General features: G+C 40.5%; 3 protein-coding genes across 5 annotated transcripts; 1 reads left to right on the plus strand and 2 right to left on the minus strand.

The window, feature by feature from the left end:
• Positions 1-11,233: 11,233 nt before the first annotated feature.
• LOC124298614 (trehalase-like) lies at positions 11,234-41,181 on the plus strand. 2 transcript variants are annotated; one of them, XM_046750822.1, is made up of 10 exons: positions 11,234-11,603; positions 21,970-22,086; positions 22,262-22,569; positions 22,694-22,872; positions 24,589-24,773; positions 25,367-25,610; positions 27,451-27,691; positions 28,217-28,416; positions 30,819-30,987; positions 36,487-41,181. In XM_046750822.1, exons 1-9 carry the CDS (start codon positions 11,509-11,511, stop codon positions 30,984-30,986), a joined length of 1,737 nt encoding a protein of 578 aa, XP_046606778.1. In that variant the 5' UTR covers positions 11,234-11,508; the 3' UTR covers position 30,987; positions 36,487-41,181. The 2 variants fall into 2 exon arrangements, with proteins under 2 accessions (XP_046606778.1, XP_046606777.1); XM_046750821.1 differs by lacking the exon at positions 11,234-11,603 and adding an exon at positions 16,739-17,112.
• On the minus strand, positions 36,812-40,232 carry LOC124298617 (B9 domain-containing protein 1-like). Of its 2 annotated transcripts, none has more exons than XM_046750827.1 (5): positions 40,101-40,232; positions 38,676-38,787; positions 38,261-38,369; positions 37,650-37,768; positions 36,812-37,325 (listed from the first exon to the last, which is right to left on the minus strand). In XM_046750827.1, the coding sequence occupies exons 1-5, from the start codon at positions 40,224-40,226 to the stop codon at positions 37,222-37,224; spliced, it is 570 nt and encodes a 189-aa protein (XP_046606783.1). In that variant the 5' UTR covers positions 40,227-40,232; the 3' UTR covers positions 36,812-37,221. The 2 variants fall into 2 exon arrangements, with proteins under 2 accessions (XP_046606783.1, XP_046606784.1); XM_046750828.1 differs by having other exon boundaries at positions 36,812-37,342.
• Positions 40,930-46,145, minus strand: LOC124298613 (aconitate hydratase, mitochondrial-like). The gene is made up of 9 exons (XM_046750820.1): positions 45,981-46,145; positions 44,854-45,008; positions 44,572-44,738; positions 44,010-44,419; positions 43,605-43,950; positions 43,015-43,217; positions 42,259-42,821; positions 41,818-42,166; positions 40,930-41,681 (listed from the first exon to the last, which is right to left on the minus strand). Exons 1-9 carry the CDS (start codon positions 46,011-46,013, stop codon positions 41,541-41,543), a joined length of 2,367 nt encoding a protein of 788 aa, XP_046606776.1. The 5' UTR covers positions 46,014-46,145; the 3' UTR covers positions 40,930-41,540.
• Between the last annotated feature and the right edge of the window lie 25,944 nt (positions 46,146-72,089).

A 72,089-nucleotide genomic window follows, 5' to 3' on the forward strand; every position in this document is an offset into this window, starting at 1 on the left:
ACGTACAAAACTTTTGCGCTTAATCCCCTCTCTCCACTTTTATTTCTATTACCATTTTGCCGTTTTGTTTCACATACTATATCGCTGAAGTTTTAAGCATCTTTGCTCTCGGGTTGCCTCGGGGCAAAGCACAAAAGCACAAAAGCAACCTAAGCGAAATGGAAACCTTCGGTTCAAAATTCGTTAAACCAGTCTCCGTAACATCGAAAACCCGTAAATGTGGGGCGTTATTCGAGCACTTAGCACTTAGAAACACTCCGCTACCACGCCACGTTCCCTGTAGGCTTGTCACCTGCCTCCCTTTACTACTGCAAAATTAAACGTCATCTCAACTCACAATCAGGCGGCAAACGGGCTGGTCGCTTTGAATTTTCAAACTGTCGTTGGAAATCTACCTTGAACTATGGACGAATTGTTTTACGCAAAACGAGAGAAAAAATAAACAAATTAAGTGTGATGCAGTTCGTAATCAAACTTGACGTTTCAAAGAGTTAGTTTCCAGATAAATTCCCTCTGCGATGCCCGTTCCAGTAACCCAAAATTTTTTGACCGATAAATTGCTCCGTCTGTGACGTATCGAACATGAAAATATTACCATGCAAAATAAGGTTAGTGTACTTGAAATTAAACATTACTTCGAACGAATTTAAAATTTTTATTTCCAAATCCAGACAGCAGTCTTTCAGCGGTGCTCGAAACTTGAATTATGATACCGACGAGCTTTGACTAAAGTCACCCGTGTTAGAATTTCACGATTTAGTTGTAACATTGTTTTTCCCGCAATCAATCGAGTAAAATTTATAAGCGTAGAGGTTTATATCTCAACAAACTTTGCCCATCAACTGACCTTTCAACACAGAGAGATTACAGAGTTCACCCCAGTTTCCTGGTAAAATAAATTTATTAGCTCGAAGCCACACGATTGAAAATATTATAATTCACCGTATGTACTGTTTTTATACCTTTCGCCATTTACGTCTGCTGGTCGACTTAGCAACCTTCCCTGAAATCGTGGTTCACAAGAAAATTCCAGAGACGCGGTTGCGAATCAACACTAACTAGACTTTGTTTGCATACTGCGGGAACAAATAACGTCAAACTTTCTCCCGCTAATCTTTATGCTTTTTCTCTAGCTGCGGAAAAACTCGAAGAAGGGATTAGGCGGCTGGAATACGAAATTTTATCCAGCTTAGGATAACCCTGCATAAATAACGTGCAGAACGGAGCTTGGCTATTTCTTGTGTCACAATGTGATCCCTTCTTAAGGGATCGTCTCAGTGTGACACTCCGAAAAATCACTGATTTTCGCGAATTTTTTTTTTAATGTTCACATAAACTAATCGGTCCGGTTTTTTTTTCATAAATAAATACGTTTATGAAGAATACAAAATGATTTTTTTAAAGTTCATTTATTGAGTGCATCATTGTTGTATAAATTGTTGTAATTTCACGTGAAAAAAAAAGGTGCTGCACGGTTTCCACGATGACGGCCGCAATTTTGATCTGAAAAAAAAATTTCAAAAAGATTATTGATCTGTAGGAAAGTCGCTATCGCGCTATGGAGGGTTTTTTTTTTTTTTCAAATTTGACAAAATGGCGGCGGTTTGAACAAAAAGTGTCGAATGTGGCCCTTTTTTTCGACAGTTTTTCGTAAAAAAAAAAGGAAGTTTTCAAAAAAAAAAAAAAAGCTTCCATAGCGCGATAAAGAATGACGTTTAAAATGTTCTCCCGAAATTGGAACTAGATATCTTTAAAACTCTTCCTTTGAGAGTGGAAACCGTTTTGAAAAACACCATTCTGAGAAAAACGCGTTTAAAGATTGAAGTTGGAAAAGTTTATATAAATCGTTTACTTACGATCAATCGGCGATGCCAGGTCTTGATTTTTTTCTTGGGGGTTTCTCTCGTACGTCTATCCGTGGTGGATGTCAAAAACGAACTGAAATGCTTGGACAGTTTATTCTGCAAGGTTATAGAACCTAAGCACCTTAGTACTCGCGCAGGTAGAAAACCCGTTCCCTTTCTACAAGAAACGCTGTAGCGACCGTAATAATTTGAATTTCGATTTAAAAATTTGAGAGAATGTTTAGAACAGTGTATACTATACGATAATGCAAAAAAAAAAAAAACAATTTTTTGAAAATTTCACACTGAGACGATCCCTTAATTTCTCCGCAAGTCACCGTACAACTTCAGTTTATTCCGTTTCAACATTATCGGCTCGTTTAGCACACCTGACGGAAGAAACGGAGTTACTTTGGAAAGTATGCACGTAGTAGTATCCCGCAGGACAATGCCTAGCCCGTGGAGATCGCCAACGATTAATTAAACTCCGAGATTATGGCTGAGGCGTGTGAAAGGACGCGAAGAAACATCCCTCGATATTACCCTGTGGTCGATAAAACATCGGCGAGTATCGGGGGCTGGAGGGTGAGACAGGGCTGTAATTTATATCCTTAATTTTGGCAGGACCCGAGTGAAAAAGAACGGGACATCACGTCCTTTATGGCCTGAGGCTTCGAGGGCAAGGAATAAAATAGCAGCTCATGTCGACATGTTCTCCCATTTTCAAATTGAAGCCTCGCCCTACGTCCTTGACCTCGATTTTTATTTCCGCCATATTCACCTGATCCATGAAAAAACGGGACAATTCCCACTGCAGAACCTCTGGGGTATTTTTATACGCTGTTAATTTTGTCTCGTTAAAACAGACGGAGAAAGGCACCGTGTTTAACAGACTCTGTTTGAAATCCAAAGAACCGCGTCTCTCCAATATGCAGGATCTAAGGCTAATTATGCGGAAAATGATGCACTGTCTGTGATGTGAATTACCAGCACGTGTTTGCTTTGCGAACGTGACGCCGAGTGTACCTGGAACAGCGACATATACGTTCCGTAAATAGGTGCCATTTCCGTCCTGTAGATACGACAGATCCTTGTGCCACAGATCGCTGCCAGCTGGAATTATAGTCTACGCGTTTGATGAATGTTTAATGCCAAACGGAATTCATCTATGCGCAATCAATTCTGCCGTGCGAATTTCAAGCCCATAACGCAGAGCGCAGTTTCGGTCTTTGAGCTTTCAGGGTTGATCCGAAATTTCTATACCTAATTATATCGATTGCGAGGCGCTTATAACAGCTTACAAATTTGCAGAATTTAAAGTTGATCGAGTTTTCTTTATCTGACTCCAAGATCTCCGAATGATTCGGTTATAACGAAAATAATGAAAGGTTATAACTCGTCAACACCAGCGGCCTTTTCTCGATAGCCAGACTTCGTGGCTGGGAGTATTTTAAGCTGATGTAATCGTCGGATTTGAATGGTAATTGACTGGCCGGCGTGATGGACTCCGGGCTCGACATCACGTCGACGTATAAATTTATTCGCCGGAAAGCTGAGCTTTCAGAAACCTTCCACCCCGCTGGTAAGATGGTATAATTCACAGTGAGCCTAAGAAACGAGAACTCGGTTTCAAATGTACTTAGGACACACACGCGTTCTGTAGGTATTCCACAGCGTGCCTGTGTAACTTGGCAAGCATTTCATAAGCAGCTAATTAACGGAATAACACGGTGCAAACAAAGGGTGAACTGCGATCCCGTTTTCGCCTGTGAACTCTATTTGCAGGGGTGAAATTACGCCTGTTGAACACGCTCCTAGAAGCTCTGGGGCGTGGGAAGGTGCGAAAGCAGTCGGACGGCGGCGCGCATCAATTCCGAACTTATTGGGAAAGCCCCAACGCGGTTATTTATACGCGCTTGAATTTTCAACGGATTCGGAAGTGCGTCCTCGATTCAAGAGCGTGCGTTCCATAAATCTGGAGATGTCCCGGCCAATTAAACTTATATATCGCGCTCGTAAAAAATCAGTGACCAACGACCCGTATGAAAAAGCCAATATGCAGCCTGTGTCCGGCAGCTTACGGCCTCGGCTCGCCCGGCCGCAAGCTCTGTCGCTACTCCATAAATCCGTGGCGGTCTTTTACAGCGCCGCGCTATTGAATTTGGAGGAGTAAAACACACCCTGTATTATCGTCTGGTGCAAATATGCGGAGAGTTTTCGGTAAAAACGAACCCTTGTAACACGCCGGACATTTTCATCCCCTTTTCGTCCCGTACATCAATTAATTAGAAATTGCGCAGACGGTAAATTGCCAAAGAAGCCTTCCGAAGGACGCGGATATGGCGGTGGGTGGGAGCGTTTGTTCCAAATTTTCAACACGCCCGGTGAGATAGAGAAAGACGCAAGAGCCACCTTTTTGCTTCCCATCTTTCTCATACGTGCCATGTACTAAATAATGCGAGGTGTAACGAAATTTGCGACCGAATGCTCTGCGGCGCCATATGCTCTCGACTTTGTTGGCCTGGTACTACAGCCATTCTGGTCACGCACCGGTGGAATAACCGCAGAGCCCCCTAATTACCCTAAATCAAATTACGTCGCTCCCTAAGAAAATACTCGGGAAAAGCCGACATGCGATATATTTATTTCTCTCGAGAGCAAAATTTACTCCGAACTAAATTAGAGGGTAGAAATTAAAACAATGGCTCGCTTGTTTTATTTATTTATTTTTTTCTACTCCATTTTTTTTTTTTTTTTTTCAAACCATTTAACACTTTTCAATCGTGAATAACCGAGCTCTCTGCTCTGTTTTGTTCGCTATCGCAGAGTGAAGTTTCGAATTAACGTCGAACTTTCACTGTAAACATTGCTGCATGTGTAAACGGAAGCTGAGGATCAAGGTGAGCTCGGATTCTGACGCAGCGTGTAACTTGGGATCATGGCATTGGGGTGGTGATATATCTGCTGAGTGGATACAGCCAGCAGAAACTAGAGCGATACGTGGCCCTTTGATATTCGGGGAGTGGTTTCCTCTCTCAATTACAAGATTCGGGTCCTCCCGGATGGTCATTATCATTTCGAAACTCTCCACGTTATGTCACTCAACTTCAAGAACTTCATGTCCGCATCTGCGCAGACTGCAAACGAACGAGCGAGAAACCTGACCAGATAAGTAAGTCTCTTGGTGTTTTTTTTTTTTTTTTTTTGCTACTCGTGTACGCATACCAGCTGGCTTTTACAAGTCAAGTTCTCAGTACATGTTCAATAAAAACGACGGAGCAATTATCGGATTAAAAGTTACTCGCAAGCTTGATCGTTTATCTACAATTGAATACATGATCACTGATATAATTGTTAATTTTCCTTTTTCCTACCTTCTATAATTCTAATACCAATTAACATTTGCGATTCTTCGATAGTGGCGTGAAAAATTACCATCTGTCACCGCTCGCAGCGATCCGCAATAAAATGTTTATTCCCGTTCACCGTTGTCGAGAATTATCATCAGGAAAAACGGTTTGGTTGCGGAATAACGAATTTTTCCACCCAAGCTCCAATAAACCTGTGGCACGTTATTCGAAGTTAATTAACTGGACGATTCGAGACTTAAGTCAGACTCGAATGACAGAAATTCATTGTATAAAATACCGGCAATTCTTTTTTGGTCTTTCAGGTAATGCTAGGATTTTAGCGGTACAACAAACGCAGAAAACCGGGGAGCTTCATTTAATTGCTTCCGGTCGAGTTGCGATAGTACCCGAAGCTACCATGGATTATGATTATACGTGGATATTAATACGGCAAACTTGTTCAACTCTGCAAAGAGATCTCTACAGCTTCATATTAGTTTTCCAACTTCAACCCGTTGCATAGAAATAATACCATGATAGCCAAGTACTGCAGGAGTAAAGTTTCGGTATGTAAGACTTATCGCCTGATGTAACTGATTTGTATCAAAGGCTGGCGCTAAGCTTGTCGTTGTAATCGTTGTGTAATCATCCAGGATGACGAGATTGAACAACGACGTTTATTCACTCGTCAATTTCGTTCGGTACCTGTTGGCACGTGTGGAGAAGATCTTTTTTCATTTCCAAAACTCATTCTTGCAAAGTCGTCTTCTTCACCTTGAAAACACTGTGGAAGTGTCATTATGCACGAATGTTGAAATAATTATCGGCGCTCCGCACGATTCAGTTGCAAAACAGTCGTAAACGAGTTATTGAAGGAAAAAAAATACAGATAATAAAATCTCAAAATACTCGCGAAAACGTGACATATTATTTTTATTTTTTTTTTTCTTACAATGTAACACTCAATCTCTTCCACGGATAATTGCATTCGCTTATCTGCCGTGACTTTAACGATTTCGTTCCGTCGTGATTTGAATTATCTCACGTACAGTTACAGTTGTACGTGGTACAGCTAATTATTTGAAAAATTTACGCCGTTTATTTTAAAAATTACGCTCTTCGGATCACCGCGATTATCATACTCAGTATGCCTGTTGCTCGAGGATGGCAATATTTCATCGGCACTTTTTGAAGAGGCAAGGTTGACTGGGTTCAGGCGTATAAATTATCGCCAATTTTGAGGAGACGGGATCTTCGAGTCGGCGATAAAATCCATCAGCGCGATCAAGAGATTATATTATATTCCCGAGGCGAGAAAACTCCATTTTACAAGGAATCGCTCGAGTCCCCCGGAGCTGAAAAACGGAATACAATCTCAAGATTTTAAAATCAATTTCCCCCCCACCCCCTTCACACGTATACACACACATACGCTTCGCTTCTCGGACAAATTCATATCACGAGTGAGTGCAGGGTATTGAAAAAGGTTGTGAATTGAATATCGAATTCGATTTCGATCACAAATCACTTACTCGAATCCATAATGGCAGAGTTGCGTGCTGTAAAAATTGCAAAAAATCAAATTACACGGAATAAATCAGCGATCCGAGATTTTGTGCTTCAAAAAATAAAATTGGGATGTGCATCCGCTTCTTACGTCACGTTGGCAGTTTCTTTCCAAAGCTGGTGGTTCAACTTGAACGCAAATGAGGATATAAAATGAATATTAATATCGCAAAGTCGTAAAAAACAAGTCTAATTGAATTTCTGCTGTGCAACTGCTATTTACTCACACATAACGTGCCATTAACATCTGTCAAGCCAGAGTCAGTATATACGTATACGGATGTATTACGGAAAAAACTAAGTAAACAGAAAAAGACGGTACCTCAGTTTGACCGAAAAAAAGAAATAGACACGGAAAAAGAAAAAGAACGAAAAACCTTAGCGAATATGTTAATTACGCCATCGCATGAAGTTTCGATAAAAACATGAAACACGATTCTGGGAACGTGTACAGATACAGGAAATTTACCGGTACATCAAATAAGTCGAAATAAAAACACAAATTAAACGGAAGAAACTTACTACGAATACCTATACAGAAAACTTAAACAGATTATGTAGACGAAGAAGTACTTGACTGCAGCATAAAGTTTTTCTACATGCGAAGTAAACTTCAAGCTTACTTTGAGTTCAACTCACGGGTAAAATGATACGTATACGTTCAAGCAAGTTTCATCTTTTATTTTTTAGTCAAAGTCGTTTTTTTGTAAATCGTGTCTGGTTACATTTCTTATACAACGAGGCATTCGACTATCCGCAAGATAACACAGAACAACAAACAAAACAAATAATTGATTTTTTTAAAGTTTATATTGAAATAAATAAATTTCAATTCTATACATCGAATAATAATCAAAACCTTTATTCATTACTAATAAAGTTTTTTTTCGTTTTTTTTACGTTGATAAATGAGTCTTGGACGTTTTTGGTTGATAGCTAATATGGGTGCCTATTCGGAAGATAAATGAAAACGTTTTCAGAAAGGTGCGATGGACATAATTGTTATTAATGTGATCAGGGGCAGTATAATGAGTGCATGATGGGAAATTACCTTTGGGGTTTGATACGAGGAAGTCCGTATAAAATAGAAAAAGTACGAAAAATATTCGTTTTTAAACTTTGTCCATCAATTCTTTTACATTTGTAGTTTCTTGTAATAATTATTATTCTTGGATAAAAGTGATTTAAATGCAAAACTGAAGTACGTTCAATTGTTATTCATGTTTGAGGAAATAGGTAATTTTTCTTAAAATCTAAAACATCGTCGCGGTTTCTACAAAAACGAACTTTTTCTAATAAAACTGTGTTTTCATTTATTACTTACGTAGAAGAAATCAAAGTGTGACATCTAGAACACAGAATCAAAATTCATGTTTATGGTATAATATGCCTTATAGCTCTTGCCTTAAATTTATAAAATACCGACTAGTGAACGGTAAGTCTGTCCTATGGTCCGTACAACTGTAGTAATTGCATTTAGAAAGTTGATAAGCATCCTGGGGCTCGAGTGAAAATACGACCTGCATAATGACGACTGTACGATCTAGTCAACCAGACCGATTTAGGTGATAAAAATTTTTTAATACGTGCGAGTGTAACGGAGAAACGAATTATCGATAAAAACGAAGTGCCTGATTTTAATCGATACATGACTTACGAGCTTCTGCTAATAGTTTGATCCTTTTGTAGAAATCCATCCACCTCACTGCAGCTGAGTAGTTTTTGGAAAGCAATTTTATCATGAAATCTCTTAATACACCGGCAGATATGCACGATCTGCATGATCCGAGTGAGCATATTTCATCACCATAATGTAATCTCCACGTGTGTATATAATGCATGAAATACGCGAGTAGTACTATTTTTTTTTTTTTTTTTTTCACTAAATCGTCGAGTCCAGTCAACTGTACAACAGCAATTTATTAACTCACGGTCACATATTGGTCCGATTAATAGTTTCGAGCAGCTGATTACACAGCTCTGCGTATCTTCGTCGCATGATGAAAAATAAAAGAAACAAAAAAAAAAAACAGCAAGGAAAAAACGTTTATCAAACATAATAAGGATAAATTGGACAGTCGTCATAATCATAATGATGCAGGAATTTTATTCGAGACATGAATTAAAACACTTGAGTGTATAATACGCGATCTTAACAATATTTGCAAGAGAGAATATCTGAAGAGATTAGAATCAAATGCGGAATAAATTATTAAACGTACGTGCGAAAATCTGTGCAAGTAAAGGGAGAAATCATCCGTCGGGTCGAATAATCGGCACATTTTCTATTGTTTTCAACCGAGCGATGGATCCCGACGCCTTCGGCCCACACGTCGAAGCCCAATTTCGTAAAAATTATAGAGGCGGCAATAACTCACCTATTTACGAATCCATTTACGCCTAGTGTCAAGGTGAACTGGTTCGTTGGACGGATAGGCGAAGGTACTGCAGGGACGTCGAAGGCAGGCCCGTTACGTCCAAGTGAGCGAGCATAACGCGGCCATGAAAACGGAATAGGTATCTCAAACACGAGCCTGGGAACGAGCTTCGGAATTGCGGAGGCATTCCTGGCCTCCCATTTGACCCAAGTTTTCTCATTCCAACCCAGCTGCGATCCCAATCAAACGAATTTCCGATCGACGTAATCGGTGTGAATTTTCGACCGAAATTTTCGCTCCCCGCGATTCCATCTACCTCCAGCTAATTTGTCGAAAAAATACGTAGCTTCCGTTATTTTATTTTTTTTTTTTGTCGTCACATTCCTCGTTCAGTTCCTTGGATTTACGTCCCTGATTACCGCGGCGAGCGGTTCATTAGCCGTGCAGAAATCTGGCGATTGTGGTGCGATCCTAGACATTTATACGCATATACCTACAGAATGTAATAACTCCGAGGGTGAAAAGCACGGGTCCGACAGAAATTATATCATTTGATACCGGAAGTCCTGGAATGTATGACTGAATGAAAGCGCCGATCCGTTGGGCGGATTTAATAGCTCGGCACTGTGACAAACACACACGTGTCAGCCAGCGTGTGGAAATACGAGAGCCCATCAAGCCTCGTGACATTTAATTGCAGCAAAGCAGGGAAATCCTATACCTGTACTACGTGTGCATAACCTTATAACTGTGCTCAATACACAACGCGGTAGATATCATCTTCCGTTGTTTCATTACGCAACAATGCTACTGATCATCGGGGTGATCGCGAAGACAGTTTATTCTATTTGCGGAGAATCCGGTCGTCGTAAAGACGACGATAACGTATCTTCTCGGGCATAATGATCAGCGATTGGGATTGATATTTATTGGCGGAATCGAATATCGAATGCCGACTGTAACGATTCCTTGAACATTTGGAATTTGAAGCAGGACGCGGAGAGAAAAAAGATTCGCGAGAAGAAAAAGAGTAACGCGTACAAATTGGAATAAAGTATCCACGTAACCGGTATTTTTAATGATGGAAAAAAAAAAAAACGTTTTGAGAATTTATAAATTATACTGTCCTCACTGTTGCTAGAGTAAATTAGATATTTCCAAAAAGTACAATTTACCAACAAACCTGACGCGTTCCTCTTTTCCTGCAGTTTTAGGTAGAATCGCAGCTCGGCGAAAACAGAGGCGAAAAATGACGAGGTTCAAAGATTTTCAAATTGCCTCGAGTTGCGCCGATGATCGATACGTTCGGAATACGATTGCCTTGGCTACGCTTCATCATTGCAATTCCTATTCCCTCAGTTTCCGGACCAGTGCAATCGATTCCCCAGGTTCAGACGATACCCGCAGCTTCCCGATGCATCGTGTCGCCGGCAACGTTATTACACGACGTGATTACACCTACGTGATCCGGCTCATGTGGCATCAATGTAACGCTTCGAGATCAGCTGCAGCTGCTGATGCGTAACGGAATTGAAACGGTTGCGGAATAATTGCTAGATTTTCAGCTGCTCGAATCTCTTCCCAATTAGAGTTATCGCTGCAGGCGCGTCGAGCGTGAAATTTTTTTCTTCCAAATAGTTAATTAAAATTTATTCATAGACCAGAGTGAGCAGCTTTCGGGTTCGTGATCAAAATAATCTGATTGGAGGGATCAATGGTTATTCTTTACTCGTGTTATTCGCAACAGTTTTATCTATTCTGTCCCCTGTGTGTCCTGCCTTGGGTTTGCCCGGTCGGCGTTTTCACTCTAAATAAACAAATAACAAATAAACAATCGGTTTCTCTCATCGTGGGACGTGCACGTGAGTTCGGCATCCCGTCGAGTTGCGGTTTAAACGGCGACGGTGATATTACTTTGATCGATGATAGTCGAATAATACGCGGAACAACTCGCGGCTCGTACGTGACTTCGGTCTGATGACTCCCGGGCTGATCTGCGACTAATCAGAAAAAAGAATGTTAAGGTTGTCGACCAATCGACGAAGCGCTACTATCAATCGGCGATGCATATAAAGGAGCGACGGCGCGAACCTCTCGTTAGAAACCGCGCGGATACGATTTGCCGCAAACCGTTTCCGCAACGCCGCAGAGTTTCGTGAATTGTAGTTTGGTTCATAGCTGTTATTATCCGATTTTGGTCAAACCTGCGGACAAGTATCGACGTCGCGGCGCCGGAAACAGCAACTAAAACACGTCAGGCCCAAAATTTTAGGACTTGCGCGATCCGCTCGGTGAAAGGTATCCGTGATTGATTGATGCAAAATTCATCAATCCATACGGTGATTTTCCAACGTGAAAAAACGCATCAAGATGCTCTACCACTCGTTCCTCGCTTGTCTTGTCATCCATCTTTCAACGGCAGCTACGATCGGTAGAAACGGCAAAATACGTCATGACTGTAACAGGTAAATATAATCGATATTTTCAATCATTTTCATCTCTGCCAATTCGTTTGATAACCAAACGTTACTATCTTTTATCAGCATTGATTCTTGGCACTGCGTACCAAGATGTATCAAAATTATGAAATTCTACTTGAAGTATTGTTTATTTATTTATTTTTACATTCTTGGGAGTCGTCGTAAGCTGGTAATACATCGAAAAGTATCTCGTTTCAGAGTGTTATAAATTATTCACGTTATTATGCTAGAATAACCGTCCTAAAATATCCGTCGTTCGGTCAATAACAGCTGTATCGCGACATTCTTTTTGAGGCCGCGGTATATACTACGTGAATAGAAAAAATTTATACGGTTTTTTCACGTTAATTTTTCTCCGACATTGTAACTCTTTCTGTTGAAAACATATCGTCGAATTACCGTACAGTGTGATTCGTTTTATATTATCAAAGGTGAAAGCACACATCGTACAAAGTCGCGAATGTTTATCGGAACTTTGTTTTTCTACAGAATTGTACAACACGGTCATCGTATCGAAAAACAAAAAACATTTCACTACAATTTAAAAATTATTATTCCAAGCTGTGCTCACCTATTATCTTTATTTTTAGTTAGTTTTCTTCCCATTAACCTTGTTCGTTGAGCAAACATTAGGTGATCGATAAACATTTGCTTACAAATCCTGCAGCATTATTAAACTTTTTTTTCTTTGTTATTCAACGTGTTTGATTGACAGTGCATCTGTTACTAAGGAAAATAAATTAAGATTTAAAAAAACCAATTAGCTAAGTTTATTTTAATAAAATCATCACTGTCGGGCACATAAGTGCGAAATATTTTATCTTCATCAAATAGTAATTGTTGTTGTATGTATTCCGTTATAAGACGGAACTCTGGTGGGCAATTGATTGCTTCTCTCTCTTATCTTCATACGGGGACAGACGCTGAGTTCTAAAAGGCGAATTATTGCAGGCAATTCATTGATAATAAAATTCTTACGCTTATATTAATCGTATCGTCAAGCACGGTACGTGAAAGTTTATCTCAAGCCAACCGAACACGCGTCAACAAATGCGCGTAAAAATTTTTGATTGAGAATGTTTTGTTTTCAATCTATTTCAATTGCAGGCGTTGAATGATTGTAAAATAATTGATCGACAGATTTGTTCTGAAGATTTTCAACTTTCTTGAACGTTCGAGCAATGAAATTATACAAAATGTAATTCTCACTTGTAGCCCTAGCCGAAACAAACAATAGTCATAAATTTTGCATGATCTGTAAAATAAAATAAGCTTCAGAAGTCTTAGGCCTCTTTAGCTTGATCGTGTAATTCATTCGTTATTCAGTCCACCGTATCGACCGTCTGAAAAATCAATGTCGCATGGAATAATCACGACCTGATTTAACACATCTGTACATATCGTTGATCGGGAAGAATTATAATAACTGATAACCTGTCTCCTCGTTGGAAATCGTAGGATTTGACACGTGTACTTGAATGCACGAGACGTTGTTCCGTGTCACGTGTAAGTGCTATTGTTGTTGAACAGTTGTAATTACCCCAGTTGAGAGCCCAGCTGGGTCAGCAAATGAATGAGGGTCGCGTCTCGCATCGCGTGTGTAAAAATAATAAGCGTATGAAAAGTGTTTCGGAACATGAAATTATGAACAACGGCTAGAGCGAAAGTTGCACATCCGTCGTACGCGACGTGAACAAGAAATCTGAGACAGGCTTACCGTGTCTGCGGTTTATCAACGCTTCTAGCGAAGCAAAGTCAAACGTTTCTGCGAAGCGATTATACTTCGAGCCATCGAGTTCCAAAAGCCTGACCTCGTAGCCACTCGAACGATGTTGAACACGGTGATGTGTGATCAACGTGTCCATAAACGAAGTGCTTACCTATTGCGTACAGGTTGAAGCCTCTCTAAATTTATTTTGGCAAACACTTTGCGACTAATTACACAAGGAATAAAAGCCGACTGACGGTTAAATGAGTTTCGTTTGCATTGGTCAGACAGATTTTGAGTAGTAGATAGCCGTAATACGTACCTTCATTGGTTTATACCTACCAGTCTTCGTATCGTGCCGAATAATTATTATTCATCGTCAAAGATATTGAATCGAGCAAATTTCGGGATTTTAGCATTATTGTTATTTACTATGCTTGAAAAATTACGTTCGATTAGAGAGATTAATTAATGTGGCGAACTTGTCGGCTGGGACAAAATTGACGGGGCAAAAACATCGTTCGCCACAGACTGTAAAGTTTGTGGAAACTTACTCGTCGTGTTAACGAGATGTATACTCGATTCAGCACCGATTAACTACGCGGCCATACATTAATTAACCGACTACCGTAATTATCTTGGATTTGAATAGATTGGAATCGATTTATGGACATAAGCAGCCTCGCAGTGGGACAGAACATTGGTCTTGTAATATCGTTACTTCGCACACTTGAGCCGTTCGAGGGTCACGAACGAATTATGTAACGATTCAAGTATACCCGCGTAAAATGGAATCAAGGGCTGCACGGAACTCGATTCTTGGGGTCAATCGTCGGTGGTATAAACCTTCGGCCATTTCCATCCGTCTGATCGGAATCGTTTCTCAATAAAATGTCTATGAAATGTCTTAAAAATTTTGATAATAACTATAACAATTCTCTAGTATCAAGTGTTTGTACGAAGTATCTTTCAAATAGTAAAATAAAAGGTGAAGCGATACCTTAGACATTACCATCTTCCTTCGAACACGTAAAAACGTTACAAACATATTCAACTTATCCGTGGCCATTGAAGATCTTCGATAGAACAGCATAGAAAAATTAAGCAAGTTAAATTACCAGTATCGGAATAAATTTCAACGCGGAAAATAAAATTAAAGAGAGAATTTTTGCAAATCAATGAAAAATGGCAGAAATGCAATTTAAACTAAATAAATATGATTTATTCATACAATCATGACTAACGAAAAACGATATGCATATACAATTTTAATTTTATATACATTTGGTTTTAAACAGACAATTGATATTTCTATGCGAGTGAATGATTGGATGAATGTATACCGATACAATTTTATGTGAGATTTATTGCTCCAAGCTAAGAAAAAATTATTTCACTGCACATTCTGTTCAATGTTCGAACTGTAATAATAATTATCTCTCCGAGTTGTCAGCGCCAGTGGAAATTTCCACTTGGAGTAATTGGTCGAGTTCGTCCGAGCTACGGATACGTATATTATAAACAAGAATAACTTTTCATTTCTGCACTGAAAATGGACATCATCGTTATCAGGAATGGAATTCTACAATCGTAAGCTGTGAATTATGTACGTATACTTGATTTTTCCGACAGAAGAGGATTATACGTATATATAATTTTGGTGGTGAAAAATGAAGGTGAGATATTGAAATTAGGAAAATGATTGGATCCGTAATCAGGCGGATCATTGTGTAAAGGAGCTTAGCTTCTAATGGTCAAGAGTAAACCCTGTCGCTATTATTTTATCCGTACTTTAAGTAGAATTATTAGTGACAGCTTTGTAAAGGAAGATTAATTGTTACGGCTAATGGTAGCAGTTTGTCCTGACACGTCGTTAACTGTTGATATAATAATTAGAGGTCTGTGGGGTCGTTTATAAAGTTGAGTTACGTCGGCAAAAATGAAGATTGGGAAAAAATAAATGGAACAAAAACATCAAGGTAAAAACTAAGTACCGCTAAAGAATAATTATAATTCCACAAAAATTGTTGGTAATTATATTACAGCATACCATCTAATTTCCAAACGAAGGTTAAAAAATGACTGGGGTAAACAAGTTTTGATCCCTATCTCTCGACAGGTTTCTGCGTAGACAATAATTGAATTTTAATTGTTCCTTAAACGGTGGCAATTACGGTCATTTATACGTTATAGGGCACTTACGAACCTGAAAACACTTGTATTCCATTAATACGGCATAAAATGTGTGAAAAAATTACACACCCACGTTGCAACGCCGTCTGGAAAATCGTCTCGGTCAATATTCATTCGTCAGTTTTGTTATTGTGCGAATTAAAATTTGCAAGGCGATAAAGAATCGTCGGAGAAGAGAGACTGGCTTTGTACGAAAATATTTTTCACGCAGAAAAAACAAAAACGGTAATTTTGAAATGAGGATAAAAGACGTGAATTCCGACCAAGGATAAAATTTGTTCAAGTGAAATATTCGACTCCGCGTCGTTGCCGTGTAACATTTTAACTACGTACCGAACGATGAGTCATGAATGGAACGTGTTTGTCGCGAAAAGTTTGCGGTTTAGGATTTGCGCGGCAGTGAATAAACCACCCGCGGCACATCTGAATATATCTGCGTAAATGATAGGTACAATCAGCCGTCTAATACCGCCGAGGGAATAAGGAATTAAACGTAAACTAAGCCGGAGGGGATTAATACAAATGAAAAGTAAATACATACCAAGGTCCTTCGACAAACGTAACGTGATATATTTCAGTTCAAGGCAATTCAAAATTCTGTATAATTCGTTTCCTATTTCGCGAAGAAAATTGCTTTTCTGTCCTCGTATTCCATCGAGCGGAACTTTCCAAATTCAGGAATGTATGTGTTGAATGTAGCGAATGAATGATTTTTTTTTTTTTTCTAATTACCTAAAAAACGGAGAATATTTTAAGCTTTAACCGTTAAAAAATACAGCAAATTTCAACTATTCACTCGGAGAGCTTTGATCTAGGCAACGAGTCGTTATAATGCAAGTAAGTCCGAATTCCGATAACAAGGTATTCAAAAAGTTTTGCATTGCCCCTCGGCGTTAGTGCGCCTTGAGTTTGCCCCAGTTATTCTTGGAACTCATTGAACAAATGGGATTCAAATATTCCCGGCGATGCTATTTTCGAATCGCCGATAGCGTTGGACAACTCAGATGCTAATTTTACCTACCACACTAAGACCGCGTGAGTTCGCGCGTTGTAAAGTCGAACTATCCGCAGCCGCGATAGGTATTCAACATTCATAATTCTCTCTCTCTCTAGACCTGCACCAATGCACGTGACTTGGCGAGCCTCTGTTCAAGTACATCCGCAGTTGGCTACGGTTTAAAGGTCGAAAAACGTGGCTAGATAAGTGACAGTTGTCAGAAGGTCTCTGAAACCAATCGACGTACCTAAGAAGCGAATAACGATCGGTAAAAACGGCGCGATCTGATTCGGAAGCAGATTTTTTGTTCCCCTTCGTTAATTCTTTACGTTCCATCGATTATTCATAACTTGGTAAATAGTTGGCGCAGACCGTGGCTTTGTTTAGGAGAAATTTTTTGTCAACATATATACACACGCATTTTTATGTATATCATACAGTGAAATGCAGATGATGTTGAAAATGCTGCAGCCGATCTGCAGCCGGCGCAATAATTCACCTGTAAAATTATCGTATTTAAAATGTGTATTGACCACTACTGGAAAATCGGTGAAATTGGTACGCATGAATTTTACCTTTGCAGAACCTTATAGATGGTAGGTACAAATATCATTGCAAGAACAAAGTATAAAAATTAAAAAACAAGAATCGAGTTAACATTTTTTTTTTTTTTTGTAACAAAACATTCCCGTGCATTTGAACGCTGATTTTACCGCCACTTACGAATTTCATAACTCTTTTATTTTCGATACCAATTGTTCCGCTAACGTCACTTGAAGTTGTTAAATATTTTACTGTCAATAAAGGTGAAATAAAATTTTATCGAACGTGCTGTTAAATTACCGAATTTCCACATACACGTATATTTGATATTCTACCCTCGCTTCTTCCCTTTTTTACTCGTCTTTTTTAATACTTGCAGTTAAATTCGTCCGTCCATCCTAACTGCAGAGCATAGCTCACTACCTCCAACTCTTTAACCCCCGTTCGTCAATGCGGAAGACCTTGACCCAACAGTTATATCACAGAAGCTTATCGTTACGTGGCACGCGTCTTTCACAACGATCTAATGCGTGTCGAACGCTTCAGACTCCGTGCGTTTTACCCTTTGTAATACACATATGACGCATGATTTCTCTGCGGTGTTTTAAATTTCTGTTGTTCTTGAACCAGACTTGCTCACCAGGTTTCACGATGTGCAAGAACAGGCGTCGCGTCGGCGAAACGTTCGTGCAGGTTATCCTCATTTTGTGTATTTCGATACTTTTCTTTTTTATCAATTTTCCCGGACGCGTTGCAATAATCTATAATCTCGCGTCGAACCTACTTTTGCAACGGCGGCGCTGCTTCCTCGATAATTTCAAATCTAAAACGTTGCGTAAACCGACCCACTTTTATTGTACAAATACACGCGGATAGGCAATTATTCCCACGTCCGATGGATACGCGGCACAACAGGTATTATGTAAATATTTTTTCCTCCATTTTTATAACGCAAGAACAATAAAGTCGGGCATTCGCGTTATCCGGGAGGACAACAGCTGACGTCCGTTGGATGTGATATTGGACCCGTTATTATTATAAATGTGTACGGGAACGGCACGATATTTTTTCTACTTTTTATAGGCACATAAAATGCGTCAGGTACAGCCGTATAACGAATATACGAGTGCAAATACAAGTGGGTCAGATTTTTCCCTGTCTAATTACCCGGCAACATAAGGGGAGAAGAACACCGGCTTTTATTTAGCCTCATACATTTCTACGTACATACATACGACTTGTAATATTCACGTATTACTATACATAAAAATCTTGGTATTAATTGCACCGACTGATCAATGACTTCGGCCAATTACCGCAAACTGCGAAATATCTACTTGCCAAATTAATTATAACGCATCGCATCGCATGCAAGGAAAATAAGTAGGTGTATATGTATAATGATAGCCGCTAGTGAACCGCGATGAGCTGAGACGTCGTTACTGCGGGTATATGGATAAAGTATCGGAAACGAGTTCGAGGAGGAAAAGCTGGACGGATAGATACCAGGTGGTTCTGGGTAACATCAACCGCGGTTCAAGTACGCGAGCTTTATAATGGCGGAGCTCGAGTACGGGTGGATATATATTTCCTCGCCTCTTAATCTCCGCCCCTCTTTTACGTTTCTTCTTTGCTCCGCGTCACCTGCAAATCGCATCTGCGCCAAAGCAAACGAATCGTCGTCTCGCGAAGTGAAGTAACAAATCAAGCATCGACGCCGACTCCCGGGCGCAAGCCTCGTAATTCACCGAAAGCGCTGCGAGACCCGAAAAAAATGTTGAATACTTGAGAAGGAGGAAAATCTGTGCGTTTCGTGGGGGTTTTCAAAGATTTCACCTGTTCGGCTGCTCAGCTTTGATCCTCGCCGGCTTTGTAATGCGTCGAGCCTCGTGTATTCCGTTTCGAATTATTCTCGCGCACCTTTCGCTTGAAATGAGGCTATGGAAACCTGCATCTGGAATCCATACGATGATTCCTGTGCTTTTACGAAGACTATGAATACGGTGTTCGATCTGAATGCAGGCTTCGAACGGCTCGAAAGTTCGTACTTCGTGAACCTGAATTGTATTACATTGCAAAATGAAACTGTATAGAATAGCGTGCAATATTCTCGAGCCGAATAGTCAATTTTCAAAGTGATATCTGCGATCGACAGACGTTGATTGTTGTAATAAAATATTTCTTATATGACTAATATAATCGAAGCATGCAAGCAGCAGACAAGACATCCGCGTGGTCAATTTACTACGAAGTTAATTGATTAATTGGCAAGAGGCGCACAGAAATCGAAGAGAAACCGAGTCGCCCTTGTTGTTCATATATACATGTGTCTATTTGCCTTATTCGGCGGAAGTAAGTGTAACAGGATATTCCAAGATCGGTATATCGCCGAAACTTTCGTCGAACCGTTCTGCCATCAACGTTATGCGTTACACTCTAAATCACCTAATGAGAAAACCGCAAATCGATAATCGTGGGTGTAAGTCGAGCTGTACGATGACATAACAATGAAAAGTTATTCGCCGAGTAATACCCGAAATTAATTAGAGATCACGCACGAGTTCGCGCCGCTATATCAGAATAATGAAGTACGACATTAATTACCGATGCATCGAGGCATGATCTTCCCGCTCGAGTGACATTGGGAAAAGTTATTCACCAATATCCGGTAAATATATCCGAGGCTTTCGTGCCTACTTTCTTGTTTGTTTAATTATTGTTATTACTATTATTATTATTACTATTCTTATTATTACTATTATTATTATTATTATTATTATTATTATTATCATTATTTTCGGAGGATAACGGGTCCAACGATGAGTTATTGCCACTGCGAGCGACGCTCCCTCGGTCAATGCCGTTGTATTATTCTATACGCGGGTCTCGGTGAGTGACGGTGGGTATAAACGGATCAATTTCACCAAATGAATAACCCATGTCCACCTCCTAATAAAATGTACTTTTATGGGACCATTCGCGTTTTAACGCTGCAGGACGGTTTATAGGCATCATCTAGCATCGTGTTTGTTTCTACTCGATCCATTGAATATTGGTTATATATGAATACATATATGCGTGTGGTATACTTATACATACAATACGTTGTATATATGTATAAGCCGGGGTCAAGATACAGGTTCGATGATTTGGATCCGGAAATAAATTTAAAACGTCTGAGTTGATTAGTGAAACGTTATACGTGCCAGGTCAGTCGGAGGTCGCATAAATTTTTATCACGAGGTCGGCAAAGTGATGATAATAATAATAATAATAATTTGAAAAAATTAATTAATATTTGCGTTTTCCACCGCTTTGAGATTGTCCACTCATGTCACATACACGCTTTTCAAAGTGCTCCTCGTAATTTATGTATAATTTTAATTAAAATTTTTAAAGATAATCAAGCAGCCTTGTGCATTTTTTATTATTGTCGCCGTTGTTTTTTCTCGTCCTCTTTCTCCTCTCGACACTTGGAAGTAGTACACTCTTCATTTTTGTTTGTGAATTACGGTACGTAATTTTATCAATTTTTTAAGCTGCGAGGGTTAACAGTACACGACAAAAGAGGACAAATTTCACCATCCCGTTACAATTATCTTTTTCCGATTGAATTATACGGTCAAATATCATTTATATAATCCGATTCGTTTCTCCCTGTGGAAAATTTCTTCAGTCGTCTATATATATATATATATCTGATCTCTACAGCACTGCGAAAGCGAATTTCGAATCCAACTTATAGAAGCGCGACAAGCAATCTCGTAAGTATAACAGCAGATTAGTAGCCGGTAGACGCGAAGGTCTTGCTATGAGAGGAATTAAACGGAGATTACCGAGATACAGCTTATCTTGGAGAAATGATATAGTAGGTACCTACATTCGTTTTTCCGCGTAGCTTGACGAAAACTGGGAAAAATATTTGCAGAGTCTCGTTACTTTCAGAGCGACGCGGCCAAAAGTTTATTATGAGAAAATTCAAGGCCTGAGGATTAAAATTACGACGATGAAGTTCAAAGTTTATTATCCGCAATTTCTTTTCTCTTCTTATTTCCGTTAATTTCCGGTCAGACTCTCGACTAGAGGGGCAGAAAAAAAATGATGCATCTAACGCGTCATGTTGATTAGAAGAGCCTTGACCAAATCCGCTCGAAAAACTCGTTTCTGCATCTTTCTTACACAGTCTTGACGAAATTGCGCTGCAGCGACGCTTCCAGCCGCTATTGACACGCGTCTGAAGTGAAAGATGAAAAATTGTCGTCTGTCTCAAGATCCTTGAGCGGAAATTGTCGACGAAACTTTACCGTCGAGCAGTGACCACGATTTAGGATTTAGAAAGTTTTTGAGACCCTCGAGCAACGGCGGTAAAATATATAAAGCAAAGTTGCAAGTTCTTGTTAGAAAAACTTGGAGTTTTTTTTTTCAGCAGGGATGGGAGTCGCAAGAGCGGTAACTTATTTTTGCAGTTTCTGCGAATAAATCTCGCCCCCTCTATTGGCACCCCTTAAAAAAAAACCGTACAAGATAAATCAAGACTGTAAGCAGTTGATCGGAGTTCAAAAGACACATCGCTATCCGATGGGTATATTTCACGTGAAAATCGCACTCGCATTGTCTTCGCAAGGAGATTGCGAATAACCGATCGCGTACCTACTTTAATATTCTTCGTCCAGCCAACCGAACCTTGGGGACAAGTGAATATCTTTGAAACAAAACCGATTGGATAAAGAAAAAAGAATTGTCGCACGGCGCGTGATCAGGTTGAGATTTATCGACTGAAGTTAACCTCGAGAAATTTTCAATGTACTAACGTTAACATGTCCGCCCATAATGATAAAGGAAAATTTCTGTGCGAACGAGCTGATCTTAAATCATCACCCGCGTATAACCAGAGCCTTATTTTCTTTCAGCTCGATCTACTGCCAAGGAGATTTACTCAAAACCGTCCAACTCGCTGAAATATTCAATGACAGCAAGACGTTCGTCGACCTCTACCAACTCAACGACCCAGAAGTTACGCTCAGCAAGTGAGTCCATTGTTCTTTTCAGCTTGTGAAACGTATTCAAAAATTCAGACCCGACGACGTGTCGACGTGTGTAGTCGCGAAACGTTGTACCGTGGTATAAACCCCTTGAGATACCCCGTGAAGAAGAACGCAATCGTGTTTCTCGTTGCACACAAGCAATCGTCTCGTTTTACAGCTTCAAAAAACTGATGGAGGCAACGGACAACAATCCGAACCACTCTCAGGTGACAGAGTTCGTGAGTGAAAACTTCGCACAGGAGTCTGATTCCGAGCTCGAAACGTGGTCACCGCCTGACTGGCAAGAAAATCCGCCGATACTGAATCGCATCAAGGATGAAACATACCGAAAATGGGTAAAGGAGCTGAATCGCATATGGCCTCAACTTGCCAGAAAAGTTAAACCCGAAGTGGCCGAACATCCGGAAAGACACAGTCTCATTTACGCACCGAACGGTTTCATCGTTCCTGGTGGCCGATTCAGAGGTGAGGATGAACCGCGTGTGGATCATTCTTTTTCTACTTTTTTTTTTGTCTCTTACACCCCCCCAGAGATAAGTCAGTGCGGTATCTAACCGTCGTTTTCTTTTGGTGAATAATTAAATTTCAGAATGCTACTACTGGGACAGTTACTGGGCAATGCGCGGAATGCTTTTGTGCGGTATGAACGACACGGTTCGAGGAATGCTGGAGAACTTCTTCACTGTGATAAAAAAATACGGGTTCATACCAAATGGATTTAGAAGATACTATCTCATGAGAAGTCAGCCACCGATGTTAGCGCAGATGGTAGGTCCAACAACGAAAGCATTCTTTCATCTGTTTTAATAATTCCCTTAACAGGCAACCGATACTCTTAGATATAAAAGCGCTCAACCGACAGGCGGATCGACGATCGAATAAGAAAAACCACTCACGGTTTACATTTCATAGAATTGGATATTTGACGATTGGGTTTTAAGACGATACAGCTGATATAATTATTCCTCCTTTTTCGAAGCTGGGAATGTTTGTTGGGAAGCTTGGGAATCGGACTTCGTTATCGGACCGAAACTTCCACTCATCACCGAAGATTATCGCTCAACTTATCCCAAAACTATGGCTAATCGTGGCTTACAGATTTCGACAAATGTTGTTGGGCTGTTTCGGGGTTACAATTAGTGAATGTGGCTTGAATTCATGTTGAGAATATCGATCCGGCACTTGCGATGGTAGCTGGAGCAGGAGTACCAGTTCTCGGTTCGTCTGCGATCGTCGCATTTGCGATTCTCTGTGTTCCGTTCGTGTGGAAGCAACTACAACCGCTTCTCTCGGTAATTGTACATAGTTACGATACAGTTGTGCCAAAGGTTATCATCGCCACATTCAACGTATCTCTGTACTGCAATTTCCATTCAACTCTGAAGACACTCGGGTATAATAGACGATATTGGATCTTTGACACGGTCGCAACGCGTTCTCTCTCGATGTACTTTTCCACTACATCCACGTATCTTGAGTCTCGAAGATATTTCCATCTCACACTGTGAAATTTTCCGCGGGAAGAAGGTTGAGAAAAAATATGTTTGACAAAACTGCCGCAATGGAAATCGGACAATATCGATAAACAACAAGCAGCGTTGTCGATACAAAAAAGCACTGCATCCAATCACAGAATTAATTGTAACGGGTATGGATCGTGGTTCTCTTTATCTAAGTTTCTTTTACTTCGGATGAAGGAATTTCTAGACTTTTTTTACACGCGCAAAAAGTACCGAGAAGTATCTGTGAGGCTGGCAGGACAAAGGTGAAACAGTTTCGAAACAAACTCGTCAGCCAAAACAATTTAACGAGTCGAGACAGGAAAGACCGAACCCCGTTAATCCCGACGGTCGGCAAACTTTTATTTTTTTTTTTTAATTTTTTTGACTTAGAGTGAAAACGAGAGGGAAGAAAAAAAAATACGAAAAGAAAAACATCGAATAAGTAAAAAAAACAGAAAACTAAAGAAACCTACCACCTTTCAAAGGATATAATTAACTGTCAAATCTTCGAAATAAATTATTCATATTACCTGTGATTCCAACCTTCGTTTGCACCCGCTTGTTCGGTTCACTTAGGTCCCCTATTGAAGAGAACTGCTCTGTCCATGAACGAATTATACCAATCATTCGGGGGTGGAAAAAAGTCTTCGCAGAAAGTAATTTCACGGCTCCCCAATCTCGACTTAAAAAGTTATAAACACCATTTCAAATTATCAGCGCGTGGTTATTATTCGCGATCTAATCACTTGCGCAAAGGACGAAGGTATTACGTCTGTAAGAATTTGAAATAAATTACACGGCCATGTAAATTCCGCATCGATAAGTCGCCGTAATTTAATATGACCGTTAAAATTGGCACAGAAGGTCGATATTGAAGGTAAGCTGAGAGACGGGGGCGAATTTCCAGCCACATTGAAATCTCTTCGCAACATCTTACATAGTGGAAAGGAAAAAAATCGACGTAATATTCTCGTTTGCTTAGGTGGCAAGTTACATGGAAATGACCAATGACATTGATTTCCTGAGGGCAAACATTGCTACGATAGAACTAGAGTTGGACTATTGGCTCCAGGAGATGTTCGTCGAGGTAAAAAAAGGCGGGAAAACTTATCAAGTGGCCCGATACACGGTCCACAGCGATGTCGGACCACGGCCAGAAAGTTATCGGTACGTAGAACCGCAGCAATGCGAGATCTTCATTATTATCATAATTGTCGTTAGCGCAGGTGTACGCTCGAATAAAAGGAATAAAAAAGTTGCAAGTCAGCTGGATCGAGAAAAGTAATCTCAAGAGTTGTTCCCTTTTTTTTGGGGACAAAGCGAATGACAGGAATCCCATGAATCGGAAGACAAGAAAGATCCGTCTCATTTCTCTCTCTCTCTCTCTCTCTCTCTCTTTCTCTCTCTCTCACACACTCCGCGTTATCTTCTCTTTCCCATCCTTATTCTTATTTTACCGTTATTTTTTCTCCACCTTTTTGCACCCTCTGCTACCACTTGAGCACGTTTTCTCGAGATAATTGTATCCAAGAGAGAGAGAGAGAGAGAGAGAGAGAGAGAGAGCGGTCCGTATTTCGCTGTCCTTGCTTCTACCTATCTTTCGATTCTGTAACGTGGAAAAAATTCCGTAATCATTGATGCCTCGAGATCCATGGTTTGGAGGCAAACGAGACAAATTATGGGACCTAATGAACCGGCATGTCGGAGTACGGCAAGCGATTCACGGAATTCCGCATTTATCTCATTTCCCACATGTACAGGGAGGACTACAACAACGCACAGAAGCTCGGGAGTGATCGTTCGGAAAGTTTCTACACGGACATGAAGGCCGGTGCCCAAAGTGGTTGGGACTTTACAGGTCGTTGGTTCGATGAGACAGACGGGGTGCTCGGTAATCTCACTACGATCAGGACCAGGACGATCGTACCTGTCGATCTCAACGCCTTTTTGCAGAGGGATGCCCAGCTTCTCGCCGTGTTTCACTCATGGTTGAACGATTCTAAGGTGAGTTCATTTCTGGATATTATACCCATGAGTCTGTCTTTCCTTTTTTTTAACCCCGTATCTTCTCTGACTGTTCTTTCCTTTTACGGATTCTACCCTTATTTAATGAAAGGGAGTATCACCGGATGACGTTGATTTCAATTATTAGCAACTGATTGTACCTACGCAGATTTCTACATGTTGTGAGGAAGTTAACGCGTGCTGGATCCATTACCAAGAACATGTGGGTGCAGCTCAGTGTCCGTTTCACGGCTGACTTAAAGCCCCATTATTTACTAGCCCTGAGAGGTTTTGAGACGTCTTGCGTGGGCTTGCAGTATTATACGTGCCAAAAGCACCTGCTCACGTCTCAGACTACTAAAGACACGAACTTGAGGGAACAAACTACTTACTTGCCAAAGTTGCTTGCTTTTAGAGTTTTTTGGCACACGCGAATAACGAAGCAGACCATTATTTTATCATACTTGTATTTTTTCTGTAAAATAGTTTTCTTTATCCCACCGTTATGAGAATTTTTCTTGAGAAATTTTATTGGCGTTCGGAATTTGTACGTGATAATTAATATATACGTTGAAGGACCGAGAAACATCATAAAATTATGTCGCGCAAGTTTTTTTGTGGTATTTCTCTTAGATACATTGAAATTCTACAATTAATCGATTGAGATTCCAAGTTCAGTTATGACTTTTAGACACGACTAACGATGGTGCGAACTTGAATGTTGCAAATCTTCGTACTAAAATTGTAAAGGGTGTTTTTTAGACGGAAGAGCAAACCTTAGACGTCCTTATGTCACAAGTGATTCAGAGTTTTCCGATATCCGTAATAGGATCATGATCTTTCTTTTTTAATTCACCTCTAACTGAATTAAATTTCAATATTCACATAACTCAAAATCTGCTTCATTCGATGAAGAGAAAAGCAATTTATAATCTATACCGATAAGTTTTTCTGAAAGGGCTTACACCAGGCTGCAAGCGCACAAATCCATAAACACCTCGCATGCACGAAGCCCATGATGCCTCAAGTATTGCAAAACAACGATCTAGGATAATCATACAATGTATCAGCCAAGATCCACAGTTTTTATATAAAGTGACTCCGCCTTGATTTCGCAATGGAATTCTCAACCCGGAATTTCTCACGTCTGGCACAAATAATCCCTGTAACTCTTGCATCACCAGATGCGATTGTAAGCAGTACGTAGGCTTCAATAACAGGCTAATTCGAACCGAAGGGGAAACATGAATTATTTTACGCGAATTGCACAAAATGAAGTAGCCCGATTGGAAATTCGCCAACAATACGATTCCGAGCACATCGGTACGATTCTGGCAACCGTAGAAATAGAACGACGAGAAATGCTTTTTTATAATTGAAACGTCCCCTCGTAGAATATCAAATTCATCCCATTGACGTACGCACAAGCAAGCTTATACACCAAATTATAAACCGGTACAACGGTACACTTGCCGTATTGGCAAATGTATTCTGGGGATTCGTAAAAGTAACTCGTTTGCGAAATGAAAACGCAGGTTGCGACACCGCGTTCGTGACGTTGCCGCGGAATATTTCGAATCCACGTTACCGGGTGTAATTGAATTAATTGGCCACGTCTTCCACCGAGTGACCCTAATCGAGTCCTGACCCAGGCTATTTCGGCCAAAATTCACCGCCCAGCTTCGCCTCAGCGCAGAGACAAAACTCACGTGCTTTTATTCGTTTATTTATTTCCTTTTTTCCGTAATCTTTGTCTTCTTCCGAAAAGGATCGAACGTAGTAAAAGCTTTAGCCTGCCTGTAATTACGCTTCGTATAAATTTTTTGTGTTCTGGTTACAGAAATCTGAGTACTGGGGCAAGATGGCCAACCTCATTCAAGACGGGCTTGACAACGTTCTCTGGAACGAGCAAGAAGAGATGTGGCTCGATTACGACATCGAACAGCAGAGATCGAGGAATCGGTACTACGCCTCCAACTTCGCTCCCCTTTATTGCGGAAGCTACAATCGTACGAAGGCCAAGGATCTCGCCGAGAGCAGCGTTCGACATCTTGAAAAACACGGCATCACGCAGTTTATGGGTGAGTACGATGAATTTTATCATCAAAAGAAAATAAACGAGAATAAAAAAAAAAAAAAAAATGTCGAATCAATCCTTTTTGTTGTACCACAAGTACCGGGCTTGCTATTTTTACTTCAGAACTGCTGGTATTGCTCGCGAATCGTAAGGACCATGTACCTTTTTTAGTACCTATCCCCGTTATCAAATTCTCCATAAATTTTCCTCGCTGAAGTGAAAGTAGAGCTTTTCAATGGATAGACGTCTGGTACGCATCGTCGGTCTATCATTCCCGCATCGACGTCAAATGCGCCTTTGTGTCTGGGGTACGGAATTTTTTATCGTATCCGTGAAGGGGTCATAAAAAAATCACCGTGATTCTTTATCCTGCAAATCGTCCGGCACAGTCAGGGAAAAAGCTCCCGGGATCTTGTCTAGTTATCCACAAGCCGAATTGAAATTAGAGAAAACAGGTCTATTTTCCCTGCCTGGAAGTAATTACGTAATTGGGACCGAATGAAACCTTGCGTGACGGATTCCTTCGCAGGAGGCAGCCCCGTTTCTAAGGACAACACCGGGGAGCAATGGGATTATCCGAACGCCTGGCCCAACATGCAATCGGTGATAGTGTTCGGCCTTCAAAGAACCGGATGGGAGCCTGCCACGTCCTTGGCGAAGGTCCTGGCGACCAGATGGCTCCACTCGAACTACCTTGGATTCTCCGAGTACGGAGTGCTGTTTGAAAAGGTGAGGATATCCGCAGGGCGGAGGAACGAACCGAGGAAAAGTGAATGAACGAAGGGTGCGGAATGCCTGATAATCTCGAAATTTTATCACCTTTGGTGAGTTTCGTTCCCAAGACGATGCGCGGCTGCGTGAAATAGATCGCGTCGCTTTGCCGGAAATATTTTTCGCGAATGAAGAGAGAAAGATAAATTTATGGGGAAAGAGCTTGAGAGGAAGAGTGGAATTTGTCAAGTTCTCGCGAAATAAATATCCTGCGTCAAGGCGGTAAGTAACGATGCTTGCGGAGCATTACGGGCTGCAAATTCAAATCTCTCGGTGAGAATAAGGTCGTTATATACCCGACACAGCGGCACGTGAAAGGGACGGATGTTCACCGCCCCGACGTTTCGAAATATCTCTTTGCGGATGCGGAGGGTGGAACAAAACCTGGATGTGTGGATGAAATATAAATAAGACGGGTTATAAATAAAATCCTGCGAAGCGATGGGACCTGGATATATATCGGATAATACGGCGGTCCGTTTCGGTATTTTTGGGATATTCGATAAGGTGGACAGCTTCGTTCGAGTATATCAGAGAAAATCCGATTTGCGTAGGAGAATTCACAAGGAAGATATATACCCGAGGACTGACAAAGAATCAGACCCATCTTCAGGTCGAGCTGAGTAATATGGACGTTGGATTCGGAGTGAAAATTTCTAACCAAGGATTCCGCGGTCCTGAATTATTCAAGATCTCCCGCCGCCATTAATTATTGCGCTCAAAAGGAAACCCATTACGCGTATATTGCATCAAAATGTATTAAAATGACTGAAAAATTTTCACAGACACCGATTTTTATTGAACTAATTACAAGTAGAGTTGGAATTTTTCTCGAGACTCAAAAGAGTTTATACGCGAGTGAAAATTCGTTGAAAAAATTCTGCAGCAATTTTGGAATAATTTTATTGAAATAGAACAGAGAAGATTTACCCGCTAAAATAATTTCCTGCTACATACTGAGATGAATTTTCGGCCATGGAAATACATTTTATAAACGTGCGTGTGTCTAAGAATTGCAATCTGTACTTATGGGGTTTTATTACGATCTCGTGGAATTCTAGTCGTAACTATTTTATCTGCGACACAATGCGTTATGCTGGAGAATTATACGAAGGCGCAAGTTTTCTGAAAGACGTTGTTTGGCGCGTCGTAAAACGGGACCGGAATAAATATAACGCCAGATTGCGTTGTACGTTTCAATTTAATTCAAAATCCTTTGGCCTCTGGCCCTTTGGAGGCTCGGAAAGCAATGTAACTTGGGTAATTTGTAATTTGAAATTTAATTTATTGATATGCGGTGGCCTTCAATCAGGCCAAAGGGATGCTACGTACTTGGATTATATACGTATTTGGGAAATGATTTAAACCGCCACGGGACGGGATTAACACGACGCTGCTCCGAAGGTGCTCGCATATATTACTGCATCGAAATTTGTTATTTACACCACGCATTTATCTAATATTTTCGAAGCGGTAATAATAACAAGCGATATGTGTGACACGCATTTGCATACATAATGCAAATATTAGATATACTGTGGAGTTTATATATTAAAAAAATATACGACTTTTCACCTTTAAAACCATAGTAAAAGCAATTTCCCATGATTTTTTTTCAAGTATTCAAACAGCTTCATCGATTTTTTCCAGATTTAGTAACCTCAAATGTTACTTGAAATTAAACGCTTTGCATAATTAACTCATATATTTCACGATACGCTACGCGTTAAAGGGTTGAATGTAATATTTACGATAATGGAATAAATGTGTGGCTGAATTGTAGTGTATAAGGTTCATTTAAGTGGGTTAAGAATTACGATGCTTTATTAAAGGACTTTGGCGCACAATGTAAGTTTTGATAACACTTTTGGACGGTATGAGACGTTTGTACGGTGGGGATTTAAAATTCCAAAGTCATATAATAATAAATTCAAGAGCAGCAATTCCGCTGAACTCCGCAAGGAGCTGGGAATGATTGAAATTCTTTTTAATTTATGATAAGAAGGGTCTTATTAAACGACCCGCAAATTAAGAAAATGTTAATCAAGCACGATCAAGCTACAGGAGACTTTCCTGCCATTCGACGTTAAATTCTGTACGATTAAAGCCGCTGACTCATCGATCGCGTTGAAATTGGCATGCTTACAGTTTTATCAGTTTTCTTTTCTTCCTTTCGCTACCTCGCGTTCAAACGTCAAAATAAATGAAATTGGACCGTCAAAGAGCTGCGGCTATACTTGAGTTATCCCTGAGTGAACTTATAAATCTGAAATTTTATTCCCGTCTGCTTGGCAACCGGCTGATTACCGCGTCTGTTCATCTACCGGTTTAATTCCAACACTGTTATTTTAATTTTTCAGTACAGTGCAATCAACCCAGGAAAGTATGGAGGCGGGGGTGAATATAACGTGCAAACCGGCTTCGGGTGGACACTCGGAGTGATAATGGAGTTCATGGACCAATGGGGTGAGAGTATAAGCAGCGAAGATAGCGCGTCGAATTCGGACAGTGACGCAGCTGAGAGATAAGGTGAGATTTCGAATTAATATTCGCTATTTTTACTCGGTTCAATTTATTTTCGAAAGATGAGTATAGGTATATTATACGTTAATAAGGGAAATAACCGCACTGATTTTATAGCTGCTACACGAATGCGGTGTCGATATCTTTAATATATAACAATATATAATAATGGATAAACGTTTACTATACATTGCCTGGTGAAAGACAAGGGAAAACATTTTCGCTGGCCTACGTAAAACGCCACGAAAGGTTTTTCGTCGCTTTTATCGACGTGTAAAAGAAGAAGGTGGTGAAAAATAAAAGAAGTTTTTGCCTGGCGCGTAATAAAAAAAACTTCTTCCTAGCCAACGGATGTTCAAAGAGGTACTAAAAATGTTTATCGAATTACTTAAGGCCGTCCCATCTTCAAAAATGGGGGGCCGAGGGGGAATGAAAATGAGAATATTTATAATTACAATTAAGAGTTAGCGAGGGGTGATAAAACGCGAGAATTATATTTCTTACGGAAAGCCGGCCTGGGGAAAGTCCTGTTAGGACATTCCGAGCGCAATTTACTTCTCAACTGACGATGAATAGAATTTCTCTCTCAGATCCTACGCCGTTTATTATACATACCTAATGCTCTTGCGATTAAAGGTAAACAAGGAAAGCAAACCGAACCCTTTGCGGTTGAAGATTAAAAGAAATAATTGGAAAGCAATAGAGGGATTTACCGAAGTGTCGAAGAGAGTCTTATAATCTGATTGCAAATGTCGAAGAATTCGAAACCGGAAAGCGATCGCAGGATATCCGCCATTCATTATTCGCGGAATCCGGAAGTTTGGTACTCGTGAACAATAAGTAACTTGGAAGAATTGAAAAAATATCTGATTGTAGGTTTCGCTAAATTTGTAACATTAAAAAATTATTACATGCAATCCAGTCTTCATCTAATTCATGCAAAGTGAAATTTTTATAAATTACGGGATAATCAATTTACGGAACCGGACTTTATATTCGGTAGATAAAGATTGAAATATTACCATCAACTGTCGAGGACGGCCACTTTGCACCTCGTGAGAGTCGTTTAGCTATTCCCAGTCGAGCAATACATATTTCTAATGTAAATTTTCACGGGATTGTAGGAAACCCCAAGTCCCGCGTGAAAATTTTATTTTTGTCAGTTAATCATTTATTTTTAAAGAATTTCCCTATTACAGAGAAAAGTAAATTCTCTAGTTGAAATGAACATATTTTCTATCCTCAAACGTAATTTAACTGAAACTCATTAAAATTATACACACACGTGCGCGGGTACCCTTGCAAATAATTGGCAATTGCGGGAAATTACGGTATTATTTTTCAGAAGGTGTAAATATGAAATATCGAATAAGGTTATGGAAATATATGAAACGTTTTTTTTTTTTTTGTTTATTTGTTTGTTTTTTTGGAATAATCACATTTTAATTATACGTTTCGCGGTATTCGCACTAAAATCCATCGTTGAGGCAGGTTTCTCAAATAACCGATAAAAAATTATTCCCTTATTGAAATACACTCGAAACGATTCATGCCCCTTCAGTTTATCGAATATATATATATATATATATATATATATATATATATATATAGTTAAATAGTACATTATGGATCGTAATAAACGAAAAGAAAAAACCAAAAGGACATTTTTCAAACGTATTCCCGCGGTAAGCTGCAGGAAAAATTTTAAATGTCAAAGGTAAATCTTTGGCATGAAGCACGAGTCATTAAGCCAAACTGGCGAGGGTCCAACAATTAACCAACTTGCTCGTAACTTGGTTTGTTTTTTAATTTTCCCCTCCTTCGCGTTCTCCGTTTTCCCCGGGAGCACGAGAAAAAAAAAAGAAAAATATAGGTAAATAATTTACAACGTTAACAATCGACAAGGTCGGAAAGTCGAAGTCACTTGTAGAGCCAGAATATTTCCGGTTATGTACCAGCTGGGATTATTCCCGCCAGCAACATTTCTGCAGCTCGGATGATCTAGTCTGGACTAGCCGCACTCTCGGTTATATGGTAGAACCGTGTTGAGAATTCTGGATTATGTATTTCTGTAGTAGAGTCCTTTGGGGATTCGCAGGACTCGAGGCCTGAGCGCGAGGCGGAGCAACGACAAAGTCTTGCTATATAAGCCCCGCAGTTATCTGCGATTCTCCTTTTCTCTTTTGCTTTTTTCTTTTATTTAATTTCCTTCTTCCACCAAAATTGGCGCTGGTGGAACCCTGTCGTTTCCCCCGGCAGGACCATCGACGATCATTTGCATTTGTTAAAGCGGACAACTTCCACTGGGAAAGTTTGCAGCCGTTCGGCTGTGAAAAGCGCTCTTTTACTTGTATTATGTATTATTTCCATTTAATACGTACAGGAAATGTCTTATTGCCCTGTAACTCCTCTCTTTCCTTCTTTCTTCCCGTCACTCCTGCACTTATCGTTATTATCATTATCATTATACGTCAAGTGTTACTAACATCATGCAAAGAACCTACAAGACGTATATTCAGGGTGACGGAGCCTCAAGGGATCTGTGAAACGAACGTGACCAGATCCAAGGAATCTTCACATACAGTGTATTATACCGTATGACGTATCACGTGCGAAAGAATGTTAAGAAACTGAGAGAGGATGAAGATCGAAAGATCCAAAAGTCCCGCAGCTGATCGTGATCACGTGCGACGCTAAAAACAAAGCAAAATAATACAAATCGAAGCGAAAAAAAACGAGAAATTATTCTGCGAAGAAGATCGATATTGCACGAGAAAAACTTTCAATAGCGGTGTTATTACGTGCACATTGGTAAAATCAAAAATAATTAGACTAAAAGTATCGTATATTATGCCCAAACGAATTTCGGCATCTGAATTTAATTTGACGAGCAATTTTCCGCGCCAGTACGTGACGCAGTGAAGCTGGAGGCGCGGCCGTGTTGAACCGGATGAATTTCCGACGTAAATATTTGATTCGGCTCTCAGGAGAATAGATGGGAGAAAGACGGAGGAGGAGGAGAAAGAAGCGTGAGGAAGTCGGAAAGACGAGGGAACGAGCTAGGTGTGAAAAAAAAAAAAGAAAAAAACGCCATTTCACATACGAATATCTCGCGAGAGACGAAATGAGCTCTGAACCGCAACACCTCCGACTAAACTCCCCGGTGAAGTGGTGGAAAAAAATTAAATTTATTCACACGTACGTATACATCTGATATACTTGAAAATTCGCGTCGAAGACTGCAGATAAGACGAGAGATATGGCTATTATTCTCATGAACCAAAAAAAAAAAAAGAAGAAGAAGAAACGCGGTGAAACTTGCTAATTCTTGTTTCTTACCGATGCAGTTTTACCATGCGATTTTTATTGTAACCAAGTAATCTTTATGCTAATGACGCGTTAGGAAAATAAACTTAATTCTATTTTAATCGTCATATTCATCGTCACTCGAATGAGTTTGCAATCGCAGGCATGGTTAACTTATGCCTGGAAATAATTGCTCAAAACCACGAGCAATGATTATCTCATCTATTCGATCAACCTTCGATTCCTCATTGAATTCGAACATACGCGCAACAACGATGCAGTGAGTGGAAAAATTGCTAATTTCTATTCGATTACAGCGAACAGAGCGTAACGAGTATCGTGGAATTCGATATGGAGGTACAGGTATTCGGAATTAATTGAGCGTGGATATCTGAGGATGTACTTCATTCGGCAGTTATATACTTTTCCGCTCGACTGATTTTCACTGCATTTCCGATCAATCGACGCGACGGTCGCACAACAAATATCCTGCGATTATTTATCTGTTCAATGCAGAGGCAATTTGAAAATCCGGTATTTTCACACTACTGCGTGAATTTTTATCGTGCAATATCAGCTTCGCGTAAATTGGCCGAGAAAAGTCGTCGGTCTTTTCGCGCGTGATTATACGACGCATTGTATCACGAGAGAAACAAATTATACGCGACGAAAATAATGCAGTAAAAATCAGTTCCAAGGGTCTGGATTTCGAACGTGGGAAGCAGTGCAGCGGTGTTTCAGGGATGTCAGAGTTGAAAGGCAGCATCGCGAGTAAAAAAATCCCAAGTCAGGACGATGTTCGTTTCGCGTTGCCTTCGGCAAAATTCTTGTGTACTTCTCGTTATGAGAATCCCGTAGTTGTTCGCCGTTTTTTCTAAGGACCTTTCGCTGATGAAACAACGGCTAAAATATCCCAAAGAATCCCCGACACGCGAACGCGGATTTAAATCGTATGAACGTGCGCGTTTTACTCGATCGTCTGATCCTTGCAGATCCTGCGGCGGTCCGACAAGATCATCACGCCTACGTTTATTCACGGCTTCTGCAAGGCGGTGCTTGCATCGACGCTGCATTATGCGGTGTTCTTTATTGTCCTCGGCATTTATTACGCAGCCTTTATTGCAACTTATTACGCTCGTCTTCTTTATATGCACAAGCCGGTGATAAGCAGAGTTTTACCGCCCTCTTCGGAAAGGTTGCACAGCTTCTATAATACTTCGTTTCGACAACGTTTACTGCCGAATATTCTGCGGACAAGGCGACGACTGAAAGCGACGTAACTTGCCCGATTTCAGCCTCATGAACAACCGGTGATGTACTTTATTTTATTGAATCATATTGGAGAAATGGTCTAAATTTAAATCACAACTGATCGCGGTTTTCGAAGTTATGTGTTTTGCGGTAAGGGGGGGAACTCGTATTTTCAACGTGCGTCATTTGGAAAGAAATCGATAAAAGCGATAATTCCCGACCTAGAATTTGCCATTCAGGTATCCACCCTTTTCTTTTTCCCAGAGACCGATACTCTGAGCTTTTCCTTTCGTGTTTATTTTACAATTAGCCTTTTGCTCGTTCAGTTTTACTCTGCGTAGATCGATTCGCGACGGCAAATACTTGTGCAAAGCCAGTGTAATATAGGTATAACGGCTGGGAATTTGGTCGACGAGTGAAACGACGTACTTTCTCTCCTAGGAAAGCACCGCGTATCGGTGGGACAAACGACGGACGCTTTAATCTATGTGCTTGAAAGAGGATGATCGTGATCAAGCCCCTGAAGCCCCGGTATTTTCATCGCTTAAACGATCCTCCACTACACGCGAAACGACGCCGATCAATGAAAGCGTACTCGATGCGACTTGCCGCGTCCAGCTGGACTCCGATACCTCATTTTACCCTCAAACCACGAAAACCGTGATCGAACAGGATCGCTCGATTAATTCAGCCTCAATTAGCCGCCCCCGCTTTATGCTCTCGAACGTATGCGAACCACCAGCACGGCGACGAGGGAATGATTAAAGATTGAATTCGAAACTTTCGTTCTCGACCTTTTTCTCGTTATAACGTCCCCGAGAATTGAACACGCGCCAAAATTACCAATTGAAAACGAATTGGGTTGCACAGTTGGACGAATAAGGTTCTGATAATATTTCAATCAATGGACTAACATCTGAATAAATTTCTCTCATTTCTCTGTTCCAGGTCCCTCAGAATTCAGGCATTATACGTAAATACCTCAGAAGAAAAGTTCACCGAGAGCGCTTTCGTTGAGAATTAGTCTACAATGATTTACTTAAGAAAGACGCTCGGCAAATATTAGTCGTTATACCGTATACGATAAGGGTGGTAATATAATCCGGTCCTAATTGTTTTCCAATAATATAACCGACAATATTAATATCTACGAAAAGTGCGATAAAACTGTGGAGAAAGAGAAAAAAAAAATACCGTGTTGCAAAAATAGAAAAGCATAGTGATGCTTACGGACGAGGTGTAACTGTTTAAAAAAAAATTTTTGAAACATGTGTTTAATAAATATTGTAATGCGAGGAGTGTCAAATGCGTTCGCCATCAGGAACTCGCTGAATGAACGCCGTAACAGTATTTTTATGATAACAAAGCACGGTACAGAGAAATACGCTTAAGTGGATATATTAATTGACAATACGTTACGTTTGAATACCGGCAGATTCCATTAGTATAAATTCCATAATATAATGCCTAATTTACCTGCGAGTAGGCCGCGTATGATGTACGTATACCTCGACGTATACAGATGTGGTGGAGATATCATAAATACGGTTCATCTAATTACAGGTTATTTATTTGTAATATAAACATACAATACATGCGCATGTGCATACGTGTACATACAGGGTTTTGGCAATAAACATACAAAGCATAATATTTATTCAAGGGTTTCGATAACGTATAGTGTTACCTATCCGCCTGCTGGCCGTTGCTGTAACCCAGTTTAAAAAAATCCTTCATCGATACGTTAAAACGCACTGTAATAGTTCCCTGGGAAATCATCCTCGTCACTGAAAAAATAATATCCCTAAATTTTTCAAATTTAAAACTGCGCTGAATTGGAATTATTAATATTGCAGTAGGTGCAATTTGAAATTTGCCAAAGACGAGCTCTAGCGTTATTGTACCAAGCTCTGTTCACGTCGAATATTGTTCGTGAAGTCTGGTGAAGAATAAAATGTACATTGACGATCGCGAGTTTCCTCGCGAAATAAAAGTATCGCTCAGCTTTATGCGTTATAATGCGGTAAGAAACCGAGGCAAGCGACGTGCGAAAATAAATGTGTCGTGTGTCGTGTAAGCTGTGGATGTTTGGGTATTCGAATGGTTCTTACGCTCTCGCCCTCCGCCAGTTGCGAGTATCGTTGGATCTATTAGTTCCGGTCTCCTTCCGGAGAACCAGGCAATAAATTGTTGCAATATCGAAGAAGATTGCGGAACATACACAGCCACCCTGAAAACGAAACGTTTGCGCTAATGAAACTGATTACATACCTTGCCAAAAGTGGCTGTAAATTCTAATGTTCACTTATTTATTTGTTTGTTTATTTATTTTTTTGTATCGATTGCGCAGAAAATTAAGCGGTCACTTTTAAATATTATCTACAATTTTTTCCACCAAAATGAAGCGTATCGTTTATTTATGCACGTTAAAAAAAAAATTGAAGCTTAAGGGAAACGAGAAGAGATCTGATATTCGAGGGCAAAGTGGGTAAGTGGAAAAAAATGGGGTCACGTCATTCTTGAACTGCCGCTGCAGGTCGTACGGCTGACGTGCCTTATCAAAAGGACATTTCTCGCTTAGCAGAAATTGAAAAGTAAACGTCCGAATCAATTGCTGTGTAAATTTTTATTCCACGGTTCGATCGAGACAGTTGAACGACTATGATGCAATTCCACTCAAATATAAGCGGGCGTCTGAAAAATGTGGATAAAATTGAAGTACTTTTTTGTGTGCGTGCCAGTCGCGAGTGGCAAGTGACAAACTCCGTAGCCTCTAACCACATCATGGCCAAAACAGTCCAAACCGTAAACTGACAGAATCAACTGAGGCCCTAAAACAGATGGAAAATGGTATTTAGTAAGTGCAATCGATGTATTTTGCTATTTGAAAACGTAAAAAAAAAAAAAAATTCAATGTCGAGAACGTCTGATATCTTATCGTGCCACGGGTGATTATGCTAATTGCTGCGATAAGAATATTGTTACGTCTAGTATTTAATCTTTTAAATTCTACGTATACTAATTGTAGTCAAAACATTTTGAAACTTGGCAAACATTGTAAAGGGTGGTTGTTCGGTTGTATTTTTTTTTTTTATTTCTATTTTGTAATTTTATATGGGGTTTACAGCTATACCTACATCCCTGGGGATTGATACTCTTGAACGCAATATCGAGAGGGAAGTTCCAAACAGCAACCTGGCGAGCGTCGGTGCTTTTTTTACTCATTTGCGTAAGCCCCTCCTCGATTCCCTGTGGAGTTGAAAAATTTTGGTTTACAATTCTACATGCGACATACTGTATATTATTCAAATCGGCGGAATTGTTATTGAGAGGAGATCGTAGAAATGAAAATTATCGGTGCGATACACCCCTGTTTTACATGTACTGTAGAGGAATCTTTGAGGATGATACCCTACGAAAGCCTTTTGTCACGTTTTTCTTCCCAGCGTTTCAATTGTAGTCACGAATTCTCACAACCAGCTACCTCATGATCCAATCTCGAGAGCGATAAGAGCACGTGCGCTCAATCCCCGGTTGTGAATATTTTCCCATTCAATTTATGCCGCGGTATAACCGCGGGTGAATACTTGGGTTACTCATAGAGACGAAATTCTTTCAACGAAATTTAATAACCTTAAGTGATATCTATACTTCGATGTGGTTATGAGCTGTATGGGTAATTCTTTCGAGAGCGGAAGAAAACAAGAGGAATATAACAATAAAAGAACAGTATACCAAACTCCTTTCCTTTCATCAAGATTATTTGAAACTATCAAGATTAAGTGGGTGAATAAATTTCTGCAAAAATCGACCAAGCCGTCCGTATTATGTATGTTATAACATGTAGCGTTATTAAAAGCTTGGAAAGCGATTATTTGAATGACATGACTGAAGGCAAGCAGGATCTTGTGCTGTACGCGAAGCCTAACATTTGAATATAAAATAAATTTATCATCTAGCCCGTAATTAATTGGGCACTTAAATTTTATGGCTATAACACCCAGGAATAATCAAGATTCATTCCGCGGTACGTTCATCGACATGTACATCGATTATTGATGGAAAAAAAATTCTCCCAACAGAAGTTTATGATTAGCGCAAATCGGAAATCAGATCAGTAACTTTTACGTTATCAGTTTTTATCAACTTACTTTATTCTCTTAAAATATCTAACAGAATGTTACCGACTGATGTGAACACACGAATCACTTCTTGTTACACGGCAGCTGCAGGTAAAATGCAAATCAAGTATTTGAGGAATGTATAAATTATCTCCATCGTTGAATAACTCGCGTGATAATAAATAAATGATTTTTTTGTCGTCACTGGATTGAGCGCGTAGAAATTTTCAAATTAATAACCGAGCAACGGTAGATAATAATTGAAACTTTTGCCCAGTATTGGTACAATTACGATAGTGGATAAAACAAAAACCATTTTTACAATTTTTCCGTGAGAAACGGAATTGTTAGTACTGAGAAAATTAACCAAGCGGTCGGAATATTGAAATAAAAAAAAAAACACAGATAAGAAAGTAAACCAATAATGTGTGATATGTATACCCTGACGATGCTCCAGTCCGGTCCAAAGTGGTATCCATATTTGCAATACACGTTATCAATGTCATAGAAGTTTGCGTACTCGATCGATCCTGTCACTGATAAGAAAAATTCACCCTCGACTGACATGGATATAAATTACTTCTCCGTCAGATCAGATGATATTTTTTCTATCGACTACCAAAGGTTTGCTTTTACGCGTTCGCGTTACTATTTGTTGTGAATTTCGTCATTCTTCGTTGTCATGACGATATCCGCGCGTTTCGACGATTAACGGATAAAACGCCTGATGAAGTTTGGACAAGCAACTTGCGATACATTTGTGGTTCCAAAGATAATTGTGCTAGGCGCTTATATTCTACACCAAATGACAATTCAAGCTTTTCATTACGAATTATCAAAATTTTGTTAGGTACTCGGTGATAACAGCTCTTCACTTTTCCCGGTGAACTGATTTATTTCATAAATTTAACGAACGAATTAAAAGTAATGTAAGAACCCAGTGAAACTTTTATTAAAATGATTATTTTTGGAAATAAACTTGCAGTACTCTACTAAAATATACGATCGGTATTGAAGTAGCCACAAAATTGTTCAATGAAAAATTTCGACTTCAAACTACTAACGCATACTAGGTAAAACTTTATTAACACGGCAAAAACTGTTAAAAATGACAGCTTTTGCTTTTTAATCGATCGATACAGAGAATAATATATACAATAAGTATTACTGTGTAAATGATATCCTAAGTAACAGTTATTAATGTACTAATGGGCATTATTATTCAGATTAAATCACCGACTTGCTTAATATACAATTTTTTTTTTTTTTATACAGAACTGACTCAAGGAGCACTGGTCTTTACGATTCATCTTTTATTCAGTTGGCAAAATCAGACTTGAATGATTGGCAATGGATTATAAAGACGCAGAATAGCATCGTTGAATTGAGACTAAAAAGTAGCTACCGATTTTAGATTTGAGTCTAGTCTTGATTCGAGTTTGAATATACACATCCATAATCAATAATACGTACAATAATTTTGTCAATTGAAGGGAAGTTTCATTACTTATTGTACATCGTACATGCATAAAAAAAAGTATGCAACTTTAGCCCGATTATAAAATTTCTCTAATATCGCATGATTCTTAGTGATAATTAGCTCCCTTAAATTTCAGTTCTCGTGATGAATACTACCTTATATTTGCATTGTTCTATTTCCTAAATATCTACCGTCTGTACGCGTAACTGCCGCTTCAAAAATCAAATTTCTATCGGAACTAAAATTCCCTGTCTACGAACGATTTCGTAAATTTTCCCTATTTGCTTTCGAAAATTCGATACATGTGACATACTAGCTTACTGCTAGTTGACATTTTTGGCATTGTTCGACTTCTCAATTCGACATCTTCATCCTTCGTTTATTTAGTTTCGTTTACCCCTCTACTTTCCTAGGGCTACTTCCTTCATACGGTTCAACGCTGAGCCTGCTTTGAACCAACCAATCTGCTGCTCATTGAACGTGTGATTCAAAGTGATGGTGTCAACCTTTCCGTCTTTGTGTTTGATTTCTGCCTTGATAGGCTAAAACAAATGAAAAAACAAGACAAATAATCACAAGCACTGAATCAGATGTGTTAATTACTAATCTCATCTGGGAAATAGAATGAAATCTGAAATATAATTTTGGCGTTTAGGTCAAACAACTTTATCAACGAACCTTTCCAGGAGCTAAATCCTTGAGACCAAGGAGGTTGATCTTGTCAGTTGGTTGGATTTTGTCGTAATCACTTGGGTCAGCGAAAGTCAATGGAAGCATACCCTGTTTTTTCAAATTGGTTTCGTGGATCCTAGCAAAACTCTTCACAATTATGGCACGTCCTCCAAGATGTCTGGGCTCGAGAGCAGCGTGTTCCCGAGACGAACCTTCACCGTAGTTTTCATCGCCGATAGTTACCCATCTGACGCCATTCTTTTTGTAATGTCGAGCAACATCGGGAACAGCTCCCCACTCTCCCGTAAGCTGGTTCTTGATTTTGTTGACTTCGCCGTTTTCCGCATTGACGGCACTGAAAAACAAGGAAAATTGGAAACCTCCAAACAAGTAGATAGAAGTGTTTCTAAAAGTTGATAAGAAGAATACGTAATAGCAGCCACATACCCGATGAACATGTTGTTAGAAATGTTGTCCAAGTGACCACGGTACTTTAGCCACGGTCCAGCGGCGGATATGTGATCGGTCGTACATTTTCCCTTCGCTTTGATAAGGACGACTAGATCGGTAAGATCTTTGCCGTCCCATTTGTCGAACGGGTCCAGAAGCTGAAGCCTTTGAGATTTGGGATCGACGTCAACTTTGACTGAGCTACCGTCAGCCGGAGGATGGTCGTACGTTTCTTGGCCAGGGTCGAAGCCACGGCTGGGCAGTTCGTCAGCGAATGGATCGTCCAGCAAGAACTCTTTGCCGTCAGCGCCCTTCAGTTTGTCCATAACCGGGTTGAAATCTAATCGTCCAGCGATTGACAACGCTGTTACCAGCTCTGGACTTGTTACGAAAGCGTGAGTTGCCGGGTTTGCGTCGTTACGACCAGTGAAGTTGCGGTTGTACGATGTTACGATAGTGTTTTTGTCGCCCTTTTTGATGTCTTGACGATCCCATTGCCCAATGCAAGGACCACACGCGTTAGCGAGAACGACGCCTCCGAATTGACGAAGCGTTTCGGCCTGTTTAATAGGGTTACAGAGTTAGTTCGAGATTAAATAAATGTGAAGTAGCATTTTGTTTTCATTGCAAGTGCAACGAGAATTGGTTGTTAGTGTGACAATTTCCAACCAAAATGGCTTTCCCAAAGAAAGTCAGTTACTCTCTGTTATTATTATTAACGACGAAACATATGTATTAGGAATATGATATTACAATTCCGTCGCGCTCGATGGTGGCACGAATTTGCTCAGAGCCAGGAGTTACGTTGAAGGTGGATTTGGACTTAATTCCGTGCTTCATGGCCTGCTTGGCAATGCTTGCACATCGGCCCATGTCTTCGTAAGAACTGTTTGTGCACGATCCAATGAGACCGACTTTTATCTCATTTGGCCATCCATTTTTCTTTGCAGTTTCACCTGAAATTTAAAAACTACATAAGCATGCGAAAGCGCCTAAGTAACGAACACATACGGGCATCTGGAGTAACCCAATCTATACCAATCACAGCACAAAATGTTTGAGATTGATTGAATATCGCTTTGTAACAACGTAATCAAACTATGTAGATTCGAATAACTGCATGATCATTAAGATATTGGGGGAAAGGGAGATTATATAATACTACAATGAACAGTAAGCTCTGTTGAACAGGACACAAATTAAAGCAATCAGGTTAATCTTATCGTTTGAATACAAGGTTTCTTTTTCATGATGCCATCAAAAGTATATAGTCGTGAAATAAGGGAAGAACGATAAAATCATGAGGCTCCCGTGTCAATCTTTACTTAAATAATTGAACTCACCCAATTTGGAAATAGGGTGAGCGAGGTCGGGTGTAAACGGTCCGTTGACATGTGGCTCCAGCGTTGAAAGATCCAATTCGATGACCTGATCGTATTTAGCGTTGGAATCAGCAGTGAGGAGACTCTCCTTGTACTGATCAGCCGCAACGGAAATTTCCCCACGTCCAGTCGCCTTCAGATAATCCTGCATGCGTCCATTGTACGGAAAAACTGAAGTCGTAGCACCAATTTCCGCACCCATGTTACAAATCGTGGCCATACCAGTACAGCTAATGCTGTCCACACCAGGGCCAAAGTATTCTACAATCGCTCCAGTGCCTCCTTTCACCGTCAGGATACCTGCAACCTGTAGAAAATTGTCGTCTTATTATTTTTGCACCGCATTTCATGCACAGCATATCTCACCTTCAGAATGATGTCCTTCGGACTCGTCCAACCTTTGAGCTGGCCAGTCAACTTGACACCAATAACTTTGGGGCACTTCAATTCCCACGGAATATTGGCCATCACGTCAACAGCGTCAGCTCCACCAACACCAATACACAAGCCGCCCAAGCCTCCTCCGTTCGGTGTGTGAGAGTCTGTACCAATCATCAGCAGCCCAGGAAACGCGTAGTTTTCCAGAATAATTTGGTGGATGATACCGGATCCAGGGTTCCAGAATCCAACGCCGTACTTGGCACCAGCTGTCTTCAGGAAATTGTATACTTCCTTATTTACGTCCTTGGCTCGGGCCAAATCTTCAGTTCCACCAATTTGAGCTTCGATCAAGTGATCGCAGTGGATGGTCGAGGGCACAGCGACTTTGGGGAGACCTAAAGGAGAGACAAAAACAGGTAAGCTAATAGAAATTGAATCTATTCAGATACGAAACTATTCTTAGTGTTTAGAATCTTTAGTGAGAATCTTTAGTGAGAAGACTCTTTTATAGATCACTTTTGTCTGAAGAAAAAACAAAATTACTAACCGGAGCTAATGAACTGCAGCATTGCCATCTGTGCTGTAGCATCCTGCATAGCAACACGGTCTGGTCGTAATCTGAGGTAACTCGTTCCACGGACAACATCTTGCGTCTGCGGTTCATCCAGGTGAGAGTACAAAACCTTTTCAGATAATGTCAGTGGTCGGTTGAGTCTGAAAGTAGAATTTCGATTATGATTTCGATCAATTGCTTCATTTTTAAAACTAACTTTGCAAACGTTGGCATGAAGTGAAAAACTAGTCTGGAATCAAATGAAGTAGCTCTCACCGTTTCTTCACGATTTTGATGTTCTCTTCGAGTTTGTCGTAGGGAAGGTAGGTAGTTTGGTCGAATTTGGACATCGCCACCTTTGCGGCGGCGAAGCTCAACGGACTCACGCTGAAACATCTTTGTTGGATGTCGGTAGCAAACCCAGCTAGCCTCTGTTTCGTACAAAAAATCAAATTCATAAACACCAAGGTATATAAAGTAGCTAAAAAGCATTTAGTGTGATGTAGCAATACGTTTGTACTTTTTGGAAATTGATTCTGGGCAGTCAAAGCATTAGCAGGAGCAAAGACAACATAACCTAGAAACGTGGTAGACAATCAATAGTATTCTTTCCTCGTTCAGTTACGTAACTGGAGAGGAGCGGATGGTCTTCTTTTTTCTATTTTTATTGAATGCTTGTTCGGGTTATTTTTGTTTGCATAATACTTCTAGCGTTCAAGAAAAGTGTGCATAACGGAGCTCCGATCATTCACAATCGAGATCGAGTTCACCGCAATGCAGGTTCGTATAGCTGACAATTAATCTTTGAATGAAAAACATCGCTGCGATCTATTTCTGGCGTAAGATGAAAAGTCCAGCTGTAACGCAATTTTGCACCAAGTATATCGATAAGCAAAGCTAAGCAATAAATTGCGTATACCTCAGGATATAAAAATTCAAGTCTAGATATCAAAGTTTACATTGATAAGAGTTTACGAAACGAATAAATCATCGGCGACGAGACGACGCGTATTGCTACTGCAAACTAAAGGCGCAGATCAAAATTTGTAACGGCTACTCGATGTAGTTACGTGCTTCTTCAATGTTTGTTCACAAAATTACAAATGCGCATAATTAGTGCGATATGAACAACAAAAACCGGCCCACCGGTCCAGACAAAGTTCAGAGTTCACCGTCTGCCGATTAATTACTTAATTTGTAAGATTTCGTATGACCTCTGGACGAGGTCGAGGTGGATATCTATCTGCGTGCCGCTTATACAAGAGGTTTTTTAACGTTTTTTTTGATTCGATTTTCGAATCTCGCGAACCGAGTGCGCCGTTGGAATTTCAATTGAAACCCCGGCGTTTTTAATATTCTATGTTTTATTCATCCGTACTTGGTACGAATTGTTTTCCTCATACCTGGGCCTTAAAAACGCGAACGCAATACGACATTGCTGCTCTTCCGCAGGAAAAATCTTGTAGGGTCTTCGTCACTAGCTTACAACTCGGCTGCTTCGCGCACGCGCAGACTTGGTAGACTCTCGTGGCAGTTCTTCTCAAACCGGCCACCAGAGAACTGAAAACCTTTTCACCCACTTCGCCTCGACGGCGCCCCGATTCACTTTACGAGACATCGTTTCGACGCGCATGCCCGACGGTCGATTCACACGCTAGATAGAAATGCATTTTTAAACTCGACCAAACAGATTTGCGTTAGAAACGCTAATCGCGGATTAATTGCACGCATTCTCATCCTTTCGCTGAACCTTCTCTGTTCGATGAGAATTAAGGCGATGGTACACTAATCGAGAAATTTCGAAGCGTCGGTACGATTGAGATCGCAGGTGTCTGAAATAAATTGAAAACGAGAGCATGATAAGATACTCAATAAAATTATCAATCAAGCTTTTTTCTCTCTGTTTGATTTGGTTTTTATGACTATTTTCAGAGAACGGAATTCTATCGAAAGAAGGAAACCCTCGATTGCGATTCGTTGAAAATATTACGACGAAGTTGATAATTCAAATCGTTTTTAATATTCTATTAGAGTTGTACTACGCAAGCGAGTATAATACGTCAAATCTACCTCAAACATCAATTGCGTCAACTGATTTGACATGTCAATTGTATCACGAAATGAGACGTGATTGAACACCGTGATATCATGTGATAGAGAGATGAATGATGTCTCGGTATGTCAAAGGCACGAAACTCGTGATTTTCGTTCCTGCGTGTCCCGCATAGCTTTAAAAATACACGTTTCAAAAATAAAATTGAAAACTGAGTGCAGCGATTTTAACACGCAAATTGACGCAAATGTATCTCAGACATTATATGACGTTTAAAACCCGTGTACTCTGGATGATTTTTCAATCACGACACGTATTCTGACAAGTGCGCAGATTATTCGGTCGATAAGAGATCTGTTACTGATACTAATGTTCGACTTCCACTTATCGGCTGTTGGTACAAAACACCGCTGTCGATCATTTTGACGTACCCGTTAAAAAATACCCGTCGAGCTATTGACATTCTACTTTATCGGCGGTTTTAGAAAGAGCCAACATTTAACAACGTTTATTTTTTTCATAGTTGATTAATAAGTACCAAAAAAGAGCCAGTATTTACATGGGTACCATGATGTTAATGAGATTGGTAAGGTTGGATTCAATTAAAATGACTTCTTATGTGATTCACATCGATCGAAGATCAAATCATTGATCTCCTCTGTATCGCTACATCTGTAATCTAGAGTTACGCAAAGTTTATTTACTTATTTTTGAATTTCCATTCCGCTGAATAAATTGAAAATTGCTAACTTCTAAATCGGATTAACAAGATCGAAGTTCGGCATTCAACTTTTCACTCATACAACGATGCAGAGGTGAGAAATAACCCGAAGGAAAAGCGACAAGTCGTTACCTACCTCAATAAGCGCGGTATCATCGCAAAACAATGTCGTCTATCCGAAGTGGGTTGTGCGACATGAATATAAGTATGATATACATGCACTAATGTATAATTTATGGTTTTCGTTTGCTGGTTCATATTGTTCTCTGATGATTATGTAGGTACTACCTCGCACACATAATTGCATGTTATTTGTTTGCAAATGTGCCCCAGGGAAGTGGCGTCAGCCTCCGAGGCAAGAAGTTACATGTTATAACTTTGCTTTTGCGATTATTATATTTTCTCGTTTTGGCATACATTCAGGTATCTGTATTTACAACTGACTGGTTAGTTGGCGCAGACCATTTACACCTACGGCAAGCGCCAAGTGCTTCAGATGAAACTGCAGCGTATAGATTAAAACGGATCATTGAATGCGGAGAACATTTCACCTGTAAATGGATCAAAGAGGTGATTTGTAGGCATTCTATCGCTCATCTGGAGCAGTAGTCCCAAGTATAACGTAATTTATGCCGGAATGTGATATCTTCAGAAGTTCAGAGGTACTAAAATCTTCGTTCACTGTAAGTCGCACTTTCCTTTGGATGGAGAAATTAAATTATCCATTTTGAGGCGGATATTGAAATTTCGATGATGATAATTACTTCCGATTTGTGTACAATTGACCTAATATTCGTTTCGAAAGTGTGTAACATCGGTCTTTAATTTTTTTAACTTATAAATATCTGGCTCCATTGCGGAAATTGATATTTTACACTTGGTTACATTATGAAAGACTTGAACGACTTTTACAAATAAGAATAATGTTATGAACAGAAAACTATTAGATAGCAATAATTTTACAGAAAATAATCATCATAGATCGCAAACACCGGTCGTGTTTCTAAAATCTTCCACATTAATTGGAAATTGAAGAACCGTGATTGGAGAGTAAGAAATTTCCTACTTTGAGCGTTACTCTTGAAAATGACGAAATATTGGTACCTAGACATCTGCAGAAATATTATTGCCTTCATTTTTTCTATCACCTCATGAGGATAATATGATTCGTGATTTTTGCATCTTAGAATAGGAAGGTGTCATCCACTTGTATGTAAAACATTGCATCATTAAATAGCACGCTTTCATTCTCAGAGGGTGATTATCTGCCGTTCCCATCAAATTGTTCCTAGATGACGCGACAAAAAAGGGTGCAACTTCAAAGCGAACGGTGACAAAGAATCCATCGCTGTCGGGTCTGACTACAGAAGACTTGAAAAAATGCTGGTACGGTAAGAAAAGTATTTGGCAAAGCTTTACAGGCAGGATGAAAGCTCCCTCGCACAAGCTTGTATCCGCACTTGTTATGTCAAATTGAGTCCAAATCGCGCCGCCTGATACAACTATTTCGAGATCGTCCTTCGAGCGTACGAAAGCGAACATTTCACTCGCTCGCAATATGTATCATAGACGTACCCATAGCACCAATGAATAAATGGGAATCGATCGGTATTAGACAAGATCGCCGAATCGCGGTGGACAACGGAACGACAGCGGGCTTCAGATAATCAGATAAAATAATAACAAAGTGCTCCCTGGGCCACCCGGTGTAGGTTCGTATCTGTGCGCAAAACTGATCCAATCACTATCAAACTGATATTATAGGTACACTTAGTCATAATCGCGTAAGTCGGTCCCGTGTTACACATTGTCAGACACGCCCACGCGCTCTGCAATTTCGATGTATAATTATTGTCCGATCTGCATTCACACCCACTGTGACTGTGTATGTCACGTCACCCTCCTAATATTATATGATATAGACTATTAAAAAACTTACCTGACGTGAATTCACGTCTGCGGTGATATGGGATATATTTGAAATTTGAGAATTCTTTATCGCGGGACAAATAAATGGAATTTAGACGTACTGTGCAATCACGATGTACCTCGAGGCTTATTCAATTCCATTGCTATCTCCTCTTTGTACTTTTTTAATAGAGTTCGATATTACACCACTTTCGGAGCTGCAGGAATTACTGCAGATCATTGAAGCAATTTTCTTTGTACGATGAGTGACAAACTATAATGTGCGGGTTGTGAGTAATATGCACAAAACGATATTAATATCTCTATTTGCCGAATGATTTTTCTAAATAAACAATCTAGTGGCAGCTATCGATTAAACGTTCTAACATAAATACAATTATCCAAATGTTTCAAAGTTGTAACTGCATTCATTTATAATTGCGACTTACAAAATATTTCATCAGAGCAGACATCAAGATAAGCTGATTAAGTTTCGTTAGATTCTGCCTTAAATCCACCTACACACGGACTGAGTATCTCAATTGGCGAAAGTGAATCGATGCAGCCATCGTGAAACACGATTCGTTCGGCAATTATCATAGAAATCGAGAGTTTAACCAGAGTGTTGTCAATACTGTTGAAATGACGGTGAACCTATGAATTGCTAAATCCTCGTTTATACAGGCAGTAAAACTTGTCTCGCCTTATCAAAAGTTTCGGCCTGATCGCCCGACCTGCAGCGATAAGATTGAAGGTTCTGTTGAAAACCGGGCGGGACGCGATCCACTGACCCAATTGCAGTCGCCAGTGAGGGAACAAGATAATTTTCTCAATCTTAAAATACCCAATACCGGTTCCAGTTCACGGGCGTGTAGAATTTCTGGGCGTACACGTTGCACCGATTGCAGGATGCCGTCCGTGACTCGGACAAGCGAGTCGAAAATCGATCATCGATCATCGACCACCGTCTGCACGCGACCGATAATGCAGTTTATCCCAAGGTGTGGGTGGCGAACGAGGCATGGAATTACGGTCAAAAGTTTCGCGTTCGCGCACCCAACGCGGCCGCAATTATGTCAAGGACCTTAGCCGCGGCCGCCGCATGACATCCTCTCGGTGTAATGCGTGCATATTACCTCCGGATACGAGTCGAGCAGTCGGCGACTCCTTGCAGAGAACGCAGTCACTCTTCGTGCCGACAAATAAAAATCGCCGGTGACCATAGATCCAGATATGAACTCCGAGGAGTATGATAACATGTACGTACAAGCTGCAAGGGGGGTTTCGGTCCGATCGATCGGTTCGCGATTCTGACTCACCGCAGGCTTGCTTCTTGGCGAACCTGCGTACCCTGGTAGCCTGTAACGCCGGTCAGGATATTCGGCTTAATTTTTAGGGCGGTTCCTTTTTTCGCCATTGAAACGATGTTGGACACGAGTCTGTCCGACCTTACGTCACTGCTGATCGAACCTGTCAGTCTTATCGGCGATCGGTAGCGATATATATATATATGTATGTATATATATTCTGTTCGGGTGCTTGCCGTAGGTTCGGAGTGTGGGTGGAGGGTATTGTCTTTCCAACCAGCGTGTAGACGTATCCGAACGATTATTGTAGCTCCTGCTGTTCTGCATCTTCGACAATACAATGTGACCTTTGGACTCGAGTCGACATCACTTGTACAAATTGCACTGCGAATCAGACCGCAACGTATATTTCGCAGTGTAATTCACCATTTGGACTGTCTTAGGAATATTATTGTACGTCATATCGATGCGGTATTTTTTATACCATGACTTCGGTTGGTTTCAATTTCTCAATCGTTGCATACCTTTAGAAAAAAATCTATAACGCGCGTATACATAGAAAAATAGATAACGAAATGTCACAGGCGGTTTTGTAACAGCTGTATATATCCGTACAGCCCGGACCAAGTATACAACGATTAATATTCAGGTATTTTAAATCTGGAACACCTTGCCGTAGGTATAAATTTTTTTTTCTATTTTGTTCCGTTACGTATTCACTGGTTTTTCTTTCAATTTAATTTTATTTTATAAGGTCATCAAGTTCCGTCCGGCGGTGCAGCTGCACTTTTTAAACTGAAACAAATTCACGTGAACTTCGAATTTTTTTATACCACAGGATGTGTACTATTCACCGAGTTCCTGCTTCGTAAAGAAATTGTAAAATAACCCATCAATGCTTGGTACGAAAGACAAGAAGGATAATTTTGTAAAAAATGTAACTGCCGATAAAAGGTAAACGGAACAATTAAATTGACACTTAATTATGTTTGGAAAGAACAAAAATAGCTCATGTAGCAAACGAGAACTAGAAAATAAGAGAATGAATTATCGATACACCGCAGTTACTAAAAACGATGAAATACCGGAACAATGGTGGGTGAGCAGCCGCATCACGACCACAACATTATAACACACCTTGTTTAATAGTCTTAACGATATATGAACGCATCGGCGTAATATTGTTCTCTAAAAAGTTCCCTAGCCCGGAGGCAACGAAAGGACATCTTACTTGCACGAATATAATTATGCTGTGAGTATAATAGGTCCCTAAATGCGGTAGCTGCACTAACATGACACCAACGCCCACACAGAGTTCTAACACAGCTTCGGTTCATTGTTCCAGAGATCGAACGGGCGAGTTGCGGTGCAACAACGGTACATTGATCCTTGACTCGTATATTTTTGTTTTTTGCTTTCGGAACTTAAGAATAGAATAGAATTTGGGCCCGTGCCTAGCAGGTATTGATCATTGGAATGATAAACAGTAAACGAATGGAAGTCTTAATTAAACCCAACATTTTATCTGGTCGATATAAGTGGATCATTGGCACTTGGGTCCTATCAGTTAGAATCCAGACAGTCATTAATGGGACCTGTAGACGTGGATAAATCTCGAATCGAGTGGGCAAATCCAGCTCAGAGTTGGTGCCGCACGGGCGTAACTGGCATTGAACGGAATTTGGTGAATTGTAGTGTATTCGGGGTGAAAGACAGCATAGTAGGAAATAAGACAGATTGCAGGAGGTGCGAAATTGGAGGAAGTTTCTCGAGGTGGGTGAGTGGACGAGTATCGATCTAGTTATGCCGACAATACCGGCGCCTGGATTACGAATGCCAATTGAAAACCAGTGGCCTGAATACCACTGAATACCACGATTTCTGATCGAGGCTACTCCCGCAACCCTCAAGGCTGTCCCGTCCAGAAGACGTCCTTCGGGACATGAACCCAGGGCAAATAACACAATGCAGGGACGTAATGTATACTTGGTTTGAATAACTTCATCAATTTCGTTTCTTCGATGGTTGATGTTACCGTTTGCAATTCGTTCCAAGAACTCTGATCAGTCCCGATATGCACCACAAGAATTTGGAACAACATTTTGACGAGCACATCGTCACCTTGAGCACGTCAGACGGTAGCGGTACGGACGATGGATTGATCGATCAGGCTCGCGATCGGCCGGATTTCGACAAGAATAGAAGCGACCGGCAGAGTCCATCAAACACTTTCTAACGGTGGGTGGACGTGGACTATTTACATTAGTGGAACAAACGAAACGCGTAACGTGTAGGTACACCCAGGCGATCCAATGATAGGATCTTAAGTGCCCCAATTACTAAATCCGAGTTCGCCATTTTGCCAAGCTCGCGATTGTGTGCGGGGTATGACCGAGCACAATGCGCGGCATGATCAGATACTATCTCGATCATTCGTCTCCGCGTCGCGCTACGGCGAGGGTACGAGACTTGGGAGCTTAACTTAAGGCACCCGAGTTACCTGATGCAGACAAGGTTGCGCCCGAAGTAATCGCAGCTGAATATCGTCAAACAGTGGTCCATTGTGTAAAGACGACGAGGACTTTACGCCGGCGTTCTGACAACCGTTTCTGAGTCGGTGAACAAGTCGCGATAAAATATCGCCCCGGTCGCTCTAACGAGCTCGTGAAAATGAGTTATGGCCATTGCAGCGTTGCTCAACGCATCCCTGGTTCAAACCAATGCAATGCGACTTCAATCATTTGACACTGCTGATGAGGTGTGATAAATATTCTTTCCCACGAAAGGACGGAGGAGATAATATGCCGACTCTTTCATTCCTTTCGATCTGCAGTCAACTTTCGGGCAAAACTGATCGCCTCGTGAACCGAGATCATTCGCTATTGCTCAAGAGCCAGCCGATCGGGATAAATGTACAATGAAAAATTCCACGAGCCACTCCCACCTGCAGAGCAAACACGCTGATCAATCCGTCTATGTCTCGGTCTGAGGTTTCGGTGTCCGCAATATCTGGCTATGTAGTTTCACCTCCGACATCCTCCCGAAACTCAATTTCAAAATGGCAAATCATTGCCGAAGTGAACCAGATCACTAGGAACGTCTTCTTCGACCCACGCTTTATACTCTTGCATAGTACCGCATGATATGCCAAACTCTTACTTTCGAATGTGAGGTGATTCTTCTCCCTTTGGCATTATTTCAAGAAAATCTCTTTCGATATCGATTAATGTTTTTTATGCAGCTATTTTTAACTTTCAATGTCTTTTGCTTTTGGGGAATCAGTTTATCTTAAAAACTTGGAATAAATGCCCTATTCGAGATTCTTTTGCGAAAGAATATGGATTTTTTTTAACGAGATGTAAGAAAAGAATCGATGATGCGAAGTCAGCGCCGTTTGACTAAACGAAATCAATCGGAATAGTCTCACCGTGGTGGTGTTAATGCCTTGTGTGTTGAAGGTATATATTTTGGTAGAACATTATCATCTGCCAAACAGCCGTGCGATTCGTTCTGGTATTTAATGTTCCATGTTAATAACCGCGGAGCTGTGGTCAGGGGGAAGGATTTATGGATTCGAGAGAAAACCTGAGGAATTTTAGGAGCCTGGTCCGCTGATCAAAAGCCGAACATGTACAGGGATATATCAAAAGTGGACAGTGTTATTAAGTAATAACAACCCGAATCGAAATGTCAAGGTGTATTATTTCCAGCTCGGATCGCGTAGCATCGATAGGAATCACGATCGTCTAGCTCCCAGCTAGCATATCACAACACAAACTTGATCCAAATGCATTTATTATTCAGAACCTGCACGACAGTAATATCACACGTACTAATATTATATCGAATTATTGAGTGCAGTGGTTTATTACTTATGCAGCGATCGATAACGCGCCAAAAATCGATCGATCGAAGTAGGACGGTTGGAAAAAAGTTAATGCCCAATCACTTCACTCTGACGAACTGGCTTCGCGAAACGAGTTGGAAGCTTTTCAAATGTCGTGGAACTTATTTCTGAGAATAATATTGATAATAGTCCTCGAAATATAATCGATAAGAAAAAGCACACAGAGAAAAGGGTTTGTTAAATCAACTAAGTGTATACATGGTAGAAAAAATTTTATTGAAATGAACTAGCGTGAATTCACATTAAATGAAAAAAGAAGTATTTCTAACAATTTCTGTTTAGTTGAGCTTGGTTAAATATTTAGTTCAGGGAGTCAGTTGACTCAAGCCGGCTGGTGCTTGAGTCAAATGCATGAACGTACAGTTGACAAATCTAATATAGTTCAGTAAACTTTACAATCTGGTTCAGTTTTGTAAACGATTCAGTTTATGGAGTCAATCGAATCTACGAATGTTTTCTTGAATGAAAGAATAATAGCATGTTTAACGAATCGCAATTACTTGAGCACAGTAATGATATGTTGTTAGTTGATTCAGCTAACAATAAGTCAACTGGTCTCTTATTGTCTTGGAGTTACAATTCACTTCAATAGAATAAGAAATCACCAAGCGAGAGTGAAAATTGCGTAAATCTATATCGAGTGAATATTTCACTCCAACGAGTGAAATTTGGAGCGATTATTTTCATTCTAAGAGTTTCGAGTTGAAGTTTACTCTCGAAGAGTTGCGCAGTTTTCACTCCATGGAAATTTAGATAGTGCAATATTGGCTGACTCAATGAGCACGTTGCATTAGCATTATATGACGTTGTTACATCAATACGATATTCGTTTAATTTAGAAATTCACCTTGTCCCTTATTACCCGTATATTATTAGTTTCGGCAACTTGCACGATTGTTTTCGAATGGAGAAGAATTTGAGGAGACTTTGTTGAGTGACAAAGGTCGCAATTTCAGCGCATGCATTGGATTGATTCAGTGTTACTGAGTTCGTGACGAGGCGCCTAGGTCGATTGCCCAATAAACTAAGCTGGATTTCCATCTCAAGAAGTAATCACCGACCATCGATTGTATGATTGCACGTTATTCACAACCAAGGTGAGTCCGGCTGCTACCGAACTATGAAGAACCTGCACGATTATCGGCCCAGGTAATGATGTAAAAAAAAAATAGTCGTAAATACCGCGGATCGCATCACCGCCGTAAGTGAGTCTAACACGTCCTTTGAGTTTCGAAATTCCTGCCGACTTTACCCTGAGTTACCGGAGAATTGGTATCGAGTTCTTTGGCGCCCAGGTTGTGTACCTCGGACTATTCTTCGGCAATAACCTGTCCAATCAGCCTGCTCATACTAATTGAACGTGACCTTTGGATCATTCGAAATAATTGGTAACGCACGCACTAAAACGCGTGCTTCACGCCCAGCCAGTAAAAATTCCGGAGCAACGGTGGGACCAGCTGACCAGGCTTGTAACTCGTTTTTCTTATACGGCTGGTTTATTCTGCGATGCGTTGTGAGATTCTAGGCGTGATGAAGAGCAGTTGAAGGATGCTCTTTTATGTACCGGCGACCTTGCTCGCCGCCTCGAGTCGTAGATCAAAAAGCCTTACGTCATTTGTATAATTATATACACGCCGCACCGGGATTGTTCGGGCCGTTACACTACATTCGATGATTACAGGGTATTGGTCTGATCATACCGTAATGAACAAGAACTAACTGTGAAATTGAACGTTCGGCTGTCGATCTTCTAAGCTGCAGCTTTCAATGCCACCTCGAAAATGCACGGTCGTGATTTGGAATGCAATTTTGTGAAGAGTTATCCCTTCACGGAACAAGGACTGAACCTTTGAAGTTCGTGAATCCATTAATCATGATTTCCAGTGCGCTCCATTGACAGGCATGGCGATCAATCGGTTCGAGGTTTCAAATGGCGAAGGTTGAAGAAAGCCAGAATTATACCGGCGTTGCCCAATATCGCAGGAAACAAAGGATCAAAATCATTAAAGGGTGAAAGGGCCTCGCCTAGCTGTTCCTTCGCTCAGGTTTCATTCTCATTATGTCTGAGTCAGTTGGGTTGAGCAATTGACAGGCCTAAAATAACCGCGAGAAAAATAGAGAGAGAGAGAGAGAGATATTTGTGACCAGGTGGCTGTTTGAAGGAATTTGAAAGTGCAAGGCAGAAAAAATTCCATTCATTACATTCGTGTTTCATCTCTATCTACTGGTCAAACAATTTATGTATTCAGACCAACTGCATAGCTCAGCTTCTACAGAAAAATCTAAATAATCATCCAGTCTGCAAAATCCAAAGTGAATGTGTTTCTCAGGGGTTAGGCACTGATTCATGCTGAATTTTTTCTGCGGGTTCACGGTGGCCACAAAGAGCTGCATGAATACAGCTCACGATCAGGAATGATTCACCCTGAGGTAGCTTCATTAAAATTGCATAACATTGAAACAAGCAACGAATTAATTCGTTCAGCGAGAGTTCCAAGAAAAAAACAACGCGGTCTGGTGAATAACTACAAGCGTGGAGTAAGTCTGCAGATTGGGTAAGAAATAATCTGTTTCCAAATCGCAATGGCCTGGCCATGTCTAACCCTCAACTGAAATGAGGACAATATTCAAAAAGTCAAGGGTTTCGGGTCATTGGAGCAGACTAAAGTGATCTCAAATGAGAAGATCCATCATGAGCTCTGAAGCGTATGGATTTAAGGAAGCCGTTACGTCGGACTAAGGCATAATTACGAGTTTTTTTTACGAGTTTTTATCTACACCAATGTCCGAAGATGTGATCAATAAACATTTCGTTCATACAGGTAGGATTGAAATTTTTAACGTATTTTTTTTTTTTTTACTAATTCTTTACAGTTTACGAAAAACGTGAAATTTTTTCAACTCGCTTTTCATCAATTCTCCATAATTTTTGCGGTCTCTTATTTAGTTTTTCTTCAGAAAACATCAATGGTCGTCATTGTTTGACGTGAAGCGTAATACGCGGTAGGCAGCGATGGTCGAAATTGAATCAGGATCCATTGAGTAAGAGCCTGGACAGATTCTGATAAGATAAGTTTGAAATTAGATTTATTGTTAGCTAATTGAATTTTTTGCAACACCACCCACAATTGGGGCACTTCATTGTTATACGTTAAACTGTTTGCAGGGTTATTAGATTGCATATTAGACTTCTAGGTTGGGTACATACAGCCGATAGTATCTTAGGGCGCGATAAATGTATTGCAACAGGTAGAGAAATTGATCTCCGACTCCACAGGATTTGTTACGGAGTCAGCTCTACGCGACATTTCAGACAGGCATCGTCCGCATGTCTTGATATACGCAAAGCTGCAGGTGATGGGATTTCGTTTAATCGAAATGCGTTAATCTGTTGCCTTTGATCAAAGCCTCGGCGTTTATTACGTTGGTATTAATTGCGGTTGAACTTGTTCGCGGGAATACCTACGCGAGTATTCACTTTAATCGACCTCTTCATGTGATTATTAACTCTTGAGGCGTTCGGCAAATTGCGCTGGTTTTTTGGAGTTCCTAGAGCGTAAGAAAATGTTGGCCGATTTGCATTGTAATATCGTTTACTGATGGCCTAGTTTATTCTGTGTAATTGAGAGTAAAGCATGCACACGGAAAATCATAATTTGCAAGCTTTGGAATCATTGATCGGTAAGATGAAAATCTTACGTATGAATCTCGATGAAATGATTTCGTAAGGTTATATTGGCTAGTCGGACATAATGAGATTAATCGTAAAGATTTGATGCGGAGATGTCAGAGTTGCACATACGTGAATTATGATTGTGATATCCCATGAAACAAAAATTGCTCACCCGGTAAAGGGAATTGAATCGCGATCAATAATGTGAAAATTGCGATTCAAATAGATTTTCATTTCATTGCATGTTTTTATTCGGAAACCTACTCCGTGGTAGACATCTGATGAAAGTAACAACAACGAAATGAAGACTTTTTATTTTCGGAATCGTTAAAGTTTTCAGCTCAAACCCGAAGGGTTCTGAAGTAGCCTCACTTATTTCGTGATTTTCAGAGCATATAATTTTTTGTTTCAGAATCGATTTGGATGACACTTTTCGGAATGATTGCACCCTAGGAAACAAGAAAGAGACATCAAAGAGAGCAGAGGACCGGCAGCAAAGAAATTACCAAGAATTGCGAACAAGGCATTCAAAATAGTGTAGGACCAGCAGCTGCAGAAATGCGAAGAGTATAAGGAAAATTAAATTATTTATTGATATAAATACAGGTTACGTGAAACAGTGACGATTAAATATCACACAATACATCGTATGTTAGGGAGATACATTGCACATGGAGGCAATATTAAACATGAACTATGCTTACCAACTAGAATGATAACTAGTTCAAACATCATTTTTTATGGTCTGCTCTAACGAATGTATATTGCACTTTGCTCACTCTTTCTTAATACTTTCTTTGTCTTTGACTATAACACAACTTGTCAATTTTTTTCCGAACTATACGCTGACATTCAAATGCATGTACAAAATAGAAGAAATATGTAATAAAGGGTGTCTGAAATAAAACAAAAACCATATATACATGACTTTTTCATTTTCCTTCCTCATCTCTGCAGGAGAACCCAGTAGAAATTTTATAATTTTAGGCGGTAACTTCTGATCCATTGCTCGCAGCGCAATGGAATTGCGCCCAATCGATTTCTTTCGCCAAATTACGTTGGAATAGTGCAAGAAAGAATTTATTCCAGCACTTTTCAAAATCGCGAAAATTTTCGCAAAAAATGCAAAGGGGTTAACCTTACTTTTTTCTTCATTTTTTGAGCTGAAAGTTTTTGGTCTCTGATTCGATTCAAATGACCCTTTTCTGACTAATTGGACCCTCAGGAACTAAGAAAACGCAGCGAAATGAGCGTGGGATCAACAGGGAAGAAGTTACGGAGGAGAAAGCACCTGCTGAAAAATGTCGAAAATGCAGGTTTCCGTTTGTTGGCTGTAACTTCCGATGCGTTGATCGCAGCGTATTGGGACTGCATCCAATCGATTTTTCTCGCAAAATCACGTCGGAATGGCGCCGCAATTAATTTATTCCAGCACTTTTCAAAATCGCGAAAATTTTCGCCAAAAATACAAAGGGGTTAACCTTCCTTTTTTTTTGACCAAAAAATTTTTCGTCTTAGAATTAATTCGTATGACCCTTTCCCGACCAATTGGACCCCAAGGAACTCAGAAAACGCAGCAGAAGGAGCGTGGGATCTACGAGAGAGACGATACGAGGAAAAAAGCACCTGCTGAAAAATGTCGAAAATTCAGGTTTCCGTTTGTTGGCTGTAACTTCCGATGCGTTGATCGCAGCGTATTGGGACTGCATCCAATCGATTTTTCTCGCAAAATCACGTCGGAATGGCGCCGCAATTAATTTATTCCAGCACTTTTCAAAATCGCGAAAATTTTCGCCAAAAATACAAAGGGGTTAACCTTCCTTTTTTTTTGACCTAAAAATTTTTCGTCTCAGAATTGATTCGTATGACTTCTGTCCGACCAATTGGACTCCAAGGAACTCAGAAAACGCAGCGGAAAGAGCGTGGGATCAACAGGAGAGAAATGACGAAGGAAAAAGCACCTGCTGAAAAATGTCAAAAATTCAGTGTTCCGTTTTTTGGCTGTAACTTCCGATGCGTTGATCGCAGCGTATTGGGACTGCATCCAATCGATTTTTCTCGCAAAATTACGTCGGAATAGCGCCGCAATTAATTAATTCCAGCACTCTCCAAAATCGCGAAAATTTTTGCCAAAAATACAAAGGGGTTAACCTTCCTTTTTTTTTGACCAAAAAAATTTTCGTCTTAGAATTGATTCGTATGACTTTTGTCCGACCAATTGGACCCCAAGGAACTCAGAAAACGCAGCGAAAAGAGCGTGGGATCAACAGGAGAGAAATGACGTAGGAAAAAGCACCTGCTGAAAAATGTCGAAAATTCAAGTTTCCGTTTTTTGGCTGTAACTTCCGATGCGTTGACCGCAGCGTATTGAGACTGCATCCAATCGATTTTTCTCGCAAAATTACGTCGGAATAGCGCCGCAATTAATTCATTCCAGCACTTTTCAAAATCGCGAAAATTTTCGCCAAAAATACAAAGGGGTTAACCTTCCTTTTTTTTTGACCAAAAAATTTTTCACCTTAGAATTGATTCGTATGACTTTTGTCCGACCAATTGGACCCCAAGGAACTCAGAAAACGCAGCGAAAAGAGCGTGGGATCAACAGGAGAGAAATGACGTAGAAAAAAGCACCTGCTGAAAAATGTCAAAAATTCAAGTTTCCGTTTTTTGGCTGTAACTTCCGATGCGTTGACCGCAGCGTATTGAGACTGCATCCAATCGATTTTTCTCGCAAAATCACGTCGGAATAGCGCCACAATTAATTTATTCCAGCACTTTTCAAAATCGCGAAAATTTTCGCCAAAAATACAAAGGGCCTTCCTTTTTTTTTGACCAAATAATTTTTCGTCTTAGAATTGATTCGTATGACTTTTGTCCGACCAATTGGACCCCAAGGAACTTAGAAAACGCAGCGAAAAGAGCGTGGGATCAACAGGAGAGAAATGACGAAGGAAAAAGCACCTGCTGAAAAATGTCGAAAATTCAGTGTTCCGTTTGTTGGCTGTAACTTCCGATGCGTTGATCGCAGCGTATTGGGACTGCATCCAATCGATTTTTCTCGCAAAATTACGTCGGCATAGCGCCGCAATTAATTCATTCCAGCACTTTCCAAAATCGCGAAAATTTTAGCCAAAAATACAAAGGGGTTAACCTTCCTTTTTTTTTGACCAAAAAAATTTTCGTCTTAGAATTGATTCGTATGACTTTTGTCCGACCAATTGGACCCCAAGGAACTAAGAAAACGCAGCGAAAAGAGCGTGGGATCAACAGGAGAGAAATGACGTAGGAAAAAGCACCTGCTGAAAAATGTCGAAAATTCAAGTTTCCGTTTTTTGGCTGTAACTTCCGATGCGTTGATCGCAGCGTATTGGGACTGCATCCAATCGATTTTTCTCGCAAAATTACGTCGGAATAGCGCCGCAATTAATTCATTCCAGCACTTTTCAAAATGGCGAAAATTTTCACCAAAAATACAAAGGGGTTAACCTTCCTTTTTTTTTGACCAAAAAATTTTTCACCTCAGAATTGATTCGTATGACTTCTGTCCGACCAATTGGACTCCAAGGAACTCAGAAAACGCAGCGAAAAGAGCGTGGGATCAACAGGAGAGAAATGACGAAGGAAAAAGCACCTGCTGAAAAATGTCGAAAATTCAGTGTTCCGTTTTTTGGCTGTAACTTCCGATGCGTTGATCGCAGCGTATTGGGACTGCATCCAATCGATTTTTCTCGCAAAATTACGTCGGAATAGCGCCGCAATTAATTTATTCCAGCACTTTTCAAAATCGCGAAAATTTTCGCCAAAAATACAAAGGGCCTTCCTTTTTTTTTGACCAAATAATTTTTCGTTTCAGAATTGATTCGTATGACTTTTGTCTGACCAATTGGACCCCAAGGAACTTAGAAAACGCAGCGAAAAGAGCGTGGGATCAACAGGAGAGAAATGACGTAGGAAAAAGCACCTGCTGAAAAATGTCGAAAATTCAAGTTTCCGTTTTTTGGCTGTAACTTCCGATGCGTTGACCGCAGCGTATTGAGACTGCATCCAATCGATTTTTCTCGCAAAATTACGTCGGAATAGCGCCGCAATTAATTCATTCCAGCACTTTTCAAAATGGCGAAAATTTTCACCAAAAATACAAAGGGGTTAACCTTCCTTTTTTTTTGACCAAAAAATTTTTCACCTCAGAATTGATTCGTATGACTTCTGTCCGACCAATTGGACTCCAAGGAACTCAGAAAACGCAGCGAAAAGAGCGTGGGATCAACAGGAGAGAAATGACGAAGGAAAAAGCACCTGCTGAAAAATGTCGAAAATTCAGGTTTCCGTTTGTTGGCTGTAACTTCCGATGCGTTGATCGCAGCGTATTGAGACTGCATCCAATCGATTTTTCTCGCAAAATTACGTCGGAATAGCGCCGCAATTAATTAATTCCAGCACTCTCCAAAATCGCGAAAATTTTTGCCAAAAATACAAAGGGGTTAACCTTCCTTTTTTTTTGACCAAAAAAATTTTCGTCTTAGAATTGATTCGTATGACTTTTGTCCGACCAATTGGACCCCAAGGAACTCAGAAAACGCAGCGAAAAGAGCGTGGGATCAACAGGAGAGAAATGACGTAGAAAAAAGCACCTGCTGAAAAATGTCAAAAATTCAAGTTTCCGTTTTTTGGCTGTAACTTCCGATGCGTTGACCGCAGCGTATTGAGACTGCATCCAATCGATTTTTCTCGCAAAATCACGTCGGAATAGCGCCACAATTAATTTATTCCAGCACTTTTCAAAATCCCGAAAATTTTCGCCAAAAATACAAAGGGCCTTCCTTTTTTTTTGACCAAATAATTTTTCGTTTCAGAATTGATTCGTATGACTTTTGTCCGACCAATTGGACCCCAAGGAACTTAGAAAACGCAGCGAAAAGAGCGTGGGATCAACAGGAGAGAAATGACGAAGGAAAAAGCACCTGCTGAAAAATGTCGAAAATTCAGTGTTCCGTTTGGTGGCTGTAACTTCCGATGCGTTGATCGCAGCGTATTGGGACTGCATCCAATCGATTTTTCTCGCAAAATTACGTCGGAATAGCGCCGCAATTAATTCATTCCAGCACTTTCCAAAATCGCGAAAATTTTAGCCAAAAATACAAAGGGGTTAACCTTCCTTTTTTTTTTGACCAAAAAAATTTTCGTCTTAGAATTGATTCGTATGACTTTTGTCCGACCAATTGGACCCCAAGGAACTAAGAAAACGCAGCGAAAAGAGCGTGGGATCAACAGGAGAGAAATGACGTAGGAAAAAGCACCTGCTGAAAAATGTCGAAAATTCAAGTTTCCGTTTTTTGGCTGTAACTTCCGATGCGTTGACCGCAGCGTATTGAGACTGCATCCAATCGATTTTTCTCGCAAAATTACGTCGGAATAGCGCCGCAATTAATTCATTCCAGCACTTTTCAAAATGGCGAAAATTTTCACCAAAAATACAAAGGGGTTAACCTTCCTTTTTTTTTGACCAAAAAATTTTTCACCTCAGAATTGATTCGTATGACTTCTGTCCGACCAATTGGACTCCAAGGAACTCAGAAAACGCAGCGAAAAGAGCGTGGGATCAACAGGAGAGAAATGACGAAGGAAAAAGCACCTGCTGAAAAATGTCGAAAATTCAGGTTTCCGTTTGTTGGCTGTAACTTCCGATGCGTTGATCGCAGCGTATTGAGACTGCATCCAATCGATTTTTCTCGCAAAATTACGTCGGAATAGCGCCGCAATTAATTAATTCCAGCACTCTCCAAAATCGCGAAAATTTTTGCCAAAAATACAAAGGGGTTAACCTTCCTTTTTTTTTGACCAAAAAAATTTTCGTCTTAGAATTGATTCGTATGACTTTTGTCCGACCAATTGGACCCCAAGGAACTCAGAAAACGCAGCGAAAAGAGCGTGGGATCAACAGGAGAGAAATGACGTAGAAAAAAGCACCTGCTGAAAAATGTCAAAAATTCAAGTTTCCGTTTTTTGGCTGTAACTTCCGATGCGTTGACCGCAGCGTATTGAGACTGCATCCAATCGATTTTTCTCGCAAAATCACGTCGGAATAGCGCCACAATTAATTTATTCCAGCACTTTTCAAAATCCCGAAAATTTTCGCCAAAAATACAAAGGGCCTTCCTTTTTTTTTGACCAAATAATTTTTCGTTTCAGAATTGATTCGTATGACTTTTGTCCGACCAATTGGACCCCAAGGAACTTAGAAAACGCAGCGAAAAGAGCGTGGGATCAACAGGAGAGAAATGACGTAGGAAAAAGCACCTGCTGAAAAATGTCGAAAATTCAAGTTTCCGTTTTTTGGCTGTAACTTCCGATGCGTTGACCGCAGCGTATTGAGACTGCATCCAATCGATTTTTCTCGCAAAATTACGTCGGAATAGCGCCGCAATTAATTCATTCCAGCACTTTTCAAAATCGCGAAAATTTTTGCCAAAAATACAAAGGGGTTAACCTTCCTTTTTTTTTGACCAAAAAATTTTTCACCTCAGAATTGATTCGTATGACTTCTGTCCGACCAATTGGACTCCAAGGAACTCAGAAAACGCAGCGAAAAGAGCGTGGGATCAACAGGAGAGAAATGACGAAGGAAAAAGCACCTGCTGAAAAATGTCGAAAATTCAGGTTTCCGTTTGTTGGCTGTAACTTCCGATGCGTTGATCGCAGCGTATTGGGACTGCATCCAATCGATTTTTCTCGCAAAATCACGTCGGAATAGCGCCGCAATTAATTTATTCCAGCACTTTTCAAAATCGCGAAAATTTTCGCCAAAAATACAAAGGGGTTAACCTTCCTTTTTTCTTGACCAAAAAATTTTTCGTCTCAGAATTGATTCGTATGACTTCTGTCCGACCAATTGGACTCCAAGGAACTCAGAAAACGCAGCGAAAAGTGCGTGGGATCAACAGGGAAGAAGTTACGAAGGAAAAAGCACCTGCTGAAAAATGTCGAAAACACAGGTTCTGGTTTTTTGGCTGTAACTTTTGATCCGTTGCTTGCAGCGTATCGGGACTGCGCCTAATCGATTTCTCTTACAAATTTCCGTCGGAATAGTGCCAGAAAGAATTTATTCCAGCACTTTTCAAAATCGCGAAAATTTTCGTCAAAAATGCAAAGGGCTAGCCTTGCTTGTTTTCAGCAGAAAATCTGTTTGAATCGATCATTTCGACTATATCTGGACTCAACGGACCATAGAGAACTCAGAATACGCACAAGAGAGAGCGTAGGAACAACAACAGAGTTATCACGACGAATAGAAAAAGTATACTGAAAATTGAATCACTTTTTTTGTCATTTTTGCAGCAAAAAATTACAGAACCTACATAGGCTATTTATCTGAGGCATTTTTATTGTAGTTAGGAAGATATAAAACAAATATCATACTGCGTCACATTGCATTTATTAGTTACTAGTGTACAGACATATTTATGTTTAATACTAATAACAAATTCGACATACACATAAATGAAACATTCCAGGTACATATTTCATTAGATATTCCTAGTTTTCATCTATTAACCGAGAACATGAATATATATGTATGCTAATGAAACACAGTAAGTCAACGATTTAAAATAATAACATGTTCATTCATCTCACGCAGATGTGTCGATAATTACACCGTGAAGACGACACGGACTTATTCACAGAATAGATAGACTCTATGTTCTTGAGTGTTACCAACCGCAGATTGCAAAATATGTTCATTTGAATATATAATTATTGCAAACTCCAACCCTACTTTAGTTCATTCAGCAGGATTACTAACAGCACATCAAACTGACACTCACTTTCATCTTGTACAAAGACGATCTAGCGTTTATAAGTCAGCATATGCCAACACACCGATTATAATTATCAGCTGACTGGTAGGGTAGGTGCTCGGGCAGTCGCAGCGTGATCGTTTTTCCGTGATTTCTCTGTCAGAACCTTCTTGTACGGACTCCAGCCTATCCAGTACCCACATAGTCGAAGCATCTCTAATGGTAAAAGATTCTCACAACGATACCGAAGCAGTAGAAATGGTGAGAAAAAGTGAAAGATCACATTACTGCTGATGATTTGGGGCTCGCAGAGCTAATCATCCGTCGTCTTCATCGTCGCGTCGACTGGTTGTGACAAGCGGGGTGCCACCAGATTCACCTTCCACTTTCTTACTTGAGACCGGATGACATTCTATTTCCACAACAACAAAAATAAATGTTACCAAGGAAATTGACCAGTAACAGTGGTAGCATCGATTATAAAATCAACAAACAATGGAAATTCGTTCGGTTTTCCATCTCAAGAATCCTTTGCGATAAAATTGTGTTACCAACAAACGTGGGGAAATAATCAAAAGTTCTACTAACCTTTGGTCATTTCATCACCATGCTTTATTCAGGTGGGAATGCTTTGCCAGACGGTGTCGAATAAGGGCCCTATCCCAAAGCATTGAGTGTCACCCTGCTTGTTGAGGCCCTGCAAGCAAATTGGCTCTCATTAAAGACGAAGTGCTTTGGTTAACTCTAAGGAGGGCACGTTCGATCAGACGGCGTCGCTCAAGATAGACATGCATTTAATTTCCCTTCGTGTTTACTCGAGCACGGAAAGCCTTAACCTTTCTCTTCCGGAATGTTGGAGCCGAGGCGTTGCACGCGAAGAGTGATTGGCGAAAAATCATCCAGCTGACATTGGTGGCCTATGGAGTGTGTCGGACACCCAAGCGTTGGCCGTGGTGCTCGACAAGCTGGAACCAACAATACAAGCCTTTAATTATATGCCAGGTGTTTCACCTGGGTCTTGTAGTACAAGTATTCGCTCACGCCTTTACGTGTTCTTCTCCGAATAGACACACTTGGGATTCCATTTCCATTGACGTAATTCTCCGAACCATTACCCACCGGCTCATGCCTCTTAGCTACTTCAAATTGTCAATCATGGATGGAACCATCATTGCAATCGCAATCACTATGACAATGAACTCGGCACCAGCTCCGCCTCGCGTGCTACTCATCAGATATTTATAGTTCAGGTTCATATCCATGGCTTCTGGGTATTTTCTGATTCTTATGCTGCTGGATGAAGTCCTGCCGAGTTCAAACACCCGGTACGCTAAATTGCAACAGGAGACTTCAAAATTACGTCATTCAAGTAGAATGGCTCAAACGGTTTGTTACGAATTCAAAAAGTCAATCTCTAGAGTCTCTTTTCGTTAAGTATATTTATTTTTTTACTCTTTGTGTAAAATATAGAAACTCTGCGATTTCGAGACATCTAATAAGGTCAACAAACTCTCGCAGTATTTTCATCGTTTGATTGCCCGGTCAGAACCTTACCTGTGCCTTGGATAGTTCGATTTCGGTTAGATTTCAATAATTTCAAGCCTGACCTTCACCGGTAAAATGTTTCTTCTTCGTTTTATTGTTTGTGTAAGTTGTATTCGTCATTGGGCAAACTAGACGCACCGCGCGAAGGCTTCGCCTCATGCCTTTTTCGGTCTATAATAGCATTTTTGCTAGATCTGCTATTTTTGGCGAAACCTACAAGACGGGTTTCACTTTTATTTTGCAGACCTGAGAGAATGATAACCCAGCATGAATATATCGTACGTTCCGGAGCTAATTAGGTGAGCTATAAAACGCGAATTACGGCAGAGGCTCATATTATTCATGAGTTTATCGCCGAGATTAGCCACGAACGTGGGTTAATTCAACGTTTTGAAATATAGTCACTTATACAAAATAATGCGCGTCATGAGTATAATAGCTGTTCAGAAGCTGTAAAAAGGTGTATATTAGAAACGCGATGAACTCATTCAATCTATTTTTTCGATCTTCTTGGTTTCACTTCTATTCAATTCCTCAGTTGTTCTTTAATCATCGGTAATTGAATTTGAGGAAAAAATTTCGACAAGGCCAGCCAGTTTTTGGGAACCCACCAAGTCGTCCACGCATTCCAACGTCCTCCTAATCGCAAATGAACTTTGCAAACTTACTTACACCATTCCATCCCAGTGATGCTTACATACCGGTAACGATAAGTCAAATTCACCGTCGTTACCGAGACGCCTGCGTCGAATCGAACGACGCCAAACATGGTGAAGCAATTCAAACTAGCGTTATAATTTGTACAACACGATAATTAATTTCACTTCGCAACGCTCGGCTTAGTAATTATGTGAGTTTGCTTTGTGCCACTGATGCTGACACATATACATTACAAATAATATACCCTAGTCGAGCACTTCACTGCATAGTCTGCCTTGTGCCAAATTTATTAGCGAACCGAAGATTTCACGCTCGATATTAACCGGCTTTGAAATTTTTAATCGATTCAAACTATTATACTCGATTTTATACTCGTTCGTGTATCAAAATAAAACGCACACAGTCTCATGAGCCGTGTAAATGATCGAGTTTATCGCAGAAGCGGAGGTCTGCAAAGTCGTCGAGAATGGGATCGAAAAGTGAAGTCATGTTAATTCCAGACTGTACGTATTATGCAAATGTGAGGCAAGGCCGCGACCTTAAACCAATTACTCACTATTTCGTTGATTGTTTCGAGACGTTTCGCCGGCTCGAATCGACCGTCAACGTGAGTGACACTCCCTTGACGTACGGTAAGTGATTTATTTACCAGCGTTATCCTAACAAACAAACGATAATTGGACAGTTCTGAACCGCCACATTCACCCACATGCGTGAACCACGAAACTTGCGGCCTCTGTTACTCACACATGCTCTCCGAATCATATCAAACAATTAATTGCAGCGATAATTATCTGCCTAATGTTGTCTAACGTCAGTATTTCGTCATTTGAAGTAACATATAGGTATCTCAATATTTGATAGATCGTTTCAGTAATGGCCACACGAAACTGACTAGCGATATCTGAAAAAATCGGACAATTTATTGGCGACATGTAAGCGTCTTTGCAAGTTGTACTCTGACGATACGCGAAATGATGACCAATTAGTTTGGAAAGGGCACAATTATGGATATCATTGAGAGTATTTCCATAGACGGTCCTTCGAACTGTTACTACCGCCATTTCCACACCAGACACGATACAGACTTGAAAAGAACGATTTGCTGCGAATCGTGACTACGTACGTGATATGACTCTGTAATGACTGCATTAGAAATGAAAGTAAACTGAGTTGGGCAGGTTTGCCTCCGAACGCTTTCGCGAACATCACATCTCGCTCAGCTTCACACTGCATTGTTATAGTAGGTAGGAACTATCACTTAACAATTAGTAGTGAATCGCTGTGCCGGAACGAACATAACGAGACGTTTAAGGAACTGTTTGTACATCATCATCGGCAACAGTAAAAACTGATCTCAACCTTTCGATTGTTCGTGCCTTTCTCGTCTATTCTTTCTGCTCCATGGATCACTTGATCCTTAAATCTGAGAACTACGACAAACGGCCAAGAATGCAAAACGAAATAGAATAAACAATTCGAATTCACTAAATGCAAATCACTTCAATAATAAGCGTACCATACGTATAAAAGAAATTTTTCAGCCCGGGGTTCGCGACCTGTAAGCTCCATATCAAGATATTCACACTCTTTAATTTTTCGCATCGACGAGCAGCTGACCCAGCGTGAACCCCGTCCAATTATGAGCTGCATTAAATCGTTCGCTAAAACCGGAAACGATGAAGCAGTTCCGCCTATACAGATAAGAGGGCGAGAGAATTGAACCGCTCCTTGCATATCACGGTGAAGACATCCTCGCGTAATCTCTCCGTAATATCTTCGATATGAAATTCCATATTTTCACGGTCCAAAACTCCATGAACGCCCGTGTAACAGACAATCGTGCGAATATGTGTCTCGGGTATTTTGCCCGGGAGAAAGCGTGTCTCATTTCGGAATCGGCTGAACTGAGGCAGCCCACGTTGGTTGTCTCAGACCATTGTCCACCTGCACCTGTGTACGTTGTTTATGGCGGCAAAATACCTGCACGGGTACCTTTTGCAGTAGCCCTGCATCGCACAACAGGCTACTCGCTCAAAGTGGACAAGACGCGTTAATTTCTTGCGCTTTCATTGCCACTCGCGCGTGTGTGTGGCAGTAGATGCGCCATGTGACTGTGGCCTAGCCGTACACTTTGGTACTTACCTCGGCATCCATCCGCAGCCAGGGCATCTGAAAAACGGATTGCGGCCGGTTGCGCAATTTCACCGCAGTGTTATGCTCCACTTCCAGAGGCAACGAGTGCAGCGCAAAAAAGACTCGAACGAGAAGCGGACACGCGTTGATTATTGTTTACAAAATTTTTGAGCTTACATAAATTCATTATATTTTCATTGATTGATTGCTGCGGTCTTTTTTGCTACCTTGAATAACGACGATCGTACAATATTTTGAAAAACTCAAGTTGTCACTTTTTTTTTTTGTACCGTTTGAGTCCCTGGACCGATTTTTTTGGCTAATTAAACGAACTTCTGGGCATAGAATCGAAAGCGTTGCTTCAAAAACTGTTCTCTCAATCCCCATTCATAGATTTATATATATATTTATACTAGCCTCTGAGCCCATACATTATATCGAATGCGTGTCGGATAGCACGTGTTGATTTGAATGGATTTGGCGGCCACTTTCTTTCACGTGTATCTCCGCGGCTCTCTTAACTATAAGATCGGCTTTTGTTGCTCGATTTGAATTTCTTTTTGAGTAGGTGTACGTGATCAGTATAGCAAACAGACTCGGCTCGTTAATATTCAGCCAAAGGCGAATGCTGCTCTCCGTATAACACAACCTGCACGAATTTGCGACAGAGTCAATATACAGATATAATGCAATTCTTCTGTAAGCTCTTTGTCTTCTTTCTATTTTTAGCCTCTTGCAAGCACCGCGTGTGAATTGTTACTTTTACGGAAATTTCCATAAAAACAGTTGTGGGGAAATTCGGTTATTTTCCAATGCTCGGTAAACGCGACTGCAGAGAATTCCTCAGGCGTGGTTTCTTATCTTGCGTATGCTAATATTGTGTCCGATATATATTAGACATTCTGTGACACGATCGGATTGCTTCCGCCTGATATCCGACGGGCTCACGGCTTTGCGACGTTGATTTTTGACACCCATGTATAACGCATTACGTCCAAGACAACTTTGAAAGTGAAACTAGAGTTAAAAAACAGAGTTAAACTTTTTTCACCCATCGTTTCCATTTTTTCTTGCGACCCGCGGCTCCCTTCGTTTCAAACTTGCATAAAAATCTTGGTAGTCAGGTACTCTAGGCTTGGTTTTCGTCAAGCGAACGTTGACTCAGGTTTCTTCAACCGACCCAAGACCCCGTAGGGCATCTTTCACGGCCCAGACAGTGGTCAACACCGTCATATCTCGCAACAGAAACCCTGTCTCTCCCTATGCATATGGCGTAACTTGCGGAGCGAATGCTGCATTGACCGCCTCGGAGGCGCCTCCCAGGTATGCAATGCATCCGATGCGAAGGCACACGCGTTCGGCCGTCCTTCTCCGCATGCCTCCGCACATGCCTAAAAAAGGAAATGAGAGAAAAATTTGAGCCGAAGGAATCGTTACGGTGGCATTAGACGGTACGGAATCATCGCATCGAGGGAATAGATGAAAACGGAAGACAAATTTGCGGTAAAGTAGAAGATCAAGTACGGAATTTGTTTCGTCCAAAGCATGAGCGGCCGTTCGTGGACAACAAAAAGTCAACCGTTTCTACACGTATAATATGACGTTCGCAACTCGACTCTGTTTCACAACGCTATTTAACACTCCTTTTATCCACGGCGTCCACCGAACCAAATGGCTATGTGGACCGTCAGGACGCTGTTCTATCGTATATGTGAATTTTGTCCTGTTTTTATGCAAAGACGAAAGATGTCGCAAGGCCGTGTATAACTCATCTGGATGTAGGTACTTTACAGTCGCAGAATAAGG

The sequence above is a fragment of the Neodiprion virginianus genome, chromosome 2 (assembly GCF_021901495.1).
Source record: "Neodiprion virginianus isolate iyNeoVirg1 chromosome 2, iyNeoVirg1.1, whole genome shotgun sequence".
Classification (NCBI taxonomy): domain Eukaryota; kingdom Metazoa; phylum Arthropoda; class Insecta; order Hymenoptera; family Diprionidae; genus Neodiprion; species Neodiprion virginianus.

What these genes read in the sequence shown, in the direction of transcription:
- LOC124298613 (XM_046750820.1), bottom strand. Translation starts at nt 46,013, where the DNA reads ATGTCGTATTGCGTTCGCGTTTTTAAGGCCCAG. An exon ending in TTCGCGTTTTTAAGGCCCAG is followed by an intron (nt 45,009 to 45,980) that starts GTATGAGGAAAA and finishes TGTACGAAACAG; the next exon opens with AGGCTAGCTGGGTTTGCTAC. An exon ending in TCTAACAACATGTTCATCGG is followed by an intron (nt 42,167 to 42,258) that starts GTATGTGGCTGC and finishes CTTGTTTTTCAG; the next exon opens with TGCCGTCAATGCGGAAAACG.
- LOC124298617 (XM_046750827.1), bottom strand. Translation starts at nt 40,226, where the DNA reads ATGTCAGTCGAGGGTGAATTTTTCTTATCAGTGACAGGATCGATCGAG. An exon ending in CGGACTGGAGCATCGTCAGG is followed by an intron (nt 38,788 to 40,100) that starts GTATACATATCA and finishes TCAACTCCACAG; the next exon opens with GGAATCGAGGAGGGGCTTAC. An exon ending in ACTGGCACGCACACAAAAAA is followed by an intron (nt 37,769 to 38,260) that starts GTACTTCAATTT and finishes TTTCGTTTTCAG; the next exon opens with GGTGGCTGTGTATGTTCCGC.
- LOC124298614 (XM_046750821.1), top strand. Translation starts at nt 16,961, where the DNA reads ATGCAGATGATGTTGAAAATGCTGCAGCCGATCTGCAGCCGGCGCAAT. An exon ending in TCCTGGTGGCCGATTCAGAG is followed by an intron (nt 22,570 to 22,693) that starts GTGAGGATGAAC and finishes ATTAAATTTCAG; the next exon opens with AATGCTACTACTGGGACAGT. An exon ending in ACGGAGTGCTGTTTGAAAAG is followed by an intron (nt 28,417 to 30,818) that starts GTGAGGATATCC and finishes TTAATTTTTCAG; the next exon opens with TACAGTGCAATCAACCCAGG.